General features: G+C 41.8%; 4 protein-coding genes across 5 annotated transcripts in view; all 4 read left to right on the top strand.

The window, feature by feature from the left end:
- The first annotated feature begins 414 nt into the window (after nucleotides 1–414).
- LOC109072800 (zinc finger C3H1 domain-containing protein) lies at nucleotides 415–24760 on the top strand. The gene is given in 35 exon segments (XM_042715943.1): nucleotides 415–1062; nucleotides 2071–2458; nucleotides 2546–2619; nucleotides 2930–3206; nucleotides 3280–3488; nucleotides 3569–3689; nucleotides 3788–3849; nucleotides 4243–4470; nucleotides 4544–4705; nucleotides 4799–4936; nucleotides 6394–6509; nucleotides 6652–6777; nucleotides 7152–7326; nucleotides 7485–7616; nucleotides 7689–8237; nucleotides 8316–8425; nucleotides 8825–8956; nucleotides 9022–9143; nucleotides 9220–9321; nucleotides 9396–9518; nucleotides 9601–9782; nucleotides 10098–10251; nucleotides 10326–10558; nucleotides 11507–11744; nucleotides 12209–12314; nucleotides 12392–12590; nucleotides 12677–12771; nucleotides 19189–19296; nucleotides 19379–19483; nucleotides 19648–19813; nucleotides 19945–20045; nucleotides 20343–20444; nucleotides 23265–23304; nucleotides 23589–23651; nucleotides 23739–24760. Coding segments are annotated over 35 exon segments (5814 nt in total). The 5' UTR covers nucleotides 415–612; the 3' UTR covers nucleotides 23865–24760.
- A 1707-nt stretch (nucleotides 24761–26467) lies between these two features.
- Nucleotides 26468–34141, top strand: LOC122135702. Its single transcript, XM_042715942.1, has 4 exons — nucleotides 26468–27110; nucleotides 31247–31588; nucleotides 31712–32553; nucleotides 32720–34141. Exons 1-4 carry the CDS (start codon nucleotides 26468–26470, stop codon nucleotides 33752–33754), a joined length of 2862 nt encoding a protein of 953 aa, XP_042571876.1. The 3' UTR covers nucleotides 33755–34141.
- Nucleotides 34142–45128: 10987 nt separating this feature from the next.
- Nucleotides 45129–46476, top strand: LOC122135732. The gene is made up of 2 exons (XM_042715959.1): nucleotides 45129–45298; nucleotides 45697–46476. Exons 1-2 carry the CDS (start codon nucleotides 45233–45235, stop codon nucleotides 46474–46476), a joined length of 846 nt encoding a protein of 281 aa, XP_042571893.1. The 5' UTR covers nucleotides 45129–45232.
- A 6276-nt stretch (nucleotides 46477–52752) lies between these two features.
- Nucleotides 52753–60948, top strand: part of LOC109101404 (protein tyrosine phosphatase receptor type b) — a 126094-nt gene continuing 117898 nt past the window's right edge. For both annotated transcript variants that reach the window (XM_042715829.1, XM_042715828.1), the window contains exons 1-4: nucleotides 52753–52876; nucleotides 53820–54221; nucleotides 54976–55928; nucleotides 56683–56950. In XM_042715829.1, coding sequence (XP_042571763.1) covers nucleotides 52825–52876; nucleotides 53820–54221; nucleotides 54976–55928; nucleotides 56683–56950 — 1675 coding nt within the window. In that variant the 5' untranslated portion in view covers nucleotides 52753–52824. The remainder of the gene's footprint in view (nucleotides 52877–53819; nucleotides 54222–54975; nucleotides 55929–56682; nucleotides 56951–60948) is intronic.

Here is a 60948-nt window from a genome sequence, read left to right as displayed (position 1 = left end):
CGGTTCTAGTATTCATTAATATTTTTTATTATTTCGTTTTTTATATTATTTTTTATTGTATCGGGCCTATATTTTTGTTATATTTTATCAATAGTTTTTATGTTTCTATTTGTCTTTGATTTTGTATAATTTTTAGTACTTAAATTTAGGCTTGCTTTTTTGTACAAGTCTTAAATATTTCATAAAAAGAAAACAATATTTTATAAAAAAACACATATCACTTACAAAAATTAAAACAAACCAAAATATGTTTTTACAAGTCTTTACTATTTTGTAAAGATTTTCATTTGCTTTGCAAGAATGAAAATGAACGAAAATACAGTAAGCTAATGTTTGATGCATAACGATTTGATTCATTTTGTGCACTCGGTCTGTACTGTCCTTTAACCCAACAAACCTCAAAAAAGAACTTCCCCGTCATGCGCAGGGGTTTGAGACGGGAAGCGCGTGAGATCTCGCGATACTCGCAGCGGAGCACGAGCAGTACGGACTGAGTGTGATGTTCCACTGAAAGCTGCTTAGTCGAGCGTTTGACGCTTCCTTGAGCGGCGCGAGCTATCGAATCCGAATTATCAGCATGAATTGTAAGTAACCGCATCCTGTTGTACGAAAATGTCAGTAATGGAGGTGAATTCGGGCTGTCCGTCACCTAAAGAAGAGGGTGAGCTGGAGGACGGGGAAATCTTCGACGACGAGCCGCAGAGGCAGCGGCAGAACGCGCGGCCTCCGCGACGCGCCCGCCCCAGCCGACCCATGATGAACAAGAGAGCGCGTTTACCGGGACCCATGCTCAACAACAGCGCCCCGGTGCCGCTGAGGGCCGTTCACCCGCCCTTCCCCTCCGGCCTCCGGCAGGCGTTCGACTCCGCGCCGCGCTCCGGCTTCTGGGAGCGCAGTCACGGCGCGCTGGGCCGCTTCAGATATCGCGCTAACAGAGCGTCGGACTGGACGCGAGACTGGACGGAGCGATTCGCCGAGAATCACATATTAAAAACACACACCCCAATAATGAAACGAAACCATACACACTGCAAACGCACTACAGTAAAAACACAGAAGCGCGTGAGAATAGCGCGGTGTGAAATATTACAGTCACCTACCGCAATAATGCGCTGATATGAAGAAGAATGCATCTGACTACTGTATTTACTTTCATTTATTTTTATATTTTCAGGAGTTCACTTACACTGCTGCAATGTGCTAACACACACACACACACACTTGACTTGATGCTTTCAGTCATCCAGCTGATTGTGCTACTGTCTCGTGAAGACTTAGATATGTAAATATGCTGTGTTCTGTTAACCGATGTGTGTGTGTGTGTGTTAATGAGATCATCGTTGTGAATTATGTGTGTTTTTTTTATTTCCAGTCAGTTTTCCCTGCTTTAGAATCATTCCAGTAAACACGACTGCTAGTGATCAGAAGTGAAAAGAGGAGAAAACTATATTTTAAAGAATCCGTGTGAAAACAAACCTGGAAAGAGGCGTGAGGATTCTGGAGGAAAATTAGAGATTCATAGTGCATTCAGTAAATTATTAATGGGATTTATTGCATATTCAATCTGGACAGCAGCAGACCACAAATGCATGGTGTGTGTGTATGTATGTATAATTATTATTATTTATTGTTACAGCTGAAGACAAAGGAAAAGAGAAAATAATGCAAAGGACAGATGCAGGGACTGTAAACAGCTCTCGTTATTTTCTTATTACTATGTCATAAAAATACGAAGTGTTATGGTCTTCTGCTGACGTCTGAAAGTACAACATGAAGGAAAATGTTCAGACAGATGAAGATTATTTGTAGTGCAATGATTTGAAACTGTTTATTTATTTAAATATTGTGTCTTCTTCAAACCGGCAGTGCCTTCTATAATTTAAAATCCAGTGGACTGGTTGGGAAACGCAATTTTTAAATTATCTTTTTTTTGTGTTCCACTTTTTAAAAAAAAGACGTGTTGGTTTGGAACAAAATGAGGATGAATAAATGATGACCAAATATTCATATTCTATCCCATTAATGCATCAGTTTATAAACTTTGCAGTCTGAGTGCTTCTTAACCACTAGCTCTCAGAGAAAGCAGGCAGCAGATGTCAGACGCGGAGGGTGGTGACCAGCGTCCCTAAAGCCGAGACCATGGACGAGAGCTTCGAGGATCTGCTGCTGAAGTACAAACAGATCCAGCTGGAGCTGGAATGCATCCGGAAGGAGGAGCGGATGGCCCTGAAAGAGGAGGACGAGCCTGCTGCTGACCCGGTCCCGCCGCCCGAGGCGCCCGAGGAGCCCGTCTCTGCTGTGAAGGAGGAGAAGAAAGTGTTCCAGGCGTTCAACATCAGACCGCTCAGACAGAAGCTGCTGACGCCCACCGATCGAGACGCTCTCAACAGTAGAGCCGCACAGGAAGTGCCGAGACCAGACGGGGACGGAGGGGAGAAGGACGGCAATCAAGATGACGGTACCACAGATCTTACACTTACACAGTCACTCCTTTAGTATTATTATTATTATAATGACGACAGTCCCATCTTTTATTTTCTCTCAGCTGTAAATGACGAGGAGTCCGAGCCAGACCTCAACATCTCTGCAGTGAGTGACGAGACTCCAGTCGTCCGCAAGGTACAGACTCACGTTTACTGTAGTGCAAGAAATAGGACCTGAAACACAAACGTCTACAGCTCAATTGTTCATTAGTTGGATAGAATATGATGATAATGATGCTCATCCAGTGCACTTTAGCAGACATAATGAAGCATGAGAAGTACAATAGAATAGAAAACTAATGTGATTCATATTCTTTTAATTTCTCCTCCCAAAACTTAAATACAAATGCACTGAAAAGACAGATATTGGTATTGGGCTTGTTCTGGAGGTATCAGAACAGCCCTGCTAGAGATGATGTGACTGTGTGTCTTCCCCCGTCCTGCAGAAGGAGGACGAGGACGACCTGTCGGAGCTGCAGCTGCGTCTCCTGGCTCTGCAGTCGGCCAGCAGGAAGTGGCAGCAGAAGGAGCAGCAGGTGCTGAAGGAGAGCAAGGAGAAGATCACCAAAGCTGTTAAAGTGCCTCAGGACAAGAGCGAGTCTGCGTGCGACAGGAACAAGATGAGCGCAAACAGAGGAAACGCTGTGTGCAGGCTGCAGGAGAGAGCGAGACCTGCCAAACCTGTCCCGGACAAGAGCAGGGCGAGGAAACCGGCCCACCTGAGTAAGACACATCCACGCCGACACACTGATCACATCCGTCACACCGCACTACCGCATGTGTCTGTTGATTGCAGCCAAGCAGGCGTGGAGGAAACAGCAGCTGCGCACGTGGAAACTGCAGCAGCAGAGACAGCAAGAGGAGCAGAGGAACAAGCAGGAGGAAGAGGAGGAGAGGAGGAAGAGAGAGGACGAGATTCGGAAGATCAGAGACCTGTCCAATCAGGACGAGCAGTACAACCGCTTCATGAAGCTGGTGGGCTCCAAACATCGCTCCCGCAGCAAGGTCAGACAGTCCAGTCCAGTGATGGGGCGGCCTGCATCTCGGCAGAGTCTGATCATTGTGTGACCTGTGCTTTCTTACAGTCTTCGGATGCTGATCAGAGGAAACTGGTCAAGCAGAGTCTGGACACGTCGGGGAATCTCTACCAGTACGATAACTACGACGAGGTGGCTATGGACACGGACAGCGAAACCAACTCGCCAGGTACAGGAGACGAGTGATGCACGCGTGTTTCATCAGGAGCGCAGGCTCAGTCGCTCACATGTATGACCGTAACCATGAATGTCGATGATTGTTTGCAGCCACGTCACCGACACACGACGCGCTGCCTGTGTTTCCTCTGGAATCCACACCTCTCAGACAGGTACGTGCGACCCAAACATCAGTCTGGTGTGGAGATCACCAGAAAAACACATGTGACAAACATAAACTGACCACCAACCGTTGCTTCCTGTTAAAATACAAGTCCTCTATCTATAAAATAAAAATATTCAATAAAAATATAGAATCACAAAACAATCGAGTATCAAGAGCTATTTTAATCCAATTTATGTTTACAGCCGCTGAAATGAACTAAATGTGAAAAGTGTTTGTGGCATGTGTTAACTAAAAGGTTTTTTGTATCAAGTATCATATTGAATCGCAGACAGATGATCTTTTGAGTGAATGAATGCACTGGCCAGTCAGAAGTTTCATCAGTCTGACTGACTATATCTTCGGCTGTTTTCAAACACAGAAGCTTGTGCTTTATTCCTAGTGGAAATGTCATCCTGTGCTCATGTGTCAGGGTGTGGGGCAGCACCACCTGCAGCAGATGGAGTTTGTGCGGTCGACTCCTCCTCCTCCTCTGCCTCCGCTGCCGCCCCCCGATGAAGCAGAGCAGCCGCCGAAGCCGCCGTTTGCTGACGAGGAAGAGGAAGAGGAGATGCTGCTGAGAGAAGAGCTGCTCAAGTCCTTGGCCAGCAAGCGAGCTGTTAAAGCGGAGGTAAGGCACATCAGAGTAAGGTGCTGAAGCATGAGCGTGGGGTCAGGTGTGACCAGCTGCTCTGTCTCTGCAGGACGCGTCCAGCAGCAGCGGACCACCCTCTCCCGCTCTCAGACCCGCGGCTCAGCCCAACACCAGGAGCAACCTCACAGCCGTCAGTCTCAACACCGTCATCTCTCATGCACGTGCACTCAAGTACATACGGGGACAACCTGCCCCCAAAGCCCCGTTTGTGGTGAGTGACGCAGGTTCACAATCTGGAGTCGTTACGCCAGCAAGCTGCAACACTAAGGCTTTTATGTGTACGTTTTCCTTGTGTTTGTTACAGCTGCCGCGACACAAGACTGTGGTGGTGCGTCTGAACGCGTCTGACGACAGCGACTCTGACGGCGAGAGCTGCAGCCCGGCTCAGAGTGTGTTTGGAGGACTGGAGTCCATGATTAAAGAAGCTCGGAGGACAGTAGAGGTGCGTGTGTGTGTGTGTGTGAACTTCAGGCTGCAATACACTGCATGACCTTCAAGATCAGAACAGAATTTAAAACACTAGGCATCATATACAGCACTTGCTGGCTTTGTAAACAGTCACAGAGGAAACACTGGCCATCATGCACTAAACGACTGAGGATCACACACATAAACTCATTACTTCAGACTTATGTGCCTCTAGAAGCTTGCGTTCTGCAAGTGAACATCGCTTGATTGTTCATCCCAAAGAAGCACAAAGTCACTTTTACGGACTTTTAAATTAAATGTTTCCTCCTGCTGGAATGACCTGCCCAACTCAATCCGAGCAGCTGAGTCCTTAGCCATCTTCGGCTTAAAACACATCTCTTCCGTCTTTATTTGACCCTCTAACTCTAGCACTTTCTATTCTAATTCTATTCATAAAAATAAAATAAAAACACTTGTCCCTTTTAGACTTGCACTCTATTCATTTGCTGCTTGTTTTCTTTAAAAAAAAAAAAACTATCTTTCTAATCTTCTTGTATTCTGTTTTCTTTTCATTTATTATACATGCTCTATTCTTTTTCTATTCTGTCTGTTTTCTTTTTATTTGTTATATTATTTAAAAAGCCCTTGCTATGTGTATTGTGTTAAGCTAACTGAGACTTGTTATAGCACTTGTATATCATTGCTCTTTCGCTGATTTTGATTGCTTCCATTGGATAAAAGCGTCTGCTAAATGACTAAATGTAAACGTAAAGTCGTTCCGACCCATGCAGAAACGTGCGGCTTGTTGCTAGGAGACGTGTGATAAATGAAAACAATGTGTGTTCTAAAATTGGCTCTAAATATCAAACATGTTTGATCTCCTCCAACTGGAAAAAATCTGAGCTTAAAAAAATCAGAGAGCAGGACCATCATACACTAAGTGATTTTCTGAGGACTCTGTCGACTCAAATCTGCAGACTGGCTCTGACTTTCTTCAACTAGTGCTAATCTGTGCTAAAAGTCATGTAGTGTGTTCCAGATGTTATACTGTTACACTCCAGATACATGGAGGTAGACAGGAAATTCAACACTTAACAATAAAAAAATAAATCAATTTCATTAACACAAATAATTATTATTGATGTAAATAAAATAATAATAATATTACAATTATTTTTTTTTCAAATATAATGTTTGACTTGCTTCGTCATTTTGAGTCACTTTGAAAGTGTAAAGTCTCAGTTTTCTAATGATCTCTACAAGATATATATAAAAAAAAAAACTCTAAAGACTGCATACAGGTTTTACACATTGTTTAGCTCAATTTATTTTAACATGCCTGAAAACAAAGACAGCAGTAATAGGTTAAGGAAACAAATGTGTAGTCTTCCAGTTCGTCGTGTGCTGTCTGTGCTTGATTCACTAAACCGAACCAACTCATTTGAGTGATCATTTGAGAATCAGCTGTTTTTGGTGGTGTTTTGCTTTCAGGCAGCCAAACCGAAGCATTCAGTGTCAGAGAAGGAGAACAACCCAGTGAAGAGCGCAGAAGCACTTCCTGATGCCAAGAAAATGGAATATCGCCTGCTCCGAGACGACATGGCCAGGTGTGTTCGCTCACGTATTCATCCACGCATCAGATGCTTTTACCAGTGATGTGTGACCGGAGTCAGTGTCTGGCATGTCGAGAAATATTTAAGGAATGAATGGCATGACTGAAGCGTTTATTCACTCGTGTGATGTGTTCAGTCTGGAGAAGCAGAGATCAGGCCGGCTGGAGTTGGTGGTGGGCGTCCCGTCTCCCGCGGGCTCGGACTCTGACCTGGACGTCCTGGGAAGAGCAGCAGATCTGCAGGAGAAGTTGAATCAGCACAAGTGAGCGTCCACACATGAGTTGGCAGGGTTCCTGCGGGTTTAAAAAGAAAAAAACAGTGGTGGATATTTGTTGTTTTTAATCATAAATTCACTTCATTTTGAGCAATTTCACAGAAAACAAGACTTACGTAATTTTTTCTCCAGTAAATGTGTATTGATCTTTAAGAATCAGGAGTTGTATTTTCAGACTCTGAAGTGTTGCTAATACAGCTCACTTGAGTTCTACATTTAGAGAACATATTATGTTCCTTTTCATTTATTCCTCAAGTTTTCTTTACTTGGTCTTAAACTCTTGCATTTACCTTCATGAAACCTGCAGAAACCGGGTTGAGCTATGTACAGTATATTTAATAAGTGCTAATGACCGTGTGCAGAACGCAGCTGTGTAAAGACGAGGCTCTGCTAAAGCAGCTCCTGCAACAGGAAATGAAAAAAAAAGAGTCTCTGAAAGCGGCCGAGGGGAAGGTGAGCCGACTCAAAGAGCAGCTGCTGGCGTCAGAGAAGATTGTGAGCGCCAACAGAGTGCTGCTGAAGAAGCTGCAGGAGCAGGTGAGCTGAGCTGAATCATGGGGCTTTCACTAGAATTCAGAGTTCTAGCGGGACGGGCTGGTTTCTGTTAACTGTGTGTTTGTTTGTTTCTTTGCATTCATTGATGTTCTTCTGAGGGATTTGGCCTCTTTGGTGAGCTCTGGTGTGTTCTCCTGCAGGTTCAGAGAGTTCAGCACCGCGTGAGCGTGAAGAAGCAGCAGTCGGTGAAGCTGGAGAGGGATCTGGTTCAGGCGCAGGCCGCTGCAGCTCCTGCTGCGCTCAAACGCAACGCATCTGCTGCCATCTACTCCGTAAGGGCTTTACACAGAGGATCGAGTGAATGTTGCTCTGTAATGGTGGAACTGATGTGTTTCTCTTCACAGCCGGTGAAGGTGCGGCGCGTGGATCGCCCAGATGTGCATTACGCAGAGCTCATTGCGCAGAAGATGCGCCTGCAGCAGCTGGAGACCGAGTACGCCCTCAAGATTCAGAAACTCAAAGAAGCCCAGGCCTTACGGCAAGCTGAGCCGCGGCCCGCTGCCCCACAAATGCCCAGCACGCTCTACCCATTACCACAGCCCTCGCTTCATGACCTGACCCAGGACAAGCTCGCCCTGTCCAGTGAGGACGTGGAGGGCGAGGAGGACGAGCAGCAGCAGCAGATGCCAGCATCAGTGACGCCCAGTAACCGCCGGCGGTCGTTCCGAGAGTCGGGCTCCTTCACCAAACCCAAACTGTGCCACCTGGAGACGCCCGCTGCTTCACCCATGCCCGTCAAGCAGGCCAAAGCGTCGTCCTGCAGCGCAGCCGGTCTGCCAGAGCTGCTGCTGGGGCTGAACGCGGAGGACCTGCGGCAGCGCTACCAGCTGTGTGCCGGGCTCCCTGAGCTCCTGCAGGAGGAGACGCGCTCACTCAGCAGGACTCCCGGGAAGGTACGCTCCTGAAGATAGTGCTCTCGGTGTCATCGGTATCAAAGTGTTTCCTTCTCTTTCACTGTGTGTCTCGTGCAGGTCGTGCAGGTGGACTTTGATCCAATGGCAGCTCATCAGAGCCGAGTGGAGACAAAACCAGAAGCGTTTGGACCATATCACAGTCCTTTACTAGTCTTCAAATCATACAGGTCTGGCCCAGTATAAACCCTTCAGTTTTAACTAGTCACGCACCAAATTCCATCGATCTATATCTAATTATTTAGCTTTTTTTTTTTTTTAGTGTTTACTGAAATCAACATTTGAAGTTTTCATTTAGCTGAAAACTGAAACCAAAAATACATTTCATGTAATGATGTTTGTTTAACAATTAAATTGCACATAAGGTTTTCATGGCATCTTTTGTTTCTACTGTAATTCCTTGTTGAAATACAAACACTTAAACAGTGGATGTAATAAATAGTTTTCATGACAGATTTATTCAAACTGTTTAATGAAAAATAGTGCACATGTTTAGCACAGTTTATGGTGTTTGAATGAAATGGTGTCGAGTGCCTGTGTTCTCACAGTTCAGTCCTGCACATGTTCAGGTTCAGCCCGTATTACCGGACCAAAGAGAAGCTTTCACTCCGCTCCGTCACCTACAGCAACCTCATCGAGCCAAAGAAGCGTTTCTGTCGCTTTGATCTGACCGGCACGTGTAACGATGACGACTGCTCATGGTACGTGTGGATGGTTGAGGTTTTACTGTGTTTCTACTCTGGCTGAACTGATCTGTGTGTTTCAGGCAGCACATGAGGGACTGCACCCTCACAGAGGGCCAGCTGTTTCAGGACATCCTGTCCTACAGCCTGCCTCTGATTGGCTGCGCGGACACCAGCAGCACTGGTGACATCAGCAGTGCCACAGGTAACGTCACGTCGCAGGATGTCTCTGGATGATCAGTAAAACTGTAAATCGTGAGTCTTGACTCTCCTGTTCACAGAGAAATATATGAAGAAGCTGTTTGGGCCCAATAAGGACCGGATGGGGACGGACCAGAAGGCCGTTCTGCTTGTGAGCAAAGTCAACGAGAGATTGAAACACAGTGAGTGCTCGTGTCACGTCTGTATTTGCTGTGTTTAGTTTGCGCTGCAGCTGACCGTCCATCCTCTCTGTCAGTTCCTCCCTTCACCACACACAAATCCCAGAGGAAGTGGAGACCTGAAGCGCAGAAAGTGAAAACGCACGTTCAGGAAGATGAAGAGCTCCACCCGGTGGACGTGACTGTTCCCGTCTGTCACAGTCAGTCCCCTTATACCATCTGATGACCTCACCGCACTTCTTATACTGTAGATCAGGGCTAACATCTCTTCCTGTCTGACAGACGGGCGCGTCCAGGAGCGCTGGTCGTCGGCCGATGTCTGCGTCACGCAGGACGATAAGAGGTACTTCGACAGCGAGACGGATGACATCAGTAACCTGGAGACCAGTGTGCTGGAGAGTCCCCACGACGTGCAGCTGTGGATCAAACTGGCCTTCAAATACCTCAACCAGAGAGACACGTGAGTCAATATCACACAGATTAAGGGAATTATCCAGTTAAAACATGAGATGAATGCATTAAACTCACTATTTGCAATGTTAAAGGGTTGAGCTTTTCTATGGGTTTGTAAACCGCAGGAGCCCTAAAGCTGCGTCTCTGCTGGTAGCAGGTTTTAAATGCCTATAGAAGGCCTTTATCTTACACACGTTCAAGGTGGAAGCTGCAAATAATCTAGTAGCATGAAACAACCTTCTCTTCAGCCTGAATCAGTGGCAGTGGCCATACACCACAGGATTGTTGTCATTGAGATCTTGCTCCTCTTCTGTGTGTGTGTGAAGTCGGTGGCAGAGTGTCTGGACGCGGCGCTGAACACGCTGTCCCGTGCGCTGGAGGACAACCGCGAGGACGCTGAGGTGTGGTGTCACTATATCACACTCTTCTCTCGGCCTGCCAGCAAACAGAGAAGATTCACAAGATATGTGAGATATCTCTGTAGAACACGCCCCTCTATAACACCTCTTGTACACTGAGAGTAAAAACAACAGCATCATTCTACAAAGCGCCAGGCGTCTGAGCAGCTGAAGAGCTGTGGTTTTTGTCTGTCTTTCAGTACATGAGCGTTGAGAGTGGTTTCGAGGGTAAGGATTACGTGTGTGGTCGTCTGATTTCACACCTGCTGGAGGCGTCACATGACGTCAGACCGGATGTGCAGTCGTTCCAGCTGCTGGAGTCAGTGCTGTTCAGAGTTCAGCTCAGTGTGTTCACCGGCCGTCAGCACAACGCTCTCAGCATTCTCAAGGTACCAGTCTCCTTCACATGCATACAATATCACTATCAGATGAACACGTTTCAGTCGAAACATTTTTTTGTTTTGGATAGTCCACTGTTTAAGATTATAGTTTTTAGTACTTTAAAAATATGCTGTTTTCACTTTATCTTAATTAATGTCCTCATCCTCAGGCCATCCGAGATGTAGGTGACTTTATTTCTTCATTAGAACAGAAAAGATGATTTTTAGCTGAAACTGTGGTCACTGGTGATCCATCAAAAAAAAAAGTGAACCAGTCGGTCTTTGGCTATTACTTGTAATCCAGAGCCTCATTCTCAACAACGGCCAGCTGCTGATTTGCATTTTATGAATCAAAAAGGAACAAAATATTCATAAAAAAATATCCTAAACAAAAAAGCAAAATAAAAAAAGAAACATATATATATAACCATAAATAATATTTTCAAGGTTTTTGTTTCCTGTGCACCTTTTTATCCATCTTTCGTGAAGAATGGAGGCTGGTGTTGGAGTGTTTTGATAGTATTTTGGGTGCTGGGTCATATTGCTATACAGGGCCTGAGCTCTCAGACAGACCATTAGATAAAACAAATTATCTAAATTGTATTAAATAAATATACACAAATATCCATTAAAGCCACAGTTAGTTAAGAGTGGCGAGTGATTCTTTCGTTGTTTGATTAACATTATTAACATTAATGCACATACGATAATCCGTTAGTGCACATCCGATATTTTCTTAACTATTAATGTTCACTTAAGTAGTAACCATTTGTTTTTACGTCGATACTCGTCAAGATAATTTTGCACCAAGATGTGAAAAAGAACTCAGTTTGGTATGTGCTTGCTGTCTGAGAGAGAGTTTCTAATCGTCTGGAGTTAATTGCATTATTTGCCTTGTTTAATTAATGGATTGTCAGTGTTTTGCGTTGTTGTAAGCATACGTTGGTGTTCCTGTAGAGTGCGCTGCACTCGGGCTCTGAACCGAGCGTTGCGGATCATCTGACTGTGGCGGACCGTTGTCTGATGTGGCTGTCTTATATCCACCTGACTGAGTTCAGACGTCTACCGGCGTGTCTGTACGACCCCGCCAACTCCAACCCGTCCAGAATCACCTGCACAGATCCCTTCCTCATTCCCTGGAGAACCGCCCAAGATCTCCGTACACCCGCTGACGACATCATCAGCCTCTTCAGAGGTGAAGCGCCTTGGATCACCAATACACATGTGAAACATCCAACTAAATAGTCTTAGCTATTAAAAACCATGTGGTCGTTTAAAGTGAAGTGACATACAGCCAAGTATGGTGACCCATACTCAGAATTCATGCTCTGCATTTAACCCATCCGAAGTGCACACACACAGCAGTGAACACACACACCGTGAACACACACACACAGCAGTGAACACACACACCGTGAACACACACACACAGCAGTGAACACACACACACAGCAGTGGGCTGCTATTTATGCTGCGGCGCCCGGGGAGCAGTTGGGGGTTCGGTGCCTTGCTCAAGGGCAGACCTCCCGAGACTCGAACCCACAACCTTAGGCTTAGGAGTCAAACTCTCTAACCATTAGGCGATGACTTCCCCACTTTTTTTTTTATTTTTTCACTTTAAAAATAAAAAGCTCAAGCATGATCTGTCTGTTCCTCTAGATGCTGTGTGTAGCTGCTCGGATGAGCGTTTGTCTTCCAGTGAGCAGATTCAGGCCTGTTTCCCTCTGCACTCAAACCTCATTCATCTGTACAGGGCGCTGGACAGGTACAGGGACCCCATCACCCCATGATGAGACTTTCTGAAGTGCTGTGCATGTACTGACCTGAGTGGCATTGTTTCAGATGTCCAGAAGCTCTTGCGCTGTGTGAGAGTCTGCTGGCTGTGTCCCCGCTGTACTGCCCTCTGCTGGAGGTCACCGCTGAGCTGCACATGTCCTCGGGACACACAGATAAAGCTGAGGAGCTGTGGAGACGCGCTCATTCTGACAGCCCCAGCAGCACTCGTGTCTTCCACCAGCTCTGCAAGTGTTTGCTCGCTCAGGTGAGAGTACAGCATCATCTCAAAACTCAAACCCTCAGTGAAGATGGCATGGTGCTCAATTCTGTGAGCTTATTTCTGTTGCACAGGGGAACGTCAGTGTTATGGAAGAGCTCTTTGACAAGTTCATGCACTCTTTCTGTGAATCTGTGCAAGATCAGCTCAAGTCGCTGGATGTGTTACGGTAAGGTCCTCACTGACACCACAGTAGTGATCATATTAACAGGCTTGCCACTGTCAGGAGATCCCTACAGTGTTGGGAAGGTTATTTTGGAAATGTAACAGGTTACCGGTTACAAGTTACCCTATTTAAAATGTATTAAGCAGTGTAACTATATCAGTTACTTTATTAATGTACATTTGATTCATTTTTTTACTTTTCTTACGAAAACTGATTACTGTCAGACTTTCAAAATCCATCATCATGTGAATAAAGATTATAATAATTTAATTTTAAAGCACACCCACCACAAAATCAGACTTTACCATGACTTTACTTTGAGATCATTCTGAGGTTAAATACAGATTTAAAATCATAACATGAAATAGCTATTTTACAGGAAACACTGACATCCAACAATGTCTAAAGGAAAAAAAAAAAAGTTAATCTTACAAGAAATGAAGCATATACATAAACCCAAATAAGAAATAAAAACATTATCGAATAAGCATGTGTCCTGAAAAATAAAATTTTGGAAAATCAGGGAGTTCCCCCTTTAGTTGGCTCTTTAATCTTTTTTTGTTAGACATATTTTTAAACTACAATCATCCAACCTAAATGTTTCATCACCCAGTATATTTATGTTTTACAATTTATAATGTTGTTAATTTTGATACTGATATACTGTGGGGAAGAGACTTTGATCTCAAACTCTGAATTTAATTTATTTTAACTAAAAAAGACACGTGTCAAAAAACACAGTCAGTAATAAAGAGCTGAACTTGATCAGTTGGCAAGCATCATGGCAAAAAAAAAAACAAAACACAGGTCCTTCTCAGAAATAGCAGCATATTGTGAAAAAATCATTATTTTCCATAATGTAATGATAAAAACGCAAACTTTCATATATTTTAGATTCATTGCACACCAACTGAAATATTGCATTGAAGCAGTCATTTCTGCAAAAGGATTCCCGACCAAGTATTGAGTGCATAACAAGAACATAATTCAGGAAGGTTGACTTTTTGTTGTATTAACAATCAGGAAGAGAAGACTTTTATTGGTCGAATACAAATATGCTAATTTTTTGAGATAGGAATTTTGGTGTTTTCATGAGCTGTAAGGCCAAAATCATCAGTATTAAAACAATAACAAGACCTGAAAATATTTCAGTTTCTGTGCAATGAATCTAAAATATATGAAAGTTTAATTTTTATCATTACATTATGGAAAATAATGAACTTTTTCACAATATGCTATTGTTTTGAGAAGGACCTGTACAATAACAAGATACAACTAAAATTAGTTTTTCATGTAGGTATAACATTAATATTCAGGTACAGAAATACCACAGAAACTGAATAAACTATTTAACTTTAAAATAACACTAGTTAGTCTTCAGTGTGTAAGTAAACATTAGTGACAGACAGCAGGAGGTTTATTTAGGTTGCTGTCTCTCATGCACGGATCTAACTGTTACATAAGTTTTGTTTCTCAGCTGTTTACATTCACTTAATAGCCTATATAGACAGGCATTTTGACTTAATTTTGTATGTATTTGGTCGTTTACAACTTCATTCTGTAGTCACACGCTCTCAGATAGGAGTCTCATAGAGAGCGCACAAATACTGAACTGAACACTTGAATGTTTTAAAGTGTAAGACTCAAAAGCACGTGCAAATGATTCATTCTGTCCACATTTTTTCTCAGTAACTAAATTTTGCACAGATGTAACACCAAATCTAAACGTCAACATTAATCGCAAACATTTTAACAGCAAACTAAATCTCACAAACTAAATTTTGCAATTAAATGATGTAGGGCTGCACAATTAATCAAAATTAAATCTCAATGGCAATAAATCACGATTAGGCAGAAGCTGCTATTGAAAGCCCATTCTGTTTTGGTCGGCAAATCCATCTGTGGTGGTCCAAGAGCCAGAGGGCGATTCAATGCTGAAAATCCAAATATGCCCCGGAAGAATCCAGGATTTTACCTATCCCTGCATCTGAACAATGTCAGAGAAAAAAAAAAATATGTTCAGAAGTTTCACTCACTACACTTAAACCCAAATAGGAAATTAAAAACTGAACATGGTTGAAAATTTTAGTTCCACTCTGATTCCCCCTTTAGGGGCTCTTCACAGGATGAGTGCAGAATGAAATGGAGGTCAATTTTTTGGTATACCCCTTTTTAAACAAAATCCACTTTGTTTCAGGACTGATATACTGTGAAAAAACACATAAACATTCAAAAATAAAAAATTAAATACAACTAAAAAAGACACGTAAACAGTCAGTAATAAAATTTTAGAGTCAACTAAAAAAGACTTTAAAAAGTCTTTTAAAAATGTCAATGATAGTTGACAATGTTATGGCAAAAACAAACATTAGCAGAATGCTAAAATGTTTTGGGCATGTAGGTATAACAGTAATAATTCAGAAATCAGAAAGGACCACAGAAACTGAATTCATATTTAACTTTAAACCTATAACCCAGTTAGTGAACTTGCAAAAAACATAGTGACAGATCAGTTTATTTAGGTTGATTTCTCATGCACGGATCTAACGGTTACATAAGGGCTGTTTACAAATTAATAGCCTATATAGCCCATTTTGACTTATATGTACTCCAACTTCATTTTGTAGTTGAGTGTCTTTTACGCTGAAATATTTGTGTAAATATTTAGATGTAAACCCTTTTGTAATCGTTAACATGTAATTGCACACTCTTAAACATTAACTAAATTCACCAATAAAAATAGGGAGTGGGAAGGCTCTGTAACCCCTTTTGTAATCGGTAATTGCTCTCAGGTACTAAATTTTGCAGATGTAGGAACAATGAATGTCAAAATTTGTCAGGCAATAAACCACGATTGGGCAAAGTGCGATTTTGAAGCCCTTTCGGTGATCCATAAATCTCCAGTCATTGGGTTTTTTCATGATGTCACTCTGTAGGCAAAAACCCGGAAGCGAGTTTTATTCTACGACATAAACAAAAAAAATAACACCCCAAACAAGATTCTAAATAACGAGTTTTATTCTACGACATAAACACCAGTTACACCCCACGCGTGATTTTTTTTAAACTGATGTGCTTCTTAAAAAAGACGGTTGCTAACAAGTTGCTAAATGGGACTACATGGTGCCGTCGGAGACATTAAACAACATTACTCCGAACAGTTTATCAATTTACAGTATTTTCCAGTCGTAGTATATTTTGTAATACAATTAATTGTAGAATAACCAATTAATATAGTTTCCCACATTTTTTGTTTTGCCCTGAAATGCAACACAAGTCTTCAGATGGAAGATGCTTGTTTTATTGTTTTCCTACTGATGCGGAGACTATTACGATTATTCCATGTAAACTCCACATTTACCGGCTTAGTCACGGTGAAAGTGAAACTTAAACGATGCATAGTGCTTAAAGCCACGTTAAATTTAAATGTTTACGGCCACATGAAGCTGTTAGAAAGCATATGAGAATTTATTAGAAGCAAGGATAAAATAACATTTTGTGTTCCCACACTAACAAAGCTGAAATGTGGTTCTTTATTTACTAAAATAATCTTATCATATCCAAAAACTCATTCACTCTGCTGTTATTTTATAGATTAAATGCACTAGAAGTTTATTGAATAGTATGTGGAAGACACATTTTTAATTAAAATATTCATATTAATCAAGGATTTATTGACTTTTACCTTATTTCAAAATGTACAGAAATGCGTGCTTTCATATGTCCTTTAATTATGATTATTTAATTTATTCACTATACAATTTATTATTAATGTCTCATTTCAGTTTTAGTTTGGCTCTAGTTTTGTATTTATTCCAGTTTATTTGAAAAGTTTCATGTAGCGTGGATCAAAATTCATTTACAGAGTAAATCCTTTTCACTGAACACGTTAAAAATAAGTTTGAGAAAGTTGTGGGAAGCGTGGTGGTGGTGACGCTGAAGTCGAGCGACCGTGGTGCTGTAGTTCGTTTATAGCCTAAGTTTAGCTTTTACATTCTGGCGCTTTTATTTAGGCTTCAAAATTCATCAAAATTATATTATTTTGTGAAGATTATCTTGATGGACAAAACGTGTAAGTTTCATGAACTATGGCTGAACACAGAGCTTGTTTTTTGCGATAATCCAAAAGCCTATGGGAAAATCCTACAGGTTTTTTGTCGAGGGAACCAGTGTCATGCTAACAGCCGATCCACCTACAAAGTGACATCATAGTTCCCCCACTCTATAAACAGAAGATTTAACTCTTTTCTTTGATTCAACGTGACGACGATATATGGTTTCTGAGTTCCTATTATTATTATTTTTATCATAATAAAGTATATCTATAATGAAATGCTAATCAACATTAGCTTAGAATACAATGAAATATTGTGTGGCTTAATTATTCTATGTAAGAAGCCACATCACCTCACAGAAGGATTTATTTCAAACACTCGGCTGACGTTATGAAGTGAGTTTGGAGTAAAAAACATGCTATTAAATGTGGCATTTTCACGTGCTCTCAGATGGAGCAGCATTTACTACACAGAGACATATTTCACTGAGAAGATACGCAAACAGCTGTCATTATCGCGAATGATTTCATAATCCTACGATTATTTTGTCTGCAATTATGAACACGATTTTGCATATATTGTCATAGAACTACGGCTCAGTGTAGTAAATGCTGCTCCACCTGAAAGCAGGTCATGGAGGTTTACTACTAATCACAGAACCGGCTTTACTGACTAATCGTGCACCCTAAAATGACGTAATGCCATAACATGTAATTAGTTACTCCACAACACTAGTGGTGTAAGAAAATATCGGTACACGTGAGTATCGCAGTATTTTGTTTGGCGATACTGTATCGATTCTCAAAAATGCAATATCTATCTCTCTCTCTCTCTCTCTCTCTCTCTATATATATATATATATATATATATTATAGATATTTTTCAGTCCCGCTCCTGCAGAAATGTATCTTATCTTATCTTATGTTTTGTCCCGCTCTCGTCCGCAAAACCCCGCATATGTCCCGCTCTCGTCCGCAAAACCCCGCATAAAAGTAATTTATATAGATTTTTTTTTCAGTAGGCTACATCGAAGAAATTTACATGAAATGGTTCTGTAACATCTCCTAAGCTTCACAACATCCCAGCATAAACACTCCTGATAAAATATTTATTTAGGCTAAGCATTAACATTCACAAACTACTGTTATTTTTGGCAGAATGCAAGCAGCGCGCTTCCTTTATTATCGCTAAAAGCTGACATCTCCGTTAATCGCGATCGCATAAAGCTCTGTTATAACACAATAAATATATGCACATGAATCTTTCACAATGTCTAGACTTCATGTGTTAAAATGAGAGGATTCGTGAGCACACAATTTCAGCACTGCGGTGAGTAGATTCTAACTTAATCACCTCTGATTGGCCATTGGATTCCAGAAATCAACAGCCGAGACTGTGATTGGCTACATTGCGCAACCCTTTATAAATAAATAGAAACTATAGAAACTATGCCTAGCTTGCACAGGTCAATCATTTTAATGTTAATATTAGTTGTCTTTTTTTTGCAACAGATAAATAAAAAATTTTGTTTTAGACGCTTTGTTTAGATTTACATCCCACACACACACATAATATTCACACCCCACACACACACGTTGGGTCCCAACTGAGTTGTCCCACGCCGCACCCTGTTGCGTTGGGTCCCACGGTACTCAAGCGGGAGTGCAGGTCTCTACTCTGTATCTGTTAAGTAGCAAATTCCTCCCCCATGGTCTTGTTGGTCATCCCTCCTCTCGACCCATCATTAGTCAAATCTGACTCCTGCAAGCACTTAATTGCTCTCCCTTTACTCGTACTGCAAAAAATTGAATGTTACAGGGACAGATTAATGCAAATCCCACTATGTTCTGGTTAATATTTATATACGATAGATAGATAGATGTAAATTTTTTTTCTTTTGTTTTTTTTTTTCTGCTAAGGTTTGCATATGGTGGTGTGTTCTAAATGACAGTTTTCCTAAAATTATATCCTATTCTCCTATTCCTAAAATAAGAAATATACCAATTTTGGTATATTTGGACTTGCTTACAGTATTGCAGTATATCGCAACATATCATATAGCAACCTCTGTATCGTGATAAGTATCATATCGCCAGATTCTTGCTGATACACAGCCCTACCCAACACTGGCTGCCTAGAAGTGTCAGAGCATCTGGAACAGTCAACAGATTCTCCTATTTTTTCTCAGGCTCTAAAATAGTGTAGAAAATTGTGGAAAATTCAGTTCTGTACATAGGATTTATTATTTTTCCAAGATAGATCATTCTGTTCCTGTGTTATGGCATGTGCCCCAAGTTTATTTCACTCATGCTTTCTCTTCTGTTAGCAGTATTAGTCTTGTAAGATCTGATGTTTATGATTTCAGCCATATTCTTGGTGTTCCCACTCAAGACTTGCTGAGAGTCCCAGCTCTCAAAGATGATGTTCAGGATGAGATCCGAGCTCAGCTGCCGTACCTGCATCTCCTGCACTGGTGCGTCCGTCCGTCTGTCTGTCTGTCTGCTCTGCTCTCCACGCCTGTCCTGCTCTAACCCTCATTCTTGACTTTAACACAGTTTCTGGCAGTCTACCTATGGTGTTGTGAGAGAGGCCATTGATGCATTTGAGAAAGCCTTGGGAACGGTTACAAAGTTGGACTTAATTCACACCCTCTGGCTAGAGTAAGTCAAATGTACAGTTGTGAAACCTAACTTCTTATCAGTTGTTATGTGTTTATTACCACAGCATGAAATCATCGAGTTGATGTCAGTGTGTTTATCATGTTAATCTGTGTGTCAGATAGTCATGGTGTTTTCTCTCTTAATGGTTGCTCCCTTTTCCCCAGCTATCTGTCCTTCGCCAGCAGTAAGATGTTGGCGCCGCAGCCGAATGTTCGCGAGCTGAAGATGTTTACGGGTCTGGTGCACCGCTGTCTGGAGACTGTGCCGAGCAGACTCACCCTGCCCTTCAGCTCCTCACAGTACTGGAGCTGCTTCAGCTTCCATAACAAGGTATGTCATGATGAAGCCTTAAACCAGTCCTTCATCCTTTTCAGCTCATAGTAGCACCCTGATGATTGCATGTAAAGCTTACGGACAGTGTAGATGTAGTGTGTTTGCATTTTGTGCTGTGTGCATTGCAGGTCATATCCTTCTATGTGGGATGCTTCCCTCAATCCCAACATTCCCTTATCCTGGAAAGACTTCAACATATCATGCCAACCAATACTGAACTGGCCATAAGGTAAATGGGAGACTTGCTTGGATTTATTCTGATGCTTTCTCACTTTAAGCTCGTAAAGAGCGCCAGTATTTCCAATTATATATGCCACAATTTTTGTTTTTGTTACTCTATACAGTGTAAATATTTCTCGTGCATAATTTTAATAGTTTCCTGGCTCACTGAAACTGTAAAAGTGTCTTCTCTATAATGGGGAAATATGTGATTCTTTAACTACTTTAGTAGGTGGCACTGGATACAGTCACAGCTTCTAAAGGCACTTTAATGTCCTCGAGTTTAGTGCCATTTGTCGTTGTGTAGGTTGCTGCAGCAAGAATGGCAGGATGGCAATGTTGAACATTTTAAATTGCAAAGCAGAATGTTGTGCTGTAGCGTCCCAACCTGTCTGGCCATCTGGAAAATGTAAGTTCATGAGCTCCAAATACATCAAGCTAATTTGTTTCTGTGTGTCCAAATGAGATGATATTCTAAAGCTTATGGTGTAGCGCTCCACTTCTTTTGTTTTGATGAAGATAATGCATTCTGCGCAATGTAAATATGAACGTTTGCTGTTTTCAAAATTAGATTTCCTGTCCATGTTATATATTCCATATGTACAGGAAAAGCCCCAAGGGCTCACATGATTCAAATTCTCCCTAAGGTGCACCACCTTATCCTGTGAGTGTGAACGTTGACATAAGATCAGGACTCCACTGGCTTTGACTCTGTGACTGAGGACGTTTTGGAAAAGGGTGGTGCAAATGTTAAAGATGAATAATAGAGGAGGAGGTGGATTGAATTTCACCTTGTCTAACAGAAGATGAGCTTGAGAGGGCTTCACATGCCTCTACTGATCATGCCTGCTAGAAAGTATCCACCATCATGCATGGACCGCTTTATCATGCCCCCTCTTCCTGTCTCAGTCTGACTTCTGATGCTCCTGCGGAGGGCTGGGATGTGTTAACACAGTTCCCCTCAAAGGATGAGGGGTTGCATACTGAGTGGGCTTTGGATATATCTAAGCCTGAGGATCTCGGCTCCCAGTTTACTGTTCAGGTGGAGACTGCTTCTGCTCAGTCTGCACCCACAGCCACTTGTTAGTGGTCTGGCTCTAGTAGACCTGTGTTGAATGTAATTGGAGGTGCAAAAGTTACTCCTGGCACTGGTTCACAGCCAGTTGTGTTCAGAGCAGCACCAGCAGGCTCCTGTCAAACATAGGCCTTAGCTCGATGAGTGCTTTGGTCTGGGAGCTCCTGTGGCCACCACTTTGCTCCTTGTGAGTGTTCTCCCTTCACTTCCCCTCACGGATTGCAGCATGGTCATATCATGATTTCAAAAAGTATTTTCAGCTATAAATCAAGACATGTTCAGACCAAGACAAATATTTGGTGCAATAAACACACTAATCTGAATGAGCAGCTGTTAATGCATCTGTTCAGACCATGCATGCCATCAGTGCGACATATTTTTTATGGAGAGGGGTTCCAATCTCTTTTCTATCTTCATGTCTGGGAGAGAATCTGTGTTTTTACTCAGCCCATCTACTGTTTTTTGTATGCAGTGGTCTGAACAGGCAAATCCCACTTGAAAATCAGACCGAATTTTCATGCCAAACATGTGTATTGGTGTAAAAAACCCTTCGGGCCTAGTGAAATTGGAAGGGTTAACATATGGAAATTGTATCCAGACATATCCACACTTCTTTGCAAATGAATCAGGAAACTGGCAGGCCAGTTATACGCCAGCGCTTTCTTCATCCTCATTTGGGATTGAGGCATATGCTCAGGGCCGTAATGATCCAGAAAGACTTTAAAGGACCTTCACAAGGGAATTAAATTAGTGGCAGTTTCCTTGTTACTACATTCCATTTCCTGTATGCTTCAGTCTAGTTTTTGTTTAATCCATTTCATCTTAATTTATTGAGCTACTTGCTCAAAAACACAAAATGCAGCGTAAACAGTTCACTCTAAAATTCTGTCATGATTTACTAAGTCTGAGGTTTTGGTCCTGTTTGGCTTTCTTTCGTCTGTAAAACACACAAGAAAGCATGAAGAACTTTAGGGTCCAGAAATATGGGACCCCATTGTATGGACAGAGTAGAAAGTCATGAAGGATTGTGGTGACAATAGTGTTAAGTACATTTTTATTTTTGTGTGAACTGCTAACCCTAACCCTTTCATTGTGGTTCCCTTTATGCAGACACATTCACCTTATGCACTCCTTTTACCCGTTTCTGATTCACGTCCAATAGCGATGATATGCAGAAGTTGCATGCTTTAAGTTGCATTTGTGGGTGGGGTTTGACTGCTTGGTCCCCCACTTCCAAAATCCCAGTTTAACCTCGGTCCCCTCACTGGCCAATTTTCAAGCAATTTCCAGTCATAAACCTCATTTACAACGTCACTGGAGCATCGACGTGAATTCAGTTGAAGGCTTTGACTTTGTTCAGTTGGAGCCTTGTAGCCACCTTGTGCTCTTCTGATGAATCTCATCTAAACACTTCTCTCAGTAAATGCAGTAAATGACATTTAGTTGTCCCCGACTGAAAGTGAGTTGTTTCAGGTCAGTTAGATGGTTTGCTACCTTAAAGTAGCGGAGGACCAACCCCGCTCCTGGAGGCCAATCTCACTGCAGACTCCTGCCTGTTATTTCCATGGAAGTTGCTTCCAGCTTCATGTTTGGTTGGAGTTGAACTCCAGTCCTCCAGGAGCAGGGCTGGCCTCTGCTGGGATAAATGTTGCTCTTTTTTGGGAGTTGGTGCTAGGCGCAACTCAAACTAATGCTATGGCCTCCAGTTCCTCCATGTAGGTCTAATTCCATTGATTCTGCAGCTAGCATTTTGTGCAAGTGTGTGAGAATAGTCTTGCCATTTGTTTGGTTTATGCTGCATTAGCTGCTCTGCCGCAGTCACACTCTTCACAGGGAATTTCCCTGTACGTATGGAATATGTAACACTGTCTCGGAGGACATACTGAAAATAAACAGTCTCAACCAGACTGTGTTTTAAGAACGGTCTTATCCAGAGCATGAAAGACTTTACTGTCCAGTTGAGCAAAAGTGCAAAACGCAAAGAATCCCAAGTGGAGTACGTCATGTTGAACTTACCCTGGGGATCAAATACATTTGCATGCCGTTCTTTTGACAAGCATTTTTTGTAGTGGATGGTGAATGTGATGTCCATTGATTTGGAAGCAGAAATGAGGTGAAGTGTTTGACATCTTGTATCAATATATTTCTTGCCAGAGCTATTGCTGTTGAGAAGGAGCAAAGGCAAAGAGCAGAGGTGAGTGAGAGGTCAGAGGTCAGGTCATGACTTTCACAGTGGCCGATGTCTCAAGTTTTTCTGCTTTCATTCTGTCGAATCTATTGTTTTTTTTCTGCAGGGTATGCTCAGTGCACGCATATGTAAGAGTTTAGATGGCATACCTCTGATGAAGACCAATGAGTGTGCTTTTGTGTGTTTGAGGAGTCCGAATGTTTGCGGCTGTGATGATTTGCGTGTGTTCGACTGAACTGACTGTGTGTTCCTGCTCTGGTGTGTTTGTGCTTTTATTCGCACATTTGCAGGTCCAGCGGCTGTATCAGCAGGCGCTCCAGAAACTGCCTCTGTCTGCTGCTCTCTGGAAAGATGTAAACAGCCTCTTTACCTCAAATATTCACGAGTCTCTTTCGCTTTGGACACTGTCCTCACCAGTCCTTTTCTCTTTCCATTTCTAGTGTTTGCTTTTTGAGGCTGCTGAAGGAGGTAAAACTGACACACTGAAAAAAATAATTGACAAGTGCCAAGAGGTGGGAGTGAGTCTAAATGAGCCGCTAGGGTTAGAGCCCAGCCAAAGCCAGTGACACGAGCAGCACATTCCCAGAACAAGAGTACATGCTTCCATTAGAGCACCAAACCTCCACAGATATGCAGACACGCATCTTAGCTTAGACCTGAGTCAGTATTATGAGCAGAAACCCAGTGAAGACACAATGAGCTACCCATAATCCAGTATGTGGGCCTCTTTTATCATCATGTACGTAAGTATGAATCTGTTGATGATGCCTGTTGCTTCCTGTTGTTTTTGATTTGCGTGTTCTCATTTGTACACTAACTTTTTTAATTTGATTTTTATTTTTCTTTAACGTTGCGTCATAGTTGTTGACGCACTGTGACTGTTTTTAAGGTGGCTTGCTTTCTTCTTCTAATTATACATCAGTTTATTTTGTTTCTCATGGTGTCTCAACCGTGTCTCGTGAAGAATGACATTAACTCAGCTTGAGAGTTTAAGGGCTCAGCACCAAGGTGTTTTTTTTTTTCTTCTTCTTTTTTTTCTTCCCTTTTTTTCTTTTTTTTTTTTTCTTCTTCTTTTTTTTCTTCCCTTTTTTTCTTTTTTTTTTCTACTCCCTCTCCAACCATGGATTGAAATGGCTGTTATTGGAAGTATTCTGTTTGGCTCACCAGTGTCAGAGTATTGATGGAAACTTCTCCATAGACTGCCAAATCTCGCCGACACTCAATATGTCTGTAGTCGTGGACTGCGCCAAAAGACATCATTAAACTGCTCATGTAATATTGTTTCTCCACAAATTAAAAAAAAATCCATGTGTGTATGTTTTGTGTGTGTGTGTGTGTGAGAGAGTATGCACACACGCATGCATGTTGATTAACGTATTCTGCAGGATTGATAATCTGACACCTGTTTTTTCTTTCAATTTATAATTGAACAATGTTTCTATTAAATTATTTTGTACAGAAATACAGTGTTGTGTGTTGATTTGGGGGGGGGGGGCCTTGGTTAAATTTTATTCTATGGAGTGTGTGTATATATATATCTATATCTCAGAGTTTTGGTGTCTGATTAATAAAGGAAGGGACAGGCGTTCAGACAGCAGTGCTTTCCTGACTCCGGATGCTTTGTTGTTTCAGAAATGATTTCTGCAAGCTCCATTCTTGGCATTTCAGTTCATTTTACAAAATATGTACGAGATATCAAGTAAAACAATAATACACTATAATACCCTACTGTCTAGATATAGTTTTGTGGGTTATAAAATAAAAATATATGATGAAATACAGAGTAAATTTGTGGTGAAGTTAATAGCATTCATATAATGTTTATATTTATATTATATACACACACCAATGATGTGTATTGCATTGTTTGTATACTATTGCAAATAACACCATATCCAAACATTTCATGGTGCAAGACAACATAGTAATTAATTCACACAATGACAATTTCAGTGTCTTGAATTTGTGGTTATGTGACCATCAGAAGTGAGACTTGCAGTCAAGGTCCCATAGTTGCAGGAAATCACTGGTTGCGGTGCAGGAAGGGTTTCCTATCTGAGCATGAAAGGCCTTACATGGCTATGAGTGAGAGTTTGATGACATGAGATGTTTTCAGAAGAAGATTCTCAGAACAATAGAATTATGTAACCAGCAAGTATTTTTGTGTTAGATCTATTTGATTGGCCACTTCAGGACACATGGTGAACATTAAACGTTATGCACTGCATTTACTGACCTAACAAACCTCATCATGTTGGTCTTGTAGATGTGCTCAGATTTAGACTCCACATCTTGGTGACATGTAATTTCTTATCTTGAACATACATTTACTGTATGGCTCAGGTACTTTGGGTCACATCTAAATAGTTTTGTTTTCACATACTCTCGTTTAGAGACATGAGCAGCACAGGCAGAAGGTTACGCTCCATGTCTTCCTGTGGTGGGTGTAGTTTCCTCTTTCGCAGACATGTTACAGCTCCAGGTGGACTCACGCTACAATTTTAATCTGCTGTCTTTTAATATCGCTTCTTACAAAGATCATATGGCGCCATGCTTTTGCTAAGTAGGTAATGTGCCAGAATTCCCATGTTATGTGGTTGTGGAACAACATTCCTATCAACCAATCACATTTTAGAATTCTGTTCATATGGTTTCTTGGTCTCATCAAACCATCATTTCCCTCTGATTTTAGGGGCAGCAAATGGTTAGGAATAGCGTCCTGCTTGGCAAAATTACCATAACTCATCAGGAATATCACTAGCAAGTTATAAATCTTTCATCAGGAAAGTTAACTCACTCAGTTACAGAGTCAATAACATAGTCTTACACTCTCTGTTATGTCTGTTTATTCACATGATCCTTTGGTTAAACTAAACACGCCAACTATTGTAGTTAGGTTGTCCAAAGAGGAGTCCATATTGGTTGTTGAGGATATGTTTAGTAAGGGTGACGCATTAGATCTGTCTTTACACTGACATGTAAATGCACGCTGATCACTGGCTGACAAATTTAGTTCCCTATTGATACTACACCTGTACTGCGTCGTAAGCCGTTTAGCCGTTTATGAGGAAAATACATTTTCTCCGATTTCTGAAGCCTTTTTCAATCACGCAGTGAAACTGCACGACCATTGGTTTGTGGAGTTCGATAGAAATGAACCAATGGTGGCATGGCAGAGCTGCGCGAGCCTGCCAAAAGGTCTCACCTAGGCAAACTGATTCATTCTCCTTCAGCGACGACTGATATCTCTTCGCTGGATCCGAGACTAGAAGCTGAACAAGCAGCCGAGATTAACGCTGACCAGCTCGCCGCTCTGCACAACAGATCAGCCACTTCTCCCTGCTCTCTGCCCTCTAGCAGCTCGCCGCTCTCTAGCAGCTTGCCGCTCACAAGCAGCATGCCGCTTCAAGCAACCAGCCACCCCCGCAGCTCTTCTCCTCAGCTCGCCGCCCCCGAGCAGCCCCTGATTGGCGTACCGCTTCCGGCAGCCAGATCAGTTTGCCACTCCCCAGCAGCTCTGCTCCCTCGCCGCTTCACAAGCACCCGGTCAGCACAATGCTTGCGAGCCACCTGCAGTGTCGATTGTGCTTCGGCGCTTCCACCTGCTTTTGCTGAGGTTTGTATAAAAAGAGCAAATTTTGCGGCGTTGTTTCAAATGTTGCACCACAGCTGGGGCTCGTGCGCTGATGACGGGCATGATGAGTGCGTGCGATGCCTGGGGAAGTCCCACGCTGAAGCCCCGGCTATGCAATACTTTTGCCCAAGCGCTTGTCTTCGTCTGCCTGAGTTACCCCAAGTCAGCGCCGACTCAGGTAAGCGCTGCCCCCTTCCGAAGTGGCAGGGACCCCGGCCCAAGATAGTGCTGGACCCGGCTCCTCAGAAGACAGCCTGATGTACCGGTCAGGAGGAGGGGGAGGCTAAGTCCCGCTGCGGCCGGATCACCCTCCAAATTGCCTAGTTTCACCTTCCCGTCACACCTTTCTGTTCCGGATGCCTGAAGTGATGTGTTTGTTGCCTGAGTCCAACATAGCGCCCTGGTGGCGCCGCTGTTATAGTGGATTCAATAAAACACAAACATACTCAAAAAGAGAGCAAGTTTCCTCTTCCACTATTTACGAGCACCACAGTTTCTTACAGCGATTCAGTGCCCGAACCAATTTAACCCCTCGCCACGTGGACCGAGGCATGGCAGGCCATCCCCGGAGTGTCAGAATGGGTGTTGAAAACAATAAAACGAGGTTACGTACTGCAATTCACTCTGAGGCCCCCATTATTCAACGGCGTGGTCCTAACCTCTGTGACAGGCGATCATTCACAATTACCACTCTAAAAGGTAAAATCTATGCCCTGATGAAGCGCTCATTCAGAATGATCACTTTAAAGCAAATCCTTGTGCAAATACGCCCAGGGGACTGGTTCTTTTTCCTGGATTTGAAAGATGCTTACTTTCACATCCAGATAGCCCCCCATTATAGGTGCTTCTTTAGATTCGCTTTCGAGGGAGTGGCATATCAATACACGGTCCTTCCGTTCGGCTGTCCCTGGCTCCCCGCACTTTTACAAAGTGCATAGATGCGGCTCTCTCCCCTCTGAGACAGATGGGAGTGGGCATACTGAATTACCTGGATGACTGGCTCATTTTGTCCAAGTTAGAGGCGGAGCTGGTGGCTCACAGATCCCTCCTCTTCAACCACCTAGAGTGTTTGGGGCTCAGGATCAATTTTTCCAAGAGCTCGTTGTCCCCCAGCCAGTGTATCACATTCCTGGGAAAAATTATCGGCTCGACCCATATGAGGGCCGTAGTCTCGCCAGAGCGGAACGGCTCTGCCGCTCGAGAGGTTTCAAAAGATACTAGGTCTCATGAGCTCAGCATCGCCAGCTCTGCAGCTGGGCCTGCTCTACATGCGGCCACTTCAGTTTTGGCTAAAACCTCGAGTCCCGCCCCATGCCTGGCAGCACGGTTGCCACATGATCAGGGTGAGCCAGGCGTGCAGTGCAACCCTGGCCCCTTTGACGAACCCCAGCTGGTACGAGCAGGGGGCAGCAGTGGGAATAGTTGGCAGGCAGGAAATCATCTTCACAGATGCTTCCAAGACGGGCTGGGGAGCCCTGTGCGAAGGCCATCTGACCTTTGGCATCTGGACGAGTACAGAAAGCAAGCTCCATATCAACCGCCTGGAACAGCTGGCTGTATGTCGAGCTCTCTTTGCTTTCTTACCACTCCTGGCAGGGAACCACGTCCTAATCCGCTTGGACAACATGACAGTAGTGTCCTTCGTAAATTACCAAGGTGGGCTCTCCTCAAAACTCCTGTTCACTCTAGTTAAAAGCATCCTAGGGTGGGTCCAGCACCACCTGTTCTCACTGAGGGCAGTACATGTGCAGGGCGTTCTGACTGCGTCCGGGTCCCTGGGGTTAGCTTTGTCCCCTAGATGTTCTCAGGCCCCTTGGCGCCTGAACTGTAGGAGGTCAACAAGATGACTGGAGTAATTACATCCCCGACTGGTCTGGGATATTTTACGTATTTGTCACAAGCCCTTCTTAGCAGTGTCAGCTCGTCGGGAGAGACAGGTGAGGCATAGCCTCCCCAAAATTTTGAGGTGAAAATGAGAGGAGGACTATTTAAAGTCAATAAAATTCACAATTCATTTCAGTTAATGTCTTAGAATGTGTATTTTTTGTTTGTAATTTGACAGCTGTAATACTATAACATGTTACTGAAGTTGGAAAGCGCCGCTTTTCTATTGCGAATGTGCTGAATCTGCTGATGTAATTACAATCGGTAGGTGACAGAGAAGGGGAGGGGGAGGCAGGGGGAGAGTTGAGCGCTCGTGCCTCAGTTGGTAAAAAAAAAACTAGCCATCAGCATCGAGTGTTCACTTTCAGCGCTGAGAAGTGTTGAGAAAAGAAACTTTGTAAAGGAGGCTAGCCTCCCTTCTGGTATCATCCAATCATCATAGAGACGTAAATTACGTGCTATTGGTTTAAACGTCTCGCGCTGAGCTGACAATGATCCAAGTACTTATAACAATAAGCGATATTGAATAAAATAAAGGCAAAACATTCACAAACCTGTCATTCAAACAGTATATATACAAATAAAAAAAAGGGAAAACATGCCTAAGCTGGATGTAGGCTACAGCAGTTGGCTTAATTATATATCACAACAGGCAGCTCTCTTTTAACACATACTTTTAAGAAGGGATGGATGTTTTCTTCAAGTGATAGGACAGGTAAGTGAAATTATATTATCTTGTTGTATGTTTGAAGATTCAAGATTTTTATTTGTCACATACATGATTATATGGAGAGCATATGACCAGCAGTGAAATGTAAGTCAGGTCCGCTCCATGGACAGTGCAATTATTAAAGAATACAAACACAAGAAAATTATACAAAAAATATGATATGGTAAGATAAAAAAGTAAAAATAAAATGTTTATAAAATAAAATGTGCAGGACAGTATACTCTATGTGTCTTTTTCTTTACATTTTCTGACTAAAAGCAACCAAAAGCCATTTTAAAGTGGTTAAGCAAATAATAATAATAATAATAATCGGCAGGGATGCCAGACCAATACAATTAGTGTGCCTCCTCTATTTTAAAACCCACGAGCCGCCACTGCTTCTTAGTGCTCTGGGCAAATACCCGGTCTTCCGTCCCGATAGCACGGCGTAATTATATTGTCCCCATAGCATCTTAGCTTAAACGGCTTACAACACAGTACGAGTGTAGTATCGATAGGGAACATACTTACTAACGTAACCTCAGTTCCCTTAGATACGGAACGAGTACTGCGTACTTTGCCATGCTATGTGTAAGGACACCTCATGTCGTGGCTTCAGTCGAATTAAATCAATTTGCCTAGGTGAGTCGGCTGCTTATATAGCCCGATGCTTTGCCCCTTTTGGCGGGCTCGGGCAGGCTCGCTCACCATAGGCTCATTGGTTCGTTTCTATCGAACTCCACAAACCAGTGGCCGTGCAGTTTCACTGCGTGATTGAAAATGGCTTCAGAAATCGGCGAAAAGGAGTTTTCCCCATAGCCTAAATGGCTTACGACGCAGTACTAACTAACCAAGGTTACGTTAGTAACCGAGTACGTTATTTTACTTTGTGTATTGAAAAACTGTTGTTATTTTTCCATGGCTATTATTTATCATTAATTACATAAATATAGCCAATGTTTTCTCCACAGTGAGAAATATCTGGGTCTCTGAAGTGACAAATACCAACCAAGAATTTTTATATATATATATTCCAGGGGTGGTGAACGTTGGTCCTGGAGAGCTGCAGCCCTACAAAGTTTTGCTTCAACCCTAATCAAACACACCTGAACAAACTAATCAAGGACTGAAGGGTAATTAGAAAGCTACAGGCAGGTGAGTTTTTATTAGGGTTGGAGCTGAACTCTGCAGGGCTGTGGCTCTCCAGGACCCTTTGCCAACCCTGATATATAACTACTGCTCACCAAGCCTGCATTTATTTGATCCAAAATACAGCAAAAGCAGTAGTTTTGTGAAATATTTTTTACTATTTTAAATATCTGCTTTCTATTTGAATATATTTTAAAATGTAACTTATTTCTGTGATTTCAAAGATTTTTTTAGCATCATTACTCCAGTCTTCAGTCACATGATCCTTCAGAAATAATTCTAATATGCTGATTTGCTGTTGAAAAAATATATCTATATGTAATAATTGTTTTTTAGGATTATTTGATGAATAGAAAGATCCAAAGATCAGCATTTATTTGAAATAAAAAGCTTTTGTAACATACACTATACCATTCATATGATATGACCCCAGATGACGATCAAAGGACAATGGTTCAGAACAACGGAACAACAAGAGTCTGTAGGTGTGGAAAAGTTTGCAACGGTGATAGGGGTCTGAAGATACATCAGAGTAGGATGGGCTGTTTACGACAGTTGTGTGCAATGCATAGGGCAACCTGGTGAGAGGGAGGAGAGGCAGGGTCAGGTGTCCGACCATAGCACCCAGAATCTCCAGGGACACAATGAAGGAGTAAGCATTCCCTCAAATACCAACAATTTATCAGACGACAAGCAACATCAAGATAGGCAAGCCAGCCAGGAAACAGGTCAGCAAGTTCGGGCCATTGAGGGAGAGGAAAAGAGGAAAAAGCTAGTGCTGTGGCCAACAGCAACAGCCATAAAAGACTGGGAGTCTTTCGACGGGGAGATAGACCAAGTCCTGGAGTCTGTCCTCGCGGATGACATTGGCAGGAAGAATAAAGGCAATGTCCACTATTATCTGGAAGATGGGAGTAGAGCGCTTTGGGACGGAGCAGAGACAGATCAAAGGCCCGCAGCAGGCTGGAGAGAAAAGGTGCTTAAGGGAAATTGCTAAACTTAGAGGCGATTGACCATAAAGACCTTGTGCTGAGCAGATATTCAGCAAAGGGATAGAAGGAGGCAGGAAAAGGAGAGGGTCAAGTTCACAAAAAACCCCTTCAAGTACCTGTCAGGGCTCCTTGGAGTAAAAAGATCAGGAATGCTAAAGGCCCCGAAGGAGGAGGTAGAAGAGCATCTCCGTAAAGTGCACAGTGACCCAAGGCGAGAGGAAGAACTCGACCTGGAAGGAAAGCTGTGCAGCCCAGAGGAGCCGACCTTCTCCTTTGAGAACGGAGAGCCCAGATGGCAGGAAGTCAACGACTTCATCCAAAAGGTGAGGGGAAGATCTGCACCAGGGTCGAATGGAATTCCGTATAGAGTTTACAAGAACTGTGAGAGGCTGAGGAGACGTCTTTGGAGGCTACTTAAGGTAGTGTGGAGGAAGAATCATCTGCCAGACAGTTTTTTTATTGCCGAGGGAAGGCTGAAGAGGCTGACCCAGTTCTTGATTAACAACAAGTACATTGACACCTCTGTTCAGAAAGGTGGAGTACCAGGAGTTCCCGGTTGCATCGAACACAACAGCGTCATCTCCAAGATCATCGAGGACGCGAAGAGGAACCAGGGAGATTTATCTGTCCTGTGGCTTGACCTAACGAATGCTTATGGCACAGTGCCACACAAGTTGGTTGACCACACACTCAGACACTCAGAGCCTATCACGTCCCCCAGAAGGTGTGGCTGCTACAACTACTTCGGGAACTTTAAAATGCACTTCACCTCTGGTGACTTCACCACCAACTGGCAGAGTTTGGAGGTCGAAATCGTTACTGGATGTACCATCTCTGTGATTCTGTTTCTCAGCAGCGATGAACCTCCTCCTCATGTGGCTCAAGTGGTAGAGCATTGCGTTAACAAGCGCAATGTTGGGGGTTCGATTCCCTGGTAACACATGATAGGTAAAAATGGATAGCCTGAATGCACTGTAAGTCGCTTTGGATAAAAGCGTCTGCTAAATGCATAAATTTAATTTTTATTTAATATGGATGACTTGACAATAACAGCAAGGTCAGTCCCGGAGGGCGGATTTGGTAGAGCTCACCACAGCAGCTAGGATGGAGTTGAAACCCTCAAAATCGAGAAGCTTGGTACTGAAACAGGGCCATGTGCAGGACCGCTTCTGTTTTAAGATCGGTGAAGATACCATCCCAACAGTCACAGAGAAGACAGTAAAGAGCTTAGGGAGGTGGTACAGAGGCGACCTGACTGGCAAAGCAAGTGTGAAGGAGATGATCAATCTAGCAGAAGAATGGCTGAAAGCCCTGGAGAAGAGTGGCCTGCCCGGCAAGTACAAGGTATGGGGCTACCAACACGGCATCCTTCCAAGGCTCCTGTGGCCACTGCTTGTGTATCATGTTCCCTTGACATCAGTGGAGACATTGGAAAGGAGAATTAACAACTTCTTTAGGAGGTGGCTGTCAGTCCCCAAAAGCTTTTGCTCTATAGGGCTATACAGCTCAGGGAGCAAATTGCAATTGCCAATTACTTCAGTCATGGAGGAATTTAAGACAGCCAAAGTTCGGTTGGCCATGATGTTGCACGACAGTAATGACCAGGCTGTGCGACAGGCCATCATCGTAGTGAAGACGGGACGGAAGTGGAAGGCCAGCGGAGTTCTGAGGGAAGCGGAGGAGCGCTTACAGCATGGAGACATCATGGGCATGGTGACCCTGGGGAGGCTGGTCCTGGGAGTCATCACCCGAGCAAGCTGGAAGGAGGCAAGGGCAAAGGACCGGAAAGGGATGGTGCAGAAGGAGATTAGGGCTGTGGAGGAGGAGAGTAGACAAGCCAGGGCAGTAGCTATGAAACAGCAAGGTAGCTGGACCCGGTGGGAAAGTGTCAGAGGAAGATCCCTCTGTTGGAAGGACATCTGGAATATGGAGGGGCATCGAATAAAGTTTCTCCTTAGCTCTGTGTATGACGTCCTGCCAACACCAACAAACCTCCAAAGATGGAGACTGACAGAGCTCCTTCCTGTGCGCTGTGCAAGAGACTGGCAAACCTGGAGCACATTCTGTCATCTTGTCGGGCAGGCCTGACTGAAGGGAAGTTCAGGTGGCACCATGATCAGGTGCTGGCACAGCTGGCTGATGGACTGGAGAAGGAGAGGAAGCGGAAAAGAACTAAGGCACAAGATAAAAAAAAACCCCGCTTCATTTGCTTCATCAGGCCTGGAGAGAAGGCAAACAAGGAGGACAGATGTCTAGGGATGCTTGGTATGGCAGAGGACTGAGAGATAAGAGTTGACCTCGGAAGGCAACTCAAGTTTCCAGAGGAGATTGCCAGGACCAGCCTCCGACCAGATATCGTGCTCTGGTCCCAGGCAACAAGGCAGGTGGCCCTAATAGAGCTGACGGTCCTTTGGGAGAAAAGGATCGAGGAGGCACATGAACGCAAGCCAGGGAAGTATCAGTCCCTCATCTCTGAGAGCCAGCAGAGGGGTTGGAGAGCCTGGAATCTACCGGTGGAGGTGGGTTACACACTTTTCACAGCACAGTCACTATGGATACAATATTAAATGCTTGGGGTTAGAGGGGCAACCTGCAAGAACCTGGTGAACAACATAGCAAAGCAGGCAGAGACAGCATCCAGATGGCTGTGGCTGAAGAGGAGCGAGCGGTAGCTAAACCAGGCTGGCAGAGAGGGTGGGGGTCAGAGCTGAGTGGTGAAGTCCTGAATGACCGAGGGAGCAGTTCCAGGATGCTGGTTCTGCTGTCAAGCCCCATTGAGGTGTCGTGGGCTAGTTGACGAAACAACTGTGAAGTGGGGTGCCCACTTGAAAACCCAGTGAAGTCAACAAGTCTGAACCATGCAGCTCTGCGCTCAGTTGAAGACGTTTGAGGGGAGCGACTTCTATGCTAGCCACCCACCTAAGGAGCAGGACGTAACTCCTGCCAAGTGCAGTGGCTGCAATAGACCCTATCGTTTAAAGACATTCAAAAGCTTGGAGTCAATATAATTTTATTTATTTATGTATTTATTTATTTATTTTTATTTATTTATTGACTGGAAGTGTATATAGGGACTATTTTTCTGATTAATGTTGACTGGTTGTATCTTGTATAAAAAAATCAGTTACAGTAACAGCGGTCCAGGGGATTAGATGGCCTTCGATAGGGTGCACATCGCCATTGCATTGCGATAACCATCATAGTCTAGTCCCCAATGCCTCCTGCTATGTTTATTGTACATTGCCCAGATCTCAGGCAACATACAGAAATGTCAAGCTGAGGATGTGGCAGGTTTGTGGCTCTGGGATAATGGGTTTTATATCATCAACTTAGTACCAAACTTTTTCTCCCTCATATCTGATGGATGGGATGTAAAATTTGTTTGATCCAGCCTGACTTACTGTGTCGACCTTATTGATCATTAAGAACATTAAAAAAAAAAAAAAATTATAAAAACTTGGGACAAGTCAAGTCACCTTTATTTATATAGCACTTTTAACAATACAGTCCTGGTGGCCATCTGAGACAAGGTCTTTACAGGAAATCTGGGGCTCATCTAGTTGTCCTGGTTTCCGCTGACTTTCGGGGCTGTAGAGGTCCTCTCTAGGTGCCGATCCACCATCTGGGCTGGATACGTACTGGATCCGGGTGACTGCAATGACCATCTGATCTGGTTACAGACAGGATCTGGTGGCTACGGTGACCTCGGAATAAGAGAGAAACAGACTAATATTAGCATAGATGCCGTTCTTCGAACAATGTAGCAAGTACATCGGGTGTTATGGGAAGTATTCCCGGTTCCGGTTGACCTAATTAATCCAGCCTAAAGTTCTTTTAACGGATCTGAATATTAGAAATGTGTTAGTGTGTTATGTGTAAGCCAAATTAAAGAGATGGAACTTTAATTTAGATTTAAACCGACAGAGTGTGTCTGCCTCCCGAAGAATGTTATGTAGGTTATTCCAGAGTTTGGGCGCTAAATAGGAAAAGGATCTGCCACCCACAGTTTATTTTGATATTCTAGGTATGATCAAATTGCCAGAGTTTTGATAATAACATGACATTCACATACCTGTTTGATGGTACCAAGAACCACACCCACTTTTCCGCTTCCAAAACTGGCTCATTTTCTGACTCCACTTTGTCTCAGAAGTCAAATTTGAAATGCAGCATCTACAGAAAACCACAAAAGCAGGACATTAAGGCATGATTTGGTCTGTGTCAGCTTAAGAAAAGCATTGTAATCATGTTCAAAGGTCAAGATGGAGCAACATTTGTTTTTATGTTTTGTATATATTTGTTATATTTGTATATATTTTGAAGAGCCTAAAGGTAATTTGAGATCCAACTGCTCAAAGAAAGTGTCTGCATCTGGTATGCTGTTGCCACAGGACACAGGGTCTGATTTTCAGGGAAGCAACCACTTCATCAAGTGTTCACTTTCCATCAGATGTTTGAGAGGAGAGGAGGTATGCCTCGTTCCTCCCTTCCTCCTGGGCTCATCTGTACATTAAATTTTAGTGTCCCACTCCTCCCATTGTCACTACACACACTCACCTGTTTAATGTCCTATTTAACCGGTTTAATGGAGATGATGTTTCTATGACCCCAATCTGGTACAGCTTTTTTATCTTCAAGCCAGAGATTTTTATGAATTTCACAAGCACGTCTCTCTGTCTGTAACTCTTTGCTGGCCAATCCATAACAGGCTTCAGTTTACAGAATTGGAAAGTGTGTGCATGAGATTCTCAAATATTCTCAGATTCTCAGCTGCTCTTTCGCTGAATGTAAATGTGTTGAGGTAGTAGTTTTTCTCGTTTGGCTCTCAACGAAGGCGGACACATTTTCTCTCCCTATCCTCCCCCTTACTTTCCCTGCTTGCTCTCTCGTCTCGTCTATTGTCTAACAGACCAAGATGGCGGCGCAGGCGGCGTCGAGATCGTAAACAAAGGCGGGGGAAGCGCGGAGGTCTAAGAGCTAAGCTAAAGCTAACACCGCTCCAGCTTTCTTTACCGAGCATTTGCCTCGCTAATGTGAGGTCACTGGTGAACAAAATGGATGAGTTACGACTTCGCATCACCCACAGTAAGAGACCTTTGGACTGCAATGTCATGGTTTTCACAGAAACATGGCTACACAGCGACGTACCCGATAATGCTATTGAGCTAGCCAGACGCTACATGCTCCGGGCAGATAGAACAGCAGATGACTCCGGCAAGACAAGAGGTGGTGGATTGTGCATTTATGTCAACAAAGCTTGGTGTACGAAGACTGTCATTGTTGGGAGACACTTCTCAGCTAACCTAGAGTTTCTCATGGTTAAATGTAGACCTTTTTATCTGCCACGGGAGTTCACTTCCACCATAATAACTGCAGTCTATATTCCACCGGATGCTAATGCCAAGCTTGCTTTGAACGAACTTCATGCAGCCATAAGTAAACAACAGACTGCTCACCCGGTGGCTGCTTTTATTGTCGCAGGTGATTTTAATCACTGCAAATTAAAAACAGTGCTCCCCAAATTCCATCAGCATGTTTCCTGCCACACCAGAGGAGACAAAACTTTGGATCATGTTTACACAAACATTGATGGAGCTTACATCGCGACCCCCCTCCCCCACCTCGGACAGTCTTATCACCTTTCTTTGTTTCTCACCCCTAAGTATTCACCCCTCATCAACTGTGTGAAGCCATCAGTGAGGACCATCAAAGTGTGGCCAGCTGGAGCTGACTCTTTACTTCAGGACAGGTTTCACCACACGTACTGGAGTATGTGCTGCTTCTCAGGCTGCCTGTGGCTCTCACACGGACATTGACATCTATACCTCCTCTGTACTGACTTAAATCAACACCACCATTGACAGTGTTACATCAGAAAAACAGATAACAACATACCCTAATCAGAAGCCATGGATGAACAAGGAGGTGCGAATTCTGCTGAAAGCCTGCAACACTGCCTTCAGGTGAGATGATGCTCAGGCCTACAGTAAATCCAGGGCTAACCTGAAAAGGGGCATCAAAAAGGCCAAGTACTGCTACAAGCTGAAGGTAGAGGAACACTTTTCCAACTCTGACCCCCGACGCATGTGGCAGGGCATCCAGGTCATCAGTGACTACAAGTCAAGTAACTCCACTCCAACGGTCACGGACGTCTCCTTCCTTAACGAGCTAAATGACTTTTATGCTCACTTCAACAGCAACAGCAAGGAGACGGCCACCAAAACCACACACTCAGCAGATCACCAACCTCTCAAACTCACCTCCACAGATGTCCACACTGCATTGAGCCGGATCAACGCACACAAGGGCTGCCGCGTGGGTCCGGATGGCATTCCTTGACGTGTGCTTAGAGCATGGGCAGAGCAGCTTGCAGGGGTTTCTTCACAGACATTTCAACCTGTCCCTCACCCAAGCAACTGTGCCAACATGTTTTAAGTCCAACATCCATTGTGCCAGTACCGAAACACTCCTCCCCAATGTGCCTGAATGACTATCGCCCTGTAGCACTCACAACCATCATTATGAAGTGCTTTGAGTGATTGGTCCTAGCACACCTCAAAAAGACTGCCTCCCACCCACACTGGACCCACATCAGTTTTTGCCTACTGCAGAAATAGCAGCACAGAGGATGCAGTATGCACAGTGCTGCACTCTGCACTCACACACTTGGACAATAACAACACATATGTACGGATGTTGTTTGTTGACTTCAGTTCAGCATTTAACACCGTCATTCCCTCCAAGCTGACCACAAAACTTGGAGACCTGGACATTAACACCTCCCTCTGCAACTGGATCATGGACTTTCTGACCAACAGGCCTCAGCATGTTAGGTCAGGCCACACCTGCTCCACCACCATCACACTTAACACCGGCGTACCACAGGGCTGTGTGCTGAGTCCATTCCTCTACTCCCTCTACACCCACGACTGCAAGCCTGTGCATGGATCCAACTCCATCATTAAGTTTGCAGACAACACCACGGTGATTGGCCTCATCAGTGACAACGATGAGACTGCCTACAGGGAAGAGATACAGCACCTGGCCACATGGTGCGCTGACAATAACCTGCTCCTTAACACCAGTAAGACAAAGGAGCTCATTGTGGACTTCAGGAAGCAGAAAGGAACCACGCATGACCCCATCCACATTAATGGGATGGTTGTTGAACGTGTCTCCAGCTTCAAGTTCCTGGGAACCACCATCTCGGAGGACCTGTCCTGGACCACAAACACCTCCAGCCTGGTCAAGAAGGCTCACCAACACCTCTTCTTCCTCAGAACACTGAAGAACCAACTGTCTTCAGCCATAGTGTTAAACTTTTACCGGGTGTGCGATCGAGAGTATCCTGACCATTTGTATTACAGTCTGGTATGGGAACTGCTCTGTGGCTGACCGCAAAGCACTGCAGAGGGTGGTGAAAACTGCCCAACGCATCACAGGGACACCACTTCCTGCTATTGAGGAAATCCAGAGGAAACACTGTCTACATCAAGCTCGCAGCATTCTTAAGGACTCCTCTCACCCTGACCATGGACTGTTTAACCTCCTGCCCTCCGGGAGGCGCTTCAGGAGCCTCCGGACAAGGACCAGCAGATCCAGGAACAGCTTTTTCCCTACAGCTGTCTCCTTGCTGAATTCTGCTCTCTGACACCTCCCACACCATACACACAGACTCCTCCCCCACTTCATCACTACATCTGACTGATTTATTTATTTACAAGCAAAAACAGTAAACTTGCTATTACTTGCACTACTGTCTGTTCATCCAGAGACACTGAATAACCTATTTGCACACTGAAATATTTTCTATGCACTTTACTTTTCAATAGTGATAATCCATAGGTGAATACCCAAAACGTTCAAATAGTGTAAATTATGTTCATATGTTCATAGTTCTGCCTATAGTGTACATACACTTTCACATATTTCATCTGTATAGTATGTACATAGTACACCTATCTGTATATCATGCTGATAGTATTTAAAATCTGTAAATTATGTCCATAATACTTATCTGTATAGTTATTGTACATATTGTAGACCTTGTATATTCTGTACTTACTGCTTATTGCACTTCTGGTTAGATGCTAACTGCATTTCGTTGCCTTGTACCTTACATGTGCAGTGACAATAAAGTTGAATCTAATCTAATCTAATCTAATCTAATCTAATACTTTGAGAGATTCTCTCTGCACTACTCTCCAAACGGAAAAATCATGGATTTGATCAACTGGTCTCTCAATGCATTTGACACCATTTCTCGCCTTCGCCGCTTTGTACCACCAGTCTGACAAGCGGGTCTGTGACCAGCGCAGAGAATGGCTGCAGGACCGGATGGCTGCTTGCCTGTGCTGGATTACCTCGACCCCCCTCTTCCCCTCCCCTGTTGCAAAGTCGTGTGTTTATGCTGTATTGATTATGTGCTTTTGTTGCTGATTTTCTCCTCCCCTTCCTCATGTTATGCTGTATGGACAGGTTGATGGCTAATTTCGCTGGTACTTGTGACTATTGACAATAAAGTGCTACTTTCTTTCAATTCTCTTCTTCCTGTCCTGTCTACCCCCTTATCATATTCAGTGGCGGACACATAATGTTGTATGGACAGGTTGATGGCTAATTTCGCTGGTACTTGTGACTAGTGACAATAAAGGGCTACTACTACTACTAAAAGGCATTTTCAGTGGCGGACACATAATGTGCTGCTGAAATACAGCAGTTTTCACATTCGCCTAATACGATGGGCTGTTGCACCGCTTCTGTAGAATGATTCATATATGGCTTCCAACCCCTGGTCCAGATCTGGTGTTGGAGCATTGCGTTATTGGAAGTGCTGGGTTCGCCGCATTAGATGTGTGTGCACCCATAAAATTCAGCGCTGTTATAGTGGAGAGAGTAATTCTCCTGTTCACTACAGCATAAGTGTCAGGCCCCTTGTTGTCTGAGGTTAAGCTTGGGAAGCCATACCAGCTGTATTGAATTTGGTTCCGCCAGCTCTCAGTGAGCTTTTACAGCGGCTACTTCCTTATCCTAAAGACAGATGGTGGCCTCTGGCCCAACCTTGATCAGAGGCAACTGGACTGCGCCCTGATGAAGCGGCTGTTGAGGAAGTTTACTTTAAAACAGATCCTCTTGCAGGTATGCCCAGAGGACAGCTTCTTATCAGTGGATCTGAAAGATGCTTACTTTCATATTCACATAGGTCCTTTACAAGTACATGGATCGCAATGACTGGCTTGTTGGCCCAGCACAAGCTTCGCTCCTCAGTCATTTGAATGCCTGGGAGTCAGGGTCAATTTAGTCAAAAGTTCCCTGTCTCCCAGCAAGTGAATCACTTTCCTGGAGCAGTTCTTGTCTCTGACTGGAAGTGGGCCTGGCTTGTGCTAAAATGCTTACTAAACATTCAATGACTAGTGACTTCATTTAAGTGGGGGATTTCTCTTCCCCTTAAGGTGTTCCAAAGAATGCTGGTTCTAATGGCAGCTGCCCCCCTTCAGTACTTGCTAAAAGTCCCGTCCCATGCTTGGCGTCTGGGACAACTCCGCCTCAAGGTGATCAACCACTGTGTCAGAACTGTGGCTCCTTGGAAGGCCCCTCGCCTGTACCAGCATCGAACTGGGACTGACCACAAAAAGCAAGGTGGTCACGACAGATGCTTCCAAGTCAGGTTTGGGAGCACTGTATGAGGAAAGACCGGTGTCTGGCTCAAGGCCCAACCCTGAGCAGTGCCTTCATATCAACTGTCTGGAAATGATGGTGCTTTTTCTGGTCCTAAAAACCTTTCTTTCAGTCTTACGAGGGCATGACTTCCTTGTCCAGTTGGACAGCATGACAGTGGTGGCCTTCATAAACTGCCAAGGCAGTCTCAGGTTGTGGCCCCTATACAAGATTTAAATAGTTTAAATAGTATCTGTGCAATCATTTGCAATCAAGTCAACGATATCGCTGTAAATGAAGTGTCCCCAACTAAGCAAGCCAGAGGCAACAGCAGCTTAAGTATGATATGAACCATGCCAATGCACTTCCACTAATGCCAACAAAGTTTTCTAGTCTATTAAAAAGAATGTTGTGGTCAATAGTGTCGAACGCAGCGTTAAGATCCAGTAGCACTAATAGAGAGATATAACCACGATCCGATGATAAAAGCTGGTCATTTGTTACTCTAATGAGAGCAGTCTCAGTACTATAAAATGGTCTAAATCCTGACTGGAAATCCTCACAGATACCATTTTCCTGTAAGAAGGAATATAATTGTGAGGATACTACTTTTTTAGTATTTTGGACAGAAAAGGGAGATTCAAGATAGGTCTGTAATTAACTAGTTCTTTGGGGTCAAGTTGTGTTTTTTTAATGAGAGTTTGAAGGTTTTGAAGGTTTTGGAGACATATCCTAATGACAATGACAAATTAATAATAGTCAGAAGAGGATCTATGACTTCTGAAAGCACCTATTTTAGGAGCTTAGATGGAATAGGGTCTAACATACATGTTGTGAGTTTAGATGATTTAAGTTTACACAATTCTTCCTCTCCTATAGTAGAGAATGAGTGGAATTGTTCCTCGGGAGATCTATAGCACACTATCTGATGTGATACTGTAGCTGACGGCTGCATGGTTACGATTTTATCTTTAATAGTATCGATCTTGGAAGTAAAGTAGTTCATGAAGTCATTATTGCTGTGCTATTAGGAAATGTCAACACCTGTTGATGCTTTATTTTTCGTTAATTTAGCCACTGTATTAAAGAAATACCTGGGGTTATGTTTGTTTTCTTCTAAAAGAGACGAAAAGTAATCAGATCTAGCAGTTTTTAATGCTTTTCTGTAGGATATGGTACTTTCCCGCCAAGAAATACGAAATACCTCTAGTTTTCCTCCAGCTGCACTCCATTTTCTTGGCTGCTCTCTTTAGGATGTGAGTGTGCTCATTATACCACGGTGTCAGACTGTTTTCCTTAATCCTCTTTAAGTGTAAAGGAGCAACCGTATCTAAAATGCTAGAAAAGAGAGAGTCCATAGTTTCTGTTACATCATCAAGTTGTTCTGAGCTATTGGATATGCTGAGGAATTAGATAAATCAGGAAATTTACTTACAAAGCAGTCTTTTGTGGTAGAAGTGATGGTTCTACCATACTTGTAACAAGGATTAGAATTTACAGTTTTAGCTATATGAAGTTTGCACAAGACTAGATAATGATCTGACGTAGCATCGCTCGGCTGCATAATTTCAACACCATCAACATCAATTCCATGTGACGGTATTAAATTTAGAGTATGATTTCGACAATGAGTAGGTCTTGACACGTGTTGTCTAACCCCAATAGAGTTCAAAATGTCTATGAATGCTGATCCCAATGCATCTTTTTCATTATTAACATATTGGATATTAAAATCACCAACAATTAAAACTTTATCTGCAGCCAGCACTAACTCAGATAAAAAAAGAAAAAATCTGCAAATTATTTTAATAAATTCTGTATGGTGCCCTGGTGGCCTGTATACAGTGGCCAGTACAAACATCACAGGGGATTTATCATTAGCACTTGTTTCTCTGGATAATGTTATATGAAGCACCATTAGGATCATTAGAATAATATGATCAGTTATCATATTATTTACAAAAAGTGCTTTCGTAAAAAGGGACCGGATATTCAATAAGCCAAGCTTTATCATTTATCCATGTTACTGTACATCAGTTTTTTATTTGTTGAACATCAATTAAATTGATACTCTTAAAGGTTTGGACGGTTTTTGCATTTTCTAGTAGACACAGTCTATATAGTGTGATATCTAGGTAAAAGAGTCTCCATCTGCTGAGAATTAGCTGATTTCTGTGACGTGAGGCAGCTAGCAGACGGTCGGTTTAGCCAGTCTGTCTGCTTCCTGACCTGGGCCCCAGTTATTCAAGTGCAAATTTTAAGACTTTGTGCCATATTTCTAGACAGAAGAGTGTCACCACCCTAGGAGGGATGAAGACCATATCTTTTTCCTAGCCACTTATTGGCCCTCAGGCTGAGGGAATGTGAGTCTAAGGCATATATCAGTGCAATAAAATCTTCGGATGACCAGGTAACCACAAATCCTATAAGTACTTGGATAAATAACAAACACATCGAAAAACACACTTGGAAAAACACAATAAGGAAGCAAAAACACATTTGTAGAGAGTACTTGGATAAATAAGAACTGCTTCGGATCACACAGATGGATAAAGACACTTTGGAGGCCCCGTTAAGTTTGGAGAAGCTCTATGAAGCACTAAAAAGCCTTCAAAATAATGAATAATGAAGGAATTTGACCACTTTTGTAGTTTATCAGGGTACAAGTTAAATTGGACCAAATCTGCTTTAATGCCAATTAACAATGCTAAAGTTAACTTTCCTATCCCCTCATTCATTCCTATTAAATATTCTTTAATTTATTTGGGTATTACCCTATATACAGTCATCCATAAAATTGACAGAAACAATTTTAATACTTTAGTCAAGATCAGAAATGATACTCAAAGATTAAATAATCTTAGTCTCTCTTCAGGGCAAAATCTCCATCATCAAAATTAATTTGTTACCTCGGCTTAATTTTCTTTTTTCTTTGTTGCTGCTTTACCCTCCTCCAGGTTACTTTAAGGAGATCAATTCCATACTTTCCCAGATTATCTGGAATGTTAAACGACCCAGAATAAAACTTGCCACGTTGCAGTGTCCTATACTTTCAGGAGGATTGGCTGTGCCAAATGTTGAATTTAATTTATTATTATTTCAATTTAAGGCTCTTCATATTTGATCCTCAATCTAAAGCTTCATGGAGAGTAATCAAAGTTGATAAAGTTAAACTATATAGGCTCCAAGATATTCTATTTGCTGTTTCACGGGATGAAGAATTACACGAAAAGGATTGCTCGATAAATGCCCTGGAGAGTGGATTTATTTACAAAGGGAGTGCAAAAGGGAAAGGTCCAGGTGGGTGCTCCAGTGCCGTTAGTGCACGCTTCCTTCTTCCCGGTGCAGTGGGTCCGTGCTGTGCTCCTGTGCGGCTGGGTGGTCACACACTGCTGTCTGTGGGAGAAATGAGAGGGTGTGTTAATCCTCAGTCTCATAGAGAAGTGTCTCCCATGTGGCAGGGCTTGTGTGGCCTATATAGCCGCCGCCTGATGAGCTGCAGCTGTGACTGATCAGCCTGTGATGAGAATGGGCAGGTGTTCCTCGCCTGTTTCCAGGGTGACGCTGATGAAGCTTCAGGCGGCTCATCAAAGCTGGCACAGGAAATAAAAATTATAAATATAAAATTCGCCCGGTTGTGGCCAATTCTATTAGGATCTGGAGAAGGGTGGAACATCTAATCAGAGGACCTTTAAAATTTTGTAACACACTCTTATGGCACAACTTTAATTTTTTATGTGGAAATCGGCCATTTGTCCAGCCCTTTTGGCCTACATTGGGCACAAAACACATGCGGTGACTTATATGATAACCAAGGACTTTGCTCATTTCAAGAACTAAGAACTAAGTTTTGCTTACCAGCATCATCATATTTTATCTTTTTTCAGTTACGTTCTGCTCTCAAGGCCTATGGAGTTCCCTGGGCATCCCTCATTTCCTCTCATCCTACCTGGGACTGGATCGCAACATGCTCTGGTCAGCCATCTGTTTCTTTAATATATAGTAAACTTAATGATCACACTGCAAAGCCGTCTTTCTTTTAAATATGTATGGAATCGTGAGTTAACAGATTTTGACTTCTCGTTCGACTGGGAGAGAGGGTGGTCTAATCTAATCTTAACCTCTAAAATCTTGGCTCATTGTCTTATCCAGTTCAAAGTCATCCATAGAGCATACATAACTCCTTACAAGAGGTTTCAAATGAAACCGCAATCGACCTTTAACTGTCATATTTGTAACACCGTATCATCAGGTACTTTTCTCCACATGTTTTGGGAATGTCCAATTGTCAACCTCTGGACACATGTGAATTCTGCTTTATCCTTTTTACTACAACTTGATTACATGTCTAATCCATGTTTATGTCATTCCAGTCCCCAAAAAGCCCAAAATCACTGGACTTAATGACTAGACCTGTCACTCTCAGACACAAGCGTAAGATCCAGGAGCTTGGACATTACCTCCGGTCATACTGCCATGATGACCAGCACAGCTGGAGCCACTTCCTCCCTTGGGCCAAGTGCACCCAAAACTCACTCCGCCAAGACACCACTGGGCTGACTACTTTCCAGTGCATACTCGCTTTCCAACCCCAACTTCCAGCTGTGGACTACTGGTTCAGAGTGAGCGAGAGAGTGTGGCACTCAGCTCGCATCCACCTCCAGTGTGCTGTGTGGAGGCACAAGACCTTCACAGTTGCCCATGGCTCCAACACCCCCACATACCAACCAGGGGATAAGGTATGGCAGTTGCCCATGGCTCCAACACCCCCACATACCAACCAGGGGATAAGGTATGGCTGGCCACCCGGGATCTGCGCCTCCACCAGCCATGCAGAAAGTCCCTGCTATATTGGTCCATTCCCCATACAGAGGCAGATCAATGAAGTCACCTACCAGCTACAACTTCCACCCAGGTACCACATTCACCCTACCTTCCATGTTTTCCTCCTTAAACGATTCTCTCCATCTGCAACAGGACCCACTAAGCCGGGAGCACCTCCTCCTCCAGAAATCCTGGACCCGCCATCCATCTACCAGGTTCAGGACATTCTGGATTCACGGCGACGGGGTGGTTGGCTAGAGTACCTGATTGACTTGGGAAGGATACGGGCCAGAGGAAAGATCCTGGGTGGCCCAGGACGATGTGCTTGACCCTACTCTGTTGGCTGAATTTCATCGCACCCATCCCGATTGTTCCACCCCCAGTGGCCATGGTCGCCCTGGTCACCGCTTGAGGGCATCAGGAGCCGCCCCTGGAGGAGGGGGTAATATCAGGGATTCTGCACAATCACAGTCACCGTCATCACCTCAGTCACCAGCCCAGACACACACCAGATCCCAGTCACCTGATTATTGATCACCCGCACCTGCACCCTGTAATCAAGCCCTCTCCATAAACACTCCACTCTCAGTCTCTCATCGTCTACAGTTCACTTACCCAAACTTACCTGACTCTCACACCACACACCGACAAATTATAAAGCAATGATATTTTAATATCATATTATACCTGTTCTCCTTGACTCCAGTATGATTCCCGATTAACCTGCAAAGGACACAACACCAGACACCTCAGATAAGAATCCAAGAACTGTTCAACGCGTTTCTACTTACCTCCTCACCATTCCTGACATCTCATTCTGCAACTCATTCAGTAAACATACCTGTTATTGCACTAACCCCTTGTCTCCAGCCTGTGTTGTGACAACACCTAGGTTCCTAACTGATGACAAAGAATGAACAGAGCAGCCATCAGGTGTTAGACAGTGTTTTAGGTTATTGCATGTGGAGGTTTTTGGTCCAATAATTAACAACTCTGTACTTGTGATCGATAAGATACCTCATCATTCACTGCTACGAATTGATGATGGTCGGATAAGTAAGATTTGAACCACGACAATGCAATTCCACTAATGCCAACATAATTGTGTAGTCTAATCAAAAGAATGTTGTGGTCAACAGCAGGGCCGGCCCTAGCTTTTTAGGGCCCCTAAGCAGATTTTTTTAATATCATATTATAATATCATTCAATTACTAATATCTTACACCGACAAATTATAAAGCAATGATATTTTAATATCATATTTTAATATCATTCAGGTACTATTATAGTTTTTGTTAATTTTTTGAATTATTTGTATATTTTCTGCTGTCATTTTCATTTTAGTTAGTTTTAGTATTTTTTTGTTTTGTTGGTTTTATTAGTTTTGTTGTTTTTGAAGGTCTATATAGTTATTGCATTTTATTTCAGCTTTAATTTTAATTATTTTAGAACATCAAGATAAACTAAATGAAAGCGGGAAATGTTGAATTGTCAACTAGCTAAATTAAAAGAGTTTAAGTATTTTATTTCAGTTGACATTTTGTTTTATTTCAAGTAACAGAAATATATATTTTTTTAGCATTTTAAATTTTTTATTTTTATTTTTTTATTTAACCTTTATTTAACTAGGTGAGCACGTTGAGAACAGTTTCTCATTTGCAACGGCGACCTGGCCAAGATAAAAGCATTGAGGTACAGAGAACATAAAATTACACGTATAATTACAAACAAAAAATACACAATAAAAATAATAAGACAAAAATACAATGTGCAGGTCATTAGATCAAACAGTTAGAAATTTGTACAAATATTGCAACAGATATCAATATATGAAGGTAGATGGGTCTATGGTAGAGAGGTGTAGTTATTGAAATATAAAGTGACTGTGCATAAATAGGCACTATAGTGAGTGGCATAATGACCAGGGATGAGGGAAAGGGGTTGTGCAAAATGTAAAGCTCTACTTATTAGAGTGTGCAAAAAATTTGTTAATGGCATAAAATAGTAGATCGGATCAGCATGTACAACGGTCAGACAATAAATTCAATAGTAGTGCTTTGAAGGTGGATAACGAATCAATAGATTCAAGCTTCAGGGATTTTTGTAGTGTGTTCCAATCAGTAGCAGCGGAGAACTGGAAGGAAAAGCGGCCAAAAGAGGTGCGGGCTTTAGTGGCAGTTGTTGCTCTGGAGATTAATGATCTTAGGTAAGGAGGGGATGATACCAGACATTTATATGTGTGTTTGACGCCGGGTGTGTAGTGAAGGCCATCCAATTTGACTGTAAAGGTTGCAATGGTGGGTGTTATATGGAGCACTGGTAACAAAGCGGATGGCGCTATGATATACGGCATCTAATTTTCTAAGGAGTTGGTTAGATGCGATTCTATAAATTACATCACTGAAGTCTAGTATTGGGAGGATGGTAATTTTCACGAGGGCAAGTTTGGCTGGAAAGGTGAAGGAAGCTTTATTACGGAAAAGGAAGCCAATCCTAGATTTAATTTTAGATTGGAGCTGGTTGATGTGGGTCTGGAAGGAGAGTGAAGAGTCTAACCAGACCCCTAAATATTTGTAGTTGTCTTCATGTTCTAATACAGACCTGTCTAGTGCGGTAATGCTTGTTGGGCAAGCAGGTGCAGTGTGTGGTTGATTGAAATGCATACATTTAGTTTTACTAGAATTTAAGTGACGAGTGACGTGACATTCAGCCAAGTATGGTGACCCATACTCAGAATTCGTGCTCTGCATTTAACCCATCCGAAGTGCACACACACAGAGCAGTGAACACACACACACTGTGAACACACACCCAGAGCAGCGGGCAGCCATTTTTTGCTGCGGCGCCTGGGGAGCAGTTGGGGGTTCGATGCCTTGCTCAAGGGCACCTAAGTCATGGTATTGAAGGTGGAGAGAGAACTGTACATGCACTCCACCCACCCACAATTCCTGCTGGCCCGAGACTCGAACTCACAACCCTTCGATTGGGAGTCCGACTCTCTAACCATTAGGCCACGACTTCCCATTTAGAAGTTTTAGAAGTAATTGGAGGCAACGGAAGGAATGTTGTATGTTATTAGAGCTTATTTGAAGGTTTTTTAACACAGTTTCCAACGTCGGGCCAGATGTATATAGAATGGTGTCGTTTGCAGTGAGGTGGATCCTGCAGCAAGAGCAACATCAATGTATACAGAAAATAGAGTCGTCCCGAGAATTGAACCCTGAGGCACCCCCATGGAAACAGCCAGAGGTCTGGAGAGGAGGCCTTCCAACTTAACACACTGAAATCTGTCTGAAAAATAATTTGTAAACCAGGTAAGGCAGTTATTTGAAAAGCCCAGGTTTTTTAATCTATCAATGAGGATGTTATGATTAACAGAATCAAAGGCCTTGGCCAGGTCAATGAAAACTACTGCTGCACAATAGTGTCTGTGGTCAATAGCAGTTATGATGTCATTTATGACTTTAAGTGTGGCTGAGGTACATCCACGACCGGCTCGGAAACCAGATTGCATGTCAGAAAGACTATGGTGGGATTCGAAATGGTTGGTAATTTGTTTATTAATAAGGCTTTCAAAGACCTTTGAGAGGCAGAGAAGGATGGAAATTGGTCTATAGCAATTTGGGTCTAAGCTATCCCCTCCTTTGTATAGAGGGATTACTGCAGCAGCTTTCCAATCTTTAGGTATCTCTGATGAATCAAAGGAGAGGTTGAAAAGACTGGTGATGGGAGTAGCAATAATTACCACAGACAGTTTTAGGAAGGAAGGGTCCAAATTGTCTAATCCACCAGATTTAAAAGGGTCAAGATGCTGCAGCTCCCTTAAAACGTCGGCTGTCTGGATATGGGCAAAGGAGAAGCATGGGAGGTTTTGGCTGGGTGCAACAGAGGATAAGGGGCTATTAATTAGGGTGGGGTTCGCCAGATGATAAGCACAACCTGCCATGGCAAAATGCTTGTTGAAGTTCTCAACTATGGAAGACTTATCCGTAATAACAGTATTATCAAGCCTTAGAGCCGTGGGCAGCTGTACGGAGATGTCCTTATTTTCCATAGACTTTACTGTCTCCCAGAACTTTTCATAAATAGAAATAAACCAAAAAAAAACATACTTAAAAAACCCAATGGAGTTGAGGACTTAGGTTCACCGTTGTGCATAAATGGAAATAATCCAGAACGAAACAGACTGAGGTATCTCACTGGAGTGTGCATGGAAAGTTATTTTTGTGTGCACGAACAAAAACAATAAACAAAAACGCACTATATACACCGACGTAATACAACACGTCTGACCTTGTTACGCCATCTTGTCAAAAAATTAATTATATATTCAATTACAATAACCCTGGTTTAAAAAATGTCTTAATCAGAATCTACTCAGTATTTATCGTTCAATACATAAATATGAAGAAATGTTTACTTATTAAGTACTTTTAACATTTTTAACCATTTTTTAACAATTTAAAGTTTAACGATTGCTTTCAGAAAAATATATGTGTAATATATATATATTTAGTGAGATTAATGCTGTAATGGTTATGAAAATTAAAGAGACTAATTAAGTAGTAGTAGTAGTAGTAGTAGTATACAGAACAATCTTTTCTGGGCTGGCATGTTTTATTCCTGATTAAAATGCAAAAATGTATAAGTGTAAACAAATGTTTGAATAAAGATATGGCATATTTAAATATTTGACGTTATTTGATAAATACCAAAGTGAATAAAAATTCTGAATGGCTGTTTGAAAACATGTAAATATTGTCTGACTTCACAAACAAGCAGGTACAAACAATCATGTGTCACTACTTTTTTTGTCCCTCCTGTGTGTGTGCGTGTGTGTGTGTGCATTTGCGTGTGTGTGTGTGTGTGTGTGTGTTTGTGTGTGTGTGTAGAGGGATAGCCATGGTAACGGCTTTATTTCTGCTGTACCTAAAGCGCCTCATGCTGTCAGAGAGTGAACTGCATTTTTATTCAGCCCATCTGCTGCTTTGTTCAGATCAATGAGAAAATCTGACCAAACTTTCACCAGCAAATACGCAGTGCTTTAACTGGTTGATGGAAAATAAGCTCATGTGCTTTCTAAAAATCTATCCGTTTGGATAATAAGATATCTAGGATTATTCGCTGTGAGTAAAGACAGCTGAGTTTTTACTCATTTTCAAAAAACATCTAAAGACTCATCTTTTTCGCCTGCACTTAACCAACTAATACTAGTACTTACCTTTTTTCTTTTTCTTTTTCTGTCATATTCCAAAAAAAAAAAAAAAAAAACCCTGGCTACGTGTTCTGTACTAGACTAACTGAGACTTGTCATAGCACTTGTATACCGTTGTTGTTTTCTTGTTGATCTGATTGTTTCTACTGTTCTCATTTGTAAGTCGCTTTGGATAAAAGCGTCTGCTAAATGATTAAATGTAAATGTAAATGTATTCGTGTAGTTTGAAGTGCCAAAGACAACAATACCTTTCATGTTCATTACTGTTGTTACATTGACAGTTTGTCCTCAAAGAGCTTGCAGCACGATGCAAACCGCCATTTCAACAATATATATTTTTTAAGTCCATCATTTACCCTTATCTGGTTAACTTCCTTTTCTCTTTTGCCACTTCTCTGCAGTCCGCTCCAGTTTTATAGTGCCTCTTAATTTTCAAACATTAACACACGTGACTGAAACTTTATCAGAGTCATTATTACCGAGCATTACTGGCAGAACCCTGAGAGGGGGGCCCCTGGTGGCCGAAGGGCCCTATGTAACTGCTTACATCGCTTATTAGATCGGGCTGGCTCTGGTCGATAGTGTCAAATGCAGCGCTAAGATCCAGTAGCTCTAGCAGAGAAATACAACCATGATCAGATGATAAGAACAGCTCATTTGCAACTCTGATGAGAGCAGAGTTAACAAAATAGTTAAAATGTTTATATATATATATAATTTCCTTCAGTCGTGTCTTTTGTTGCCCAAATAAACCTGGACGGCCACTGATGCTTGCTCAAAAACAACCCAACCTAAACAATCCAGCTTTTTTCTGGTAACAAAAAAATTGTGCGCTTATAACCCTGTCTGGGACATAGTTAAATATAGCATAATATTAGCTTTCAAAGTTATTGCATGTAATAAATCAAATATATTTAATGCTGTTTGATGCATTTCATTTGGCCCTGCCCTGACAACAAAGCGAAGCTGCTGGATGTTGTGATGTGCCACAAAGACACCGGTGAGGTGTGGACGACGTCCTTCAGTGAGTGTGTGTTCAGTGATTTTTCTTCCTGATGGACTCTTACTCACTGAAGGACTGGCATTCAGTAATAGAGATCCCAAATGATCTGAAGATCTTCTTATAGGCCTTTATAGAAATCTGGGCATGCCTTAACTTTTTTAACCTTGTATACTGCAGTGTTTCAGACATGCTAAGCAAAATAGTTGCCTACACACAGATGCAACTACAGATCACAGTAATACCAATATTTCAAAAATGATTGTAATGGTCTGTGTGTAATGATTTAGCCATGGCTAGCCTCTGAGGTGTTTGCGTGTAAGGATCACTGTACTGTCGCTAGCCTCATACTATTGAATAGAAGGAAATGGCGGTCAGTGACTTTTCCTTCCCCTGAAAAAGAATTTCCTCCTGAGCGCTCAAACTCTCATTTGAGTTCAGAGAAACCTACAAACCAGTAACATGGAAATGCTCTTTCTCGTCTTATTAACACTGGAGCGTTTTTATGCATTAAGTGAGTATTAATATTATGATTATTTACTGGCTTTCCTATCTTGTTGAATTGTTGGTTAGGGATGATCTGAGCAAAAACCAAAACGTTATATGAACTGTTATTTGAACTATAGCAGGTTCACTGAAGTGATCAAATATGTATTCGTAAACCATTCAGAATACCTTTTATTAATAACATTATCAGTACACACATTAATAACAGGATTAAATTAATTGTTATTATGTATGTTACAAATGTTCATGTTTTTTGTTTTTTTGGATGTTTTGTTATATTATTTTATTGAGTGTTCATTACTGATCCATTTATAATGTATGTTAATAACGGTGTATATTATGTATATTAGTATGATAAATGGTTATTTTAAACTTTTAACTTTCAACACAAAGAAGCTTAATCTATCAGTCCTTTTAACATTGATTATAAAACTGATTTTACTGATTAATACAAATAGCTAACAATAATTTTCATTTGCAACAACATGTAAAAAAGGAATGTGAGCTTTTTTGGCAGTGTTATTTTGTGAGTATGTGTCAGTGAGGTAACAAACATTGCATTGCATTTTGACGAGACCATGTGCCTCCCTGAAGACTTTCTGACTTCTACTGTGGCGTACAATCCTTCAGATGCTGCAAAACAGATTTTATTGATTTTCACTCATTTCTAATGTGCAAATGTACTGAAAACTCCAGAAACGATTGGCTGTTGAAGTGAAGTGTGAAATTATCATGAGTGGAATTTATGAAAAGACGTTCTTTACCATAAAGTTGCCAAAATCTTGTTTCAAAATAAAGAAACTATCTTTGCAAGTCCAAAAGAGACCATGACAATCCTACCCAGTGGTTTTATTCAGAGATATTGGTTATAATGTTGGATCTGTATGTTATTATCAGATTACTCTGACCATCAAACTAACATGTGCAAACAACAATTTATTTTCCTCTAGGCGGCTTTCTGATCGCACACACTAATAAAGGGTTATGTCTGAGCACACACAATAGTGTGGTGGTCCTGAGGGAGTGTGATGAGAGTAACCCATCTCAGCAGTGGATCTGGACCAGCACCATGAGACTCAATCACACACTTATGTCCAGATGTCTGTGGGTCAATCAGAGCACCACAATCCCACACCACGCTCGGCTGGTCAAACTCAGGGACTGCGATACTGCACCGGCATGGAAGTGTTACAACCATGGAGGGATCTTTGGTTTGGCAGAGATGCCGATGTTCCTGAAAAAACAGGGTGAACGGGCCATTGTCACCTTTGAGCAAAGGTTTTCAAACTGGTCCATGATCACGATGGACTCTGAGGGCAAACGGGTTTCCAAGTCTCTCTGCCCTGCCACAGGTCAGACTGTTTAGCCATCACATAAATGTTCACTTACATCTGTTTACATGTGTCTTGGCAATTAAACATTTGGGTTGATTTGATTGGCATTAGTGAATAGGCCTACAATATAAGACAGTACAGTAAAGTAATATTAGACTACTATATGTATGGTTATTTATCATGATTTAAAACATTAGTAGAAAAAATATGTCTCAAACATGTAGTCTAATTGGTCTAATACATGTAGTCTAATACTTACGAAACTTTGGTCTTAACTACAAATAATCAGTAAGCGATTAAGCTGAATTGATTTAGCACAGGCAAAATATGGGCTTCAAGGAGTGATGCATCATTGAGGTTACAGTACCTTAATGAACATACAATATATAAGTATTATAATCTATGTATTTATGCTGTCCAGGGTGGTTATTCATATTATTAAACCACATCTAGTTTGAACATTTGTGGCAGTAAAACACCAACAGCTTTGTTGGAGCCAATTTTAGCGTGGTATTTCACTTTGAAAGTACTGTAAAACATGCAAGAAGCAACATAATATTATTTTGTAGAAATGTTGTGACTTCCTTGTTTTCCAGGTGAGTCTGGGTTGCCAGTTTTGCACCATTATAAAGCACTCATGATAAAAAAAAATTTAAATAATAATAATGATAAAAAAGCCATCTAAAAATGCACAACAGTTTATTTTTTAAATGCACCTGCAGTGAAAACACATCATGCTGTATAAAGGTAACGTCAGCCTTTTTTTCAACAGGCCCGTCCACAGTTTCACCAATGACACAGTTTCCAAGGAAACAGGTTTCAGTAAATACCACAGGGAAAATGATCACTCTAACAGTCCCTGACATTACTCAAAGCAGAGTGGTGACCCACCTCAGTAACACAGTCAGAAGCAGAACTAAACGGACTGCTACCACTGGTCTTGGTGATCTGACAACGTTTACTGCCGAAACAGACTTTAAGGAGAACTACACTCAAACGTCTGAGACAGAATCATCCTACGAGATGAGTGATATTACAGATGTGTCCTCGACTACTCTGATGGTAACGAGAACTCCTCATGTACCTCAGAATTTCACCCAGAATAGAGTTGACATGACAGAGATGACTTCAGATGTTATGGAGCAGACCCACATCCCTCTGATTTCTCAGACAGAGTTAACTATCTCCACAACAGATGCTGAGTCTTCAGTTCCTTTGAATGTGAGGACTGAAACTCAGACCACTTTAGACTTTAATACAGGACCGTCTGAAGCTAACAGCAGTGATGTAGATCCTACACTGACTGAGAGTTCAACCAGTAGTTTCCCAGTGTCAAACACAGATGGCGCATGGACAAATGCCACAACCAAAAGCTCAACCACGACAAAGAACATCAAAGATGTTCAGACTCTGTTGCCCTTTAAAACCAGAACGACCCGAGCAATTACTGAAGTTCTTCCTAATACAGATATTAGAGCTACTCCAAGTACAGCCACCAGTTCTGCTAAAACTAGAGCAAGTGCAACAACTACCCTTACAGCCCTGTACACATCTACAGCTGCCCTGGACACAGACGCGTTCACATCAGCTACTTACACAACTACTGTGGCTCCAGCTACAACTGTAGAAACAGCCACAACCACCATCACCACCACTGCTGCTCTGAGCACAAGAACCACACCTCCACCATCTACTGTCACTCCTACCATGGCTTCCACAGCAAAGGTGAGCAATCAGATGTTACCTGTATTCTCACAGATTTGAAGTTTTTCTGTGGTATATCTGGTTAGTCTTGCTTAATGCTGTCAAAAATTTCTGCAATTACAACAGCTAACATGATTCAGTCATGTGTTCACCAGATGAAAATTCAGTAAAGCAAGGTAGTTTTGAAATTTGGAAAATCAGCAAATGCACCATCAAAGGACAAGGTACAAATGTTCAGATGTCTGCTTTGCTACCAAATGTTGGCCACAAAATTTACAAGCTCTAATTTGGATGGCTGGTTACTACATAACTTCAGATATTGTCTTGTACCTGTAAGAAACTGCAGGACAATCAGTGCTGCCGTTCACACGAGTCATGTCAGTGCACCTCTCAACATGTTTACATTAACATGGATGCATTTGGCTGGCACTTTTATCCCATGTGACTTACATTGCATTCATTTGCACTTTATCAGTTAATGCATTCCCTGGGAATCGAACACATGGCCTTAGCATTGCATCACCATGCTGCACTGTTTAAACTACACCACTAATATTACGAAATTACAGTGGACACATAACATCATCCGCTCAGTCTCAAGTAAGAAATAGGCCATTTATGACAAATACTTGGGGCTTTGCAAATATTTGACATAAATCATTGACATTTGATAGTTTGTTTATGTGCACATTGTTTAAAAAAATTAGTTTATTTTTATACTAAAGGTCAATATCAGTTCCTCTTTAACATTATGTTGTATATTTCTTGTTTGTAGTTTATAACGACGGAAGCTGTCGGGTGTCTGGTGAATGTGACTGCAGAGAGTATTAATATGGATTATTGTGTGTTTAATTTCACAACACCTGGAAAATCCTGTAGCTTCATTATGACTGATGCTTCTCACTTCACAAGATGTTCTGAAGATATCAAGCAGCCCAACCATTATACATGCCTGATGATGGGTTTGACTCCTGGTGCTACCTATTTGTTTGGAATAATGTCTCAGAATGATGGCATTCGTTTTAATGTTACAGTTCAAACTGGTAAGTCCTCTTACGTTTCTTCATAGCTTTAGTTTTCTGAATCTGAATCCTTGAACAGAAGTGTCATGAACCAGAGGAGGGCTCTCTGTTGTGCTTTAAATGTGCTTGTGCTTTAAAACTCTACTTTATTTTAACAATAGCATGCACTGATTTATGGTTGCTTTGTACTGTTCTTCTTGTTCATATTGATATGGTGGAACACATTGTTCTGACAGATCTGATAAAGCACCTACATTCACACAGATTCCAGAGGATGTATCTGTGAACGGCTGTAGACATGCTGTATATAAGTGTTTTTTCACTGAAGTCTTGGCAGGCGCGCTTAACAGTGTGTTCATAAGAGCCATCACTGACCTTCTCTGACTCTTATTTCCTTATCATGGGCATCGTTGGGCTGTAAAGACAAATTAACTTTTTTTTTCTCTTCTGTCAGACATATATCATCATGCTTAAACTTTTTTGCTCATGTTACTCAAAAAAGTAATCAGTTGCTGATTACTAATTGCTAATGTTTTCTAAATTATAACTCTACAATACTCAATACTCTAAAACATATAGAAACAAGAATAGAAACCAAATTGACCTCATAGTTAAGAAATAACCTTAGTAAAGAAATGATGGTCTATTATAGTATAAGTAAACTAATAGCAGGTCTATTTTCAAAATTTGTAGGTTTTTCAATAAAATTCCATAATTCTTTATGTAGGCATTTCTTATAGTTGTCTGTCAGTGTCTTACATTGACTAGGATCATTTTTTGTCTATTCCTCCAAGCAGTATTCCTTTAGCTGTGTTTATTGGAGGGGTTTCTTTCATGTACAGCCCACTTCAAGTCCCCCCGATCCACAGCATTTCAACCAGATAGAGAACTGGACTTGAACTTTTCAAAACCCTTAATTACTTTCTTCTATATCATTGCGCTATGGATCTGCTGGTTCATCTTCAATTTTTTTTTTTTTACTGATGCCTTCACGTTCTCCTCAGGCATCATTGTGTATAATATGAAATTCTTAGGGTGTATTCACACCTGTCTTGTTTGGTTCGATTGATTCAAACTCAAGTTGGTTTCCCCCTTTGGTGCGGATCTTTTGGGCAGGTTTGAATACAGCAATTGAACCCGGGTGTTGACCAAACAATCATACAGCTGAAGAGGTGGTCTCAGTCCAGTTCCAAACAAACTCTGGTACGGTTGAATGGATAAACCAATGAATGGATGACCTTAAGCACAGGGGTGGTTTTTGTTTACAGTTCTGGTTCACTTGCAAAAAGGGCAGTGTGAAAGCAAACTCCACCAAACAAACAAAAAAAATCAACATTGTATTTAGTCTGGACCAAAGCAAGTGAACTAGTGTACTTTTCTGGTGTGACTACACCCTCAGCTGACTTTATGACTGGGAACCACTGCATTGTTTGGCCTTTGCCAAATATGATGTTTGGAACTCTGGCCTTGGACTCATTTGTCCAGGACACATTGTTCCAGAATTCCTGTTCCACATGTAGGAAACATTCAGTCATGCCTTGACATTCTTTTTCAAGACCAGAAGCTTCTTCCTTGCTGTCCTCCCCTATAGAACAGATTTGTAAGGTTTTTAATGGTTGACTAGTGCACGTTCACCTTGACTGTTGCTAGAGCTGCCTGCAGATCCCTCAATGACACTCTGAGGCTCTTGGAAGGAATCTTGATGGGATGAGCCCCATTTATCACTGACCTGAAACCATAGAAAAAAACTTCCTTCTGAGACATTCCAGCAGATTTTTGAGATCTTTGAAATCTTGGCATGATGGTACCATGTACTTCAAAGCTTATGACCATACTAGACCAATTTATTGAGGTTTATATAATGTATGGCCTCCTCTTTATTGATTTCTACTTAATCCACTTGTTGCATTAATTGCAAAATTAGCTCTATGAAACATTTTAAAAACCTGGGATATACTGAATGTTTTATACATGCTGAGTTACAGTAGTTTTTCAGTTACTCTTTACAGCCAGCATTTTACAGTGTTAGTAAACCGAGTTTACATCATACCCTTTTGTAATAATAGTGTACATATACAGTACGTACATGTACAGTACAGACCAAAAGTTTGGAAACATTACTATTTTTAATGTTTTTGAAAGAAGTTTCTTCTGCTCATCAAGCCTTCATTTATTTGATCAAAAATACACAAAAAACAGTAATATTGTGAAATATTATTACAACTTAAAATAATAGTTTTCTATTTGAATATACTTTAAAAAAAATAATTTATTCCTGTGATGCAAAGGTGAATTTTCAGCATCATTACTCCAGCCTTCAGTGTCACATGTAACATCCAGTCTATCACATGATCATTTAGAAATCATTCTAATATTCTGATTTATTATGAGTGTTGGAAACAGTTCTGCTGTCTAATATATTTGATGAATAAAGGTTAAAAAGAACTGCATTTATTCAAAATAAAAAAAAATCTAATAATATATATTCTAATAATATATTTTCTTTACTATCACTTTTTTTTATCAATTTAACACATCCTTGCTGAATAAAAGTATTGATTTTATTAAAAAAAAAGAAAGAAAGAAAAAAATTACTGACCCCAAATTACTGACCAGTAGTGTATATTGTTATTACAAAATATCTTATATTTTAAAAACATAGCTTCTTTTTTTTTTTTTTTTTTTTTTACTTTTTATTTATCAATTTTTTAGTATCCTTTTTATAAATCCTAAAAAAGTATCACCATGTTCTGAAAAAATATTAAGCAGCAGAACTGTTTCCAACTTTGATAATGAATCATCATATTAGAATGATTTATAAAGGATCATGTGATAATGATCCTAAAAATTCAGCTTTGCATCCCAGAAATAAATGATAATTTAAAGTATAATAAATTTAAAAACAATTATTTTAAATTGTAATAATATATCACAATATTATTTTTGATCAAATAAATGCAGGGCTTGATGAGCAGAAGAAACTTCTTTCAAAACACATTAAAAATAGTAATGTTTCCAAACTTTTGGTCTGTATCGGTAGGTGCTATGGGAACAATATGCAAAGTTTGGGGAATAAAACAGTGTAACAACCCGGAAAATTACAACTTAAGTATTTTAAAATTAAGGTGTACCTATTCTAATATTACGTGGTATGTATGACTTACTATGCTAAAGAAAAATCTTACATTTGGGAGCAATTTAGCAAGAACATACACTTTTTGTAATAATACATTGGCATTATATTAAACATACAGGCCTAGGTGTTTTTACCCCATATTCTATTATTACAGTATACATGATGGAGATTACTGAACAACAAAACTGGAAATCTAGGGAAATGAGTTAATGAGTTTCTGCTTTGATTTATAATTTACCATACAGTCAACTTACCATACAGAAGTTTTGCACTAGTAGTTTTATTTTTTTATATATTTTTTTTTGCATTATTGACACACTGTTTTCCTAATTAATATTGTTCAGTTGCTTTGACACAATCTGTTTTGTTTAAAGCGCTATATAAATAAACGGTTGACGACTTGGACACTGAGTTGATCTCAGCTACGGGTCAGGCCAATTAAGATAATCATTTCTTTAATGTTTACTGTTGTATATGAAATATTGTTGCTGTGTTGGTGAGTGGTTCAGGGGTTATGTGGTATTAAACATGGAGGAGCATTGTTGCTGTGGTTTGTCTGTACAATATTGTCTGACAGAAAAATGTGTCTGTGAATGGCAATCAGTTTTTGTTATCTAAATGAACATTGTCTAAGTAAGCAACTAATGTTTTTAAATGTTCTTTCACCAAACAGTTTGATAAGTCCAGCAGAGTGTCACAGTATGAGTTTAATCATCTCTGGGTTAATGTGAGCTCATTTTACACTGGTAAGGTCAACATTTTCCACAGGAAACAGAAAACCTCTAACCAACAGCAGGTTTTACTCCTAACCAAAGGCCAACAGCTTTTTTATGTATATTTCAGGATATTTTCAGCTTGCCTCCTCCCTTCCTGCTTTACCAGA

This window comes from Cyprinus carpio, chromosome A25, assembly GCF_018340385.1.
Source record: "Cyprinus carpio isolate SPL01 chromosome A25, ASM1834038v1, whole genome shotgun sequence".
In the NCBI taxonomy this organism is placed as follows: domain Eukaryota; kingdom Metazoa; phylum Chordata; class Actinopteri; order Cypriniformes; family Cyprinidae; genus Cyprinus; species Cyprinus carpio.
This window is presented reverse-complemented; position numbering and strand designations above follow the sequence as displayed.

Bases quoted from the DNA above. Each gene is read 5' to 3' on its own strand.
- LOC122135702 (XM_042715942.1), top strand. From the start codon at position 26,468: ATGGCAGAGCTGCGCGAGCCTGCCAAAAGGTCTCACCTAGGCAAACTG. The intron at 31,589-31,711 runs GTAGAGCGCTTT...TGTGCTGAGCAG, and splicing joins CTATTATCTGGAAGATGGGA to ATATTCAGCAAAGGGATAGA. The intron at 32,554-32,719 runs GTAGAGCATTGC...TGACAATAACAG, and splicing joins CTCCTCATGTGGCTCAAGTG to CAAGGTCAGTCCCGGAGGGC.
- LOC122135732 (XM_042715959.1), top strand. From the start codon at position 45,233: ATGGAGTTCCCTGGGCATCCCTCATTTCCTCTCATCCTACCTGGGACT. The intron at 45,299-45,696 runs GTCAGCCATCTG...ATGTCATTCCAG, and splicing joins CTGGATCGCAACATGCTCTG to TCCCCAAAAAGCCCAAAATC.